Genomic DNA, 72,089 nt, shown 5'->3' with positions numbered 1-72,089 from the left:
AGTTCCACAAATGTCATCTGATTCTACTCACATTGTGTTCTACTTGGTGATACCGACAAGGGGTGACGCTGATGATATTTTTGATATGTACCAAATTAGTTCCTTACCTTTCAGAGTTCCAAAGGCCCCATACTTTGTGTTCCATGATGAAGTCACACAACACTTGGTTGTTAGTCAGAATACAAGACATTGTATTACCCTTGACTCATTTGATCTATGTAGACGTCATAGCCAATTATTAATTATTATTATGTCCTCCTGTATGATCATTCATTTCTTGTCAGTGAAACTGCACTGCTTCTGAGAAAGCCAGAGGCTAGTCAGCTGTGCTCAGAGGTTGTTCTAAAAGATTGTTCCAGTATTCAGAAAACAGAAGACTGATTGGGCTTTTTCTACACCATACCCAATTCATTTTACACTAACATGTCCTAAGAGGATAAAGTCTCAAGTGGAACATATAGCACAAACTACTGGCTTAATTGTCCTAGGTTAAGGTTGTAGTGCCCATAGCAATACATTTGTATTATCAGTCTGTGCCAAAGTTATTAGACAACAAGAGTGAAGGGTAACCCCAGTCGCATTTCTCATCAATATTACTCTGATACCCATAGAAAAAATTGCCATATTAACCTTCTCACACACAAGGGCTCGGTAAAGAATCCAACCGGTCGCACTTTTACGACGCAGTTTGTGTCCAAGTGAAATCCAACCACTCACTCTTTTTCAACTCAGGTTGCGTCCAACCACTTATATAGGCTGCGGTATTTTTTCATCACGATTTTCTGTTACGCCATTCAACTTTTTTCCCTGCCCTTATTTATAACTGTGTTGTTATGAAATAGTTACAAGTTATAAATGAATAAATGATTTTCCTAATGAATGAAAAAAAAAGAAAAAATATATTACCATATTTTATCATTCACTCGTTTATTCAATGCTAATTTTTCACAGATATATAAACATTCCACCGATGCTTGATGAGAGAAAGTTGTAGAGCATTCAACATGCAATGACGAAATGCTAATATATATCTAAAAATTCGGCAATGATTAAATGAGTGTACAAAAAAAAAATATGGTAATATATTTTTTCTTTTTTTCTTCTTTCATTTCGGAGATCATTTATTCACTTATAACATGTGGTAATTTCATAACAATACAGTTACAAATAAGGGCAAGGGAATGAAATTTTTGGAAACGTTTTACGATTTTGAGCCAGCCGCTACTAGAGAGGCTGGGCGTGGTCAAAGGCCGTAAGATATTTCTGTTCCATAAGCCATGAAAATATTTCTAACAGAGCTAGAATTGTATTTTTATACGAGTATCATAGCAAACAAATGCTCAACAACTCTCTTTCAACAAACATTGACGAAATATATATATATATATATATATATATATATATATATATATATATATATATATATATATATATATATATATATATATATATATGTGTGTGTGTGTGTGTGTGTGTGTGTGTGTGTGTGTGTGTGTGTGTGTGTGTGAAATTAGCGTTGAATAAATGAGTGAATGATAGAATGTGGTAATTTATTTTCTTTTTTTCTGTTCATTAGGAAGACTATATATTCATTTATAACATCTAGCAATTTCATAACGATACAGTTATAAATAAGGGCAGGGGAGAAAGTAGAAAGGGGGATCATGTAGTGTCACGCAGTACTCGGAAGCTGTTCAATGCAGGCTGCATCAAAAGAGTTCGAGAGGGTTAAACTTGTCCCTTATGAGTACCCCACATGTCGTCAATATGGATGGGCAACGTCTGCGTCAGGATCTTATTCAACATATGAAGGTCATCGAGCCCCTCTGCCAGCACCTTCAAGCTTCAGCACCAAGGTCCACCTACTTAACTGTCATCTGTCTCATTATGCTTGTGGTTTTTGTGGTGGGTTTTCTGTTATCATTTTCATCGTGCAACCTTCCCACTGCCAGGCCTTCACTGTCATAAGTCGTTGGCCTTTGAGGAATTCCGCCGTCAGCAAATCGCACAGGGACATGCCATTTCGGAGAGAGGAGTATGTTGAGATGATGATGGCGATGCCGATGACGCAGCATACCCGGAATGTGACGACATCGAACAAGAGGGACAAAGGACGCAGGAGAGTGACTCAGACACAACGACTGGGCAGTCACAACCACAACCAAGGAACGTAAATTACCAGGACTACCATGTATTGCAGCACCATGAAGTGATAGGGGATATCGGGAAATACAAGTACATACGTCATTCAGAGCAGTTGAAGGAAGCTGCAGAACAAAGAAGAATGAAGAATGAAGAAGAACAAAGGACCAAGGAGTTGACGGACCAAGGAGTACTGAGACCAAGACAGATTAACACTGAGGCTGCAATCGTTTTAATGAGTTTTACATGTGGTTTAGCTGTACCAGCCGGATATGTGGATGAATCTAGAGGTGATGCAGAAACCACGAGGTAACCAAATGGAAGCCTGTATGTTTCCATGACTTGTGCAAATCAGTGCCAGAAAGAGGACGATATGTCAGAATGTTATAGACTACCCCAGGCTAAAACTGCCGAGAGAACTGAGTGATATATATGACAGTGCAAGTCATCACTTCCGGCAATCGCCTCCGTCATAAGCTAGGGACAGTATCCTAGAAGTCGGAGAAAGACGGAGAGGGGACAGAGATAGTTGGGGAGGAAAAACAGTGGCAAAGGGACGAGCTTGAGTCCCGACTGTGAAGGCCCTGCCATGGCTGAAGAGTGGTTCTCTGGAATATCATCATGGTAACAGTGAGTAGACACTACAGTAGAGTTAGAGAATACAGAGGAAAGTGGGATACAGGAAGTGCAAAACCACGGTAGGGTATAACAGTTCGTCCCTGTTTAGAAACGAATTATAAAATACCTAAGATAACACTGAAGTGCAATGTGAAGTTTGTTTACTTGTAAGAGCATGGTAGATATAATTTGTGTAATGATATAGTGGAAAATTCTAGTGTAAACATTTGTGTTAAAGTGTATTTTCAAATAGTTAAGAGAAGCAAGACAGTTTTATTGCATAACGTGTAATCTGCATTATGGTGATGTAACATTGCGTGTGGATAGAGAGCTGGTAGTTAAGGACCGTAACTTAGTGCGATTTTAGATCAGTACAGAAGTGCTGGATCAAAGACTGAGTTTTGGGTGTGTATGATTTGAGGACATTACAGAGGTGATTAGTTTCTTTAGTTACATAATTGTTTTATCCATTTAAGATACTGTACTGAATATTTCGATATTGAGTTTTAAAATTGAATACTTATTGTAGGATGGCATGATTTAACACATTAGTATTGCCTTAGATTTAGTCAAAGTTGAGACTGTTGTGGTTTGAGTTTAATGCGTTAAGTATTGAATTTGTTGCATTATGAGGTTAATGTATAAATGTATATAGTATTTGAAAGACAGACGTAATGAAGTGAACCCACCCTCAGCTGGCCTTATTTTTTTTTTCTTATTAAAGTAATTAAGTTGTTTGTCCGGCTCCCAACTTGCGCATAATTAGCGCTACCTGTACTCATTAGAGTACAAGTAGGGCAGCACGCGACAGTTCGATGAAATCTTGGGTGTATCTGTTCCCTTGGAAACTTCTGTGATTAGTGCTACAAGTTCCAAACTGTATATGTTGTGATATTCTTTATTAAAGATCATGCTTCATTTTCGCACTGGAGAGGGGCTCCCTCGCGCTGTGGCACTGACATGACGGCGGTTCCGCTGCCTCCTCATCCAAACTCTTCTCAATATCTCACTCTCTCTCCTGAAAGGGGGTTGGTGGACTGCAGGAGGGATGCAACTTTAGCCAGTAAAATATTTGGCTCACATGCAGGTAAACTACTGCTACTGCTACTACAGTACTACTACTATTACTACTACTACTACATTACTGTAATTTTCTATCACATTTTATATTTTCGCTAACACCAGACATTGTTCTCTAGCATGGATGTGACTGGTCGTGAAATGGTTAACAGATGATGACATGTAGGAAATCTGGATGGCATGTCGCCATTCCTTGCGTGTCTATTTATACCCAGGTCCACCACTTTGTTACCAGGTAGTTAAGGGCTTCCTGTTAGTGCACGGCTTCATGCATATAACAGGGGCTTATAAACAATGCATGGGGTATGGATGGTACGGAGTGTCTATTCATTCGTCTATGCGTGTGTATAACTTGGAAGGACCTTCAAATTATGTTCAAAGTTTCAATATTATTCCTGATGAAAGTCAAGCATGTCTGTATACTTTTATGATCGTTTGATATCTTCACATGCAGCTGTTTTTCCAGTTTAACAAGGATCTAAGTAGTTTCACGGGATATATGTACTGTATTCCTCTTCTCAGCTACTGTGTTTATGGCACAGAATATAATTTTTTCACGATACGATTTTTTATTTTTTCATTGATTAGGTTAGCTTCGTGGACTTAGTTTCCTCTTTGTTATTGTTCACTTTGGAGTTTAACCACTTCAGTCCGATAGTGATTTTTTAAATATCTTCCCAGCTGTTCCAAACAGTTTTTCCTAACAGTTTTTTGCAAAGGATAGACTTGGTTTACCTATAGGTGTTAATTGTATCCTATTATTATTGTTATTATCATTATTATTATTATTATTATTAGCAGCTGCAGCAGCAAGATCACCACCACCAGCATCATCATCGCCATCATTAATAATCACGTTATTAAAATTATTATTATTATTATTATTATTATTATTACTCCCACAATAGTTTTCCAGTCCCCTAAGCGGAAGAGAAACAAGTCATCGTACTAAAGAAGCAAACTGTGGACCTAAACGAAAAGCGACCAGTGCAGGTTGTGTTCCGGGCAAAGCTTGGTGCATGGCGACAAATTTATTGTTATGACCTGCTTGCAACTTATGGGCATAATTCAAAGCCTTCTCCTTTTATTTTCTTTTTCCATTGGGAATATTGTTTATGAAGTGGCGACTCTACTTATTTTGCCAAGCTGATGGATTTGTTGATTTGTTTTAAAAATGAGAGGTTTGAAAGATTAGTGTACTGTACTGTAGTTGATGGATACCTCTCTCTCTCTCTCTCTCTCTCTCTCTCTCTCTCTCTCTCTCTCAGTAAATAAAATGACGACAATACTCATTTCACCTAAACTCATGGGTACATAATCCCATAGCGTGAGGTTTGTAAGGCAGGTGTGTGGCTGTTCCTAGCGTGTGTGTTTATACCCTAGCGTGACCCAGGAAGCAACCACTGTTTCCCAGACCCATCGCCCCCGCAAAACGCCCCTTAATTACCGCCCCATTGTCCACGCCACATCCCCCCATCCGCAAAACACCCCCTCCCATTATTGAGCGTGTCCCCCCACCATTACTCGCGCCGAAGTTCCTGAAGGCAGCAATTACGAAAGGGGTCGGGCCAGATTCACGAACATATTTACGATCGATTCTCTCTCCTGACTGTGTGTGTGTGTGTGTGTGTGTGTGTGTGTGTGTGTGTCTCTCTCTCTCTCTCTCTCTCTCTCTCAGACGACTGTGAGAATATCGAGTCTTCTTATATCTCTTTCCCTCCTACAAAAAACAAAGCCTATTTAATTAAGGCTAATTACCTTATGTTACAGAACAAGGAAGTGAGAGTGCAACATCTTTACTTGTCTTCTTTCAGGTAAAATCAGTTACAAGAGGGAAATTATTTTTAGCTTTACCTAAATAAAAAGGTTAAATTTTCCCTCAGCAAATTGCATCTAAAACAACGCACTCAGCTAATGATCCCTAGTTTTTAACAGTCACGGATCATCTGACCATGGCGAAGATCAGATCCACTCTAGAACATGACTGATAATAACATCTGGGTGTGATCGTAAGTCGGTTTGTAAATTTCTCCCCATATCCCACACCGCAAACATGGCCTCCCATTATTGTCCGTGTCCCTCCACCAAGGCCTCATTAGCCGCGTCAAAGTTCCTGAAGGCAGTAATTACTAGACCAACCCGCCTCCAATCGTCTCTCGCCGACATTAATTTGTTGGTCGGACAGGTAATGGAAAGAGGCAATCCCCATAATGGTAGTTGCGGCACCCGTGACTGTCAACGGGGCGTCTGGGGGGAGCGTAAAATAATGGACGGACTGCGGGATTCTGCAACTAAACGACTGTCATTTAACTAAACTCATCCAAGCAATGACATTTTTCTTTTCATTTATTCTTTTCACATCCAGGTATTTTATTCAGCAGTGTTTTTTTGTTTTTTTTTTTTTCCAAGCTGGAGGGTTTACTTGTCGTTTATCCTTCATTAACCCCTTCACCCCAAGACATCATACAGTACAGGAGCAGAATTGTCTGGAGGGAGCCAGAATAAGCTGAAAAGAAATGTGACCACTGTGATCGTTAAAATAACTGAGTTCGGTTAAGTTTTTCCTGTTTGTTCATCCTACCACCATACAGTTTCATTCAGCCCCTAGCTCATAACCTCTCCACTTCTAAAAATCTATTCTTAAGTTTATTTGGGGGGGAGGGAGGGGGGAGGAACAGGAGTAAAATAAATAATATATAACATGTGTCCCTAGCGATGGTATTAGTGATCAAAGCGTCTCTGTTCGCTGCTGGGCTCAGAGGTGGATTTCTTTGTTTTGCAGGACGAACATCACGCTACCTCCCAATTTCTGAGATGGATATCGTGTCGCACCGAAATGGTTTTGATGGAGGAGAAGCAACAGGTTATTTGTCTGCGTTGATCATTATGCTGTCACGTGGCCTTCTGGGTATAGTCGGTATTTTTTTTTTTTTAGTTCATTTATACGAACATCATTTTACTTTTCTATTTTTGAGATGGATATTATGTAATTCTTAAATGCTCTTGACGGACGAAATAATAATAATCTGCTTTGACCATTTGGCAGTCAATAATTCTTTCTTTACACATGGTTCAGAGTTACATCCATTTTGCAGACTATTTCACGTAGTTCAGAGGCAGCAAAAAACAGTGCACTACATCTGTATCCTTTCTATATCATAGCTTCATATTGCAAAATATTCCATTGTATTTATACTATGACAACTCATCATTCAAGATTTATATATGTCAAACTTATATATATATATATATATATATATATATAATGGCATACGGTGCTAGTTATGAAGCTATGCCATAGACAGGGTACATAAGTAGTGCACTGTTTTTTTGCTGCCTCTGAACTACGTGAAATAGTCTGCAAATGGATGTAAATTTGAACCATGTGTAGAGAAAGAATTATTGATTGCCAAACTCACCAATTAGCCTCTCCACTCCGATGATGCATTATCCTATTACTTCTGCCGCCAAAAACTTTTCGAAATGGATGAGTTGGATATTGCCTTCATTTACAGCCCCCTCTCTCATTCTTTTTACTTTAGGTCATTACTAAGAGTAACGAAACCGTCTTTTGTAAGAAAATATAAATGTATGTAAATGCTGTTAACAAATGTAGTGATATATCTAATGCGTTATACGTAATTTTAAGTTAATTTTTCCTGCGACACAATTCTTTACCTTAAATGGGATCCTTCTTAGGAAAAGGGATAAAGATGTGTATATTCAGTTCCTCTTTCTTAAAACATGTCTCTTATATGGCGAGAGCAAGACTGTGATGAAAACATTCCCCATCAGATGTAAAAGAAGAAAAAATCCTATTGATTACACGAGAGCAATTAAGACAGACAGTTAATTTTCTTGTTAAGTACTGAGTTCCCCTTAGATTACGGTATGCAACACTCGAACTAATATCCAGGTCCCCAGTTATGCTACTGGATGAACGAGAAAAATGGAAAAAGAATACTTTGTCGAAGAGTCTGACGGCTAAGGAACGCAGGATGTTACAATTGATGGTGGAATTAATATCTGAGGACCACTTCGAGGTATTTCAAATTTCCTTCTGACGGGAGTTGTTCACAGTATGATTTGTTAGGTACCATAGATTACTGTACGCGGTGGGCAGAATTAATTTACTTTTATTTTGTTTCGTTTGTGTCAATTAGGGGATAGATTAGCAGTTGTACTTGCCAGGCCTATTTGATAATGTGTATTAATTTGAATGTGTAATATTAAATGTTTTTGTATTGTTGGCATTTTGTTCTTAAAAAGTGTTATTTTTGTATGGATTTTTTTCTGATTTATGTATGTAAATATTTATACTTTATGGCCACACCTACCTTAGCGATCCCGTAGTCGTACAAATGCGCCATTATTACCAAACGCTGCAAAGGTGCGTTTCAGTATTAGCGCATTTTTTTCCTAAAGTGCGCTTTAGTGTGCACAGTGTGAGGTAGATAATAATCGTTTGATCTGGAGGAGCAAATGCTCCTTCTCCAATCTGCTTTTTGAACCCCAGAGTTAGATTCCTTCTGTTAATCATGGTTTATTAAGTGCGTATATTTGGATATGTTTGATGCATTGGCGTGTCCAGTCAGGGGGATGGGCAACACTAATGCCCCAAACAGTTCAATTTTGTTTGTTCTCATTTTATGTTGTCTAAAGTCAACGAATAACAATATGAGTTCGAGTAAACAATATTTTTTATTAAGAATGGGTGAATGTAAGAGAACAAACTGATTCGCCGCTTAGTCGTCTTCATATTTCACGATACGTTTCTAAGCTACTTCACGCTACCGTCAGACGACTTCCATTTATCTTAGTAATGATTTTTTAGTAGTGAGGGTATAAATGAAGGTTATATGTAACCTGTCTACTCCAAACGTCCCTCGTGATCTGAATAAAAATGTCTGGTGGCATTCAGAATAAATCTAAAAGTATGATATTTGATGCAGTGGTTTAACCCCCTCGATCCGATGATGTTTCTCTTAGCAAAACTCGTGCGGCTTCCAAACGATTACATCAAACCTAGGAAACTTCTGTTCCTGGAAGAATTAACGAAGGCATATTTAGCCCCTGTAGTCCAGAAAGTTCATTTAGACTGAATAAAATCGTATTGAGACAACAAAAGCAAAATGCGTCATCTACTTGAAAGGGTTAATTGAGAGGGAGTTACTGCCACCCTCTGATATGCAATGCTTAGCTTAATATCCTCTTCAGTGTCATTTATAATAAACAGGAGAAGGGAAAAAAATACGCCATTGGATTTAATGGGTTCATGGAGCCAGTCAGTTCTTTCCTTCTCCTGCATTTTTGTGTAATAGGGAATCGTACAGGTTTTTGCCTCGTCCTCTGATGGCAATAATTACGGCGGAATGAGGTGGTTATTTGGGTAATTCATAGGAGGCGTGCTGGCTGTTGGGCTCCGATATAGGTACCACTGTCACGATATGTGCTTAAGGGAGAGGGTATTAAGGGGAAGGATCGATTGACTGAACTTTCTTCATATTTTTAGCATTTTCTGCTCTTTCCAACTTCAGTTTTTATTTTCAGCATTTCTCTTTTTTTTTTTTTTTTTTTTCAACTTTCATTGTTATTTTTAGCATTTTCTTTGTTTTTTTCCAACTTTCACATCTTAAAATTATTTATTTTTTTCATTGATAGTTAACTTTGATCTGTGTATTCTGTGGCCGTTTTCCTGTATTCTTTTTCCAATACACCCTCACTTCTTTGTTATATGTGCCTATATTTTTGCCGTTGCCTATTTTTCCCTTTTCAACAGTTTTTGCATCTTATGTCTGATTAGTTTTATCAATTTTATCTTATTCGTCCCTTCTCATTACATATTTTATATCAGGATGTCTTAACCTATGTTTTTCTTTTTTTGTTCTCTCATTGTGTGTGTGTGTGTGTGTGTGTGTGTGTGTTCTTATTGGGTACTTGTTCTTACTTGTATTCCTTTCTTTTCAACTTTCCATTTCTTTTTTATCTGGTACTCAACCTCTTAAGGCGAAGAACGTTAATTACTTGTTGTTCTCATTACCACCAGACGATTTGTATTCAACATCTGGAAGACATTTTTAACCTAGAAGAATTTTATTCTGTCTCCATTAACCCTTTCAGTACTGAGGTGTCTTCAGATCTGATATACAATCTGCTAAAGGTGCCAGAAATAAAAATAACAATGACATCGCCAGGCTGAAGGTGTTATAGGAAGATTGAAACTGTACATGACTAATCAACAAAAATATATATATTTTTTTTCGATCCGCTACTCATTTAGTTGTTCTTTATTCCTCGAAAACCATTTTTTTTCTATTCTCCTAACTTACCACCCAGTAAGAGCCCCAACACTCATGAAAACGTAGTCACTAGGAGGTGGAAAAGCAGATTTACAATGTGGCAGATGGCAACTAAGGTGGGGATGTGTCAGGGATTAGCTGGAATATTCCTGTCCCCACCATACCCGTTTACTTTATCAATTTTCCCCACAAACATCCTTACGGAGCTGACTCTCTAACTTTAACCCGTCGTTAGAGGAAAGTGGTTATATCCCTACGACTATATTGGTATTCATTTCCTTTATTTCTGGAAATGCCCTTCCATTTGGATAATAACATAATTTATTATCAAACACATAGTCAAGCATCTAGAAATCAATAAACTGATCAATGATCGGCAGTATGGATTTAGACAGGAACGTTCAACTGTAGATAATCTTTGCCTTCTTACCCATCAGATTAACAAACAATAGACCAACATGGTGAAACACATACAGTAGCACTTGATATTTCAAAAACATTTGACAGAGTATGGCACCAGGCCTTATTGTCTAAGATGTCACACTATGGCCTTGCATCACTGGTTCCTCTAATTTTTTCTTACCTTCATAGTAGAAAAATAAGGGTCATGGTAGATGGAATTTATTCTCAATTTCATTCCATAAATGCTGACGTACCTCAGGGATCAGTTTTGGCGCCAACCCTCTTTCTCATACATATAAATGACCTCCTATCTGTCACGCACAACCCAATACACTCTTATGCTGATGACTCGACCCTTCAAAGTCCTTTCACATTTAGTACCTCCTTTACACAATTTGATATTATAAATTCCCAGATAAACACAGCAATTTCTCTGAACTAGGACCTTTCTAAAATTAATCAATGGGGACAAAAAAAATCTGGTCTCATTTAATGCTCAGAAAACTAAATACATTATTTTCTCCAATAGAAAGAATCCCTCAAACTCTCACATAATTTTAAATGATATCAGTATTCCCATATCCACTACAATTGATATCCTAGGTGTTACTCTAAACCCCAACCTAAACTGGACAGCTTATGTTAAATCCCTTGCTAAAAATGCTTCTAAAAAACTGGGACTTATGTACAGAGTTCGTGAGTTCTTCACTGACGAGCAGATGGCCACAATATACAAAAGTCATGTGCGTTCTCAGATCGAATACTGTTCACTACTGTGGAGTGGATGTGGAGCGGTTGCATTGAGGCAGTTGGACAAAATTCAAAATAAAGCCATTAGATTTATCAATAATCCTGCCATAACGCAGGACCTTCCTCCGTTATCAGTACGTAGAGATGTTGCCTCTTTAGCACTATTTTATCGATATTTTTACTGTAAGTGCTCTAACGAACTGGCTTCAATTGTGCCTCCCCTTCACATTTACTCGCGAAATACTCGGGCAGCTGGGAGAGCCCATGAACTCATACTCTCTCCCCCACAATGCAGAACCTCTGCTTATGAAAATTCATTTATCCCCAGAACTACTACTCTCTGGAATTCACTTCCTGAGAGTTGCTTCCCACATACGTTTAAACCTCTAAATTTTAAATCCAATTGTTATAAGTATTTTATGAATGGAGGATGCCTTTTTTTCCTTCCTCCATTCATTATCAAAAAAAAAAAAAAAACAGTTTTGTTGAGCGACAGGGATAAAATAATATACCCTCGTATTCACCGCAGGTAGTGAAACGCAGCTTAAAACAGCGGGAATGGGGAGATGAAAGCCTTTCTATTTTATATTAGACTGGCGATGTGGTGACTCCACTGCCCAGCAGTTTTGCAGTAAATAACCTCCTACATCCTATGGCATTGTAGAAGGGGGAGATTGTGAAATACTTGGAGCTTCCTTTCCTCTGTGTCCCACATCTCCAGGAATATCAAAGAATCATGATTTTGATCTCCCTATAGCATGCAGATTGGGAGATGATGACAAAGGAGCAAAAGAAGCTCCATTTTTTTTTTTTTTGTTATCAAACCAGACACACTGAACTGCAAAGGTAAAAGTTGCGGTGGCAAGATGAAACATTTAGCCACGGTGATCATCTCCATTAAGGCTGTGGAAGGTTACTCAGCTAGTGTCCTGCAACACGCACTCATTACATCATCCAGGTTACTCCAACTACCACCCATAAGTGTCACCTTAGGTACTCATTTTATACACTAACACACAAAAGGTGGATGGACGACTGAGTCCAGTGGCGCCAGCTGCCCGCACCACGATTCGGACCCTGGCGCTATGGGGCAGACAGCCTCGTGGCTTGCAGTACAAACAGGCCACCACAGCATGCATAATTACTGCTGGATAATGCATTCACGAGCGTCAGTGCCTAACCCATTTGTGGCCAGTTTCAATTTAAAGGGGAACAATCGAGAATTTTCAAATGTTTTCAGAGGGGAAACCCCAAGGTTTGGGCCTTTGAGCTTAGCGACTTTGAGCCGAGTGGTGGAGCGCGGTACGTATATCATACTTCCAACAAAATCCCACACTCTCCAACACTCGGGATTTTTGGGCTAAATGAATATTATTTGAATCAACGATGTCTCAAAAAACATAGCATGATCATTGACCCACTCTGGCCTCTGACTTGCTCCGGTGAAGCTATAATATCGGAGTTCTTCCCGAATCCTCCTGAAGATGAGGCCTGCCCAACGATTCACTTGTTGCTTGTGTTCCAAGGAGATTATCAAAGAGTTCACGGTGAAGTAAAAAGATGAGTGCATGTGATGTTTGTTTTGCGAGTTAGCAAGTAGGCTTATCACAGAAATTAGGAGAAACGGTGAGGCAATTACTATGATAAGTAAAAGATTATAAGGTTTTCAAACTGAGGTTGATATGTTTAGTGCTACGGCAGTGTAGGCAGAGTGGAAGCAAAAGTGTTAAACAATATAAATAACATAGCAACTAAGCTGGTTAAGGATGAGACTAGGGCTAGATGATGGCTCCCAGCAGTCAAGGAAGGGTGCAAGGCCAGGGGAAGTAACACTGATACAAGTGTATCAATTAGGAACAGGTTTCAGGCTCCAGAAGATGAAATGTAGATGAACCTAGCCCCATACTTGTCTGGGATTTGTTGATCAGGGAAGAAAAGGAGTTTTGAGCTAACTGTTCTAGTAGGAAGCGTTTTTGCTTTCCCTGGAGTAGAATACAGGACGTAACTGAAAGAGTTGATGACCTCAGAGAGCTCAGGCATCTCAGTTCTTATTACTATGGTAGGAACAAATAATGTAGCTATGGGCAGGCTAGAGGAGATACTTAGGAAGTATTGGGACTTTATTAGGAATTTCAAGGAAAGCTGTAGGAACTTATTTATCAGTGGTCTATTACCAAGCTCTGATGTTGGTTTTGTGATCCTCAGTAGAATGATAGGAGTCAGTAATACACTAGATGATCTATGTAGAAAGGAGGGTGTGATGTTTGCTGATGTTTGTGAAAATTTTTGTCACGACAGGAGGCGTTAAGAGTAGGTGTAAATACGGGTTTAAATATCAATTACAATTCAAAAACAAAATACTTCCTAGAATGTGAAAATTTAAGTCACAATTATGAGTGAGGTCTATAACATTACAATTACAGTCTGAAAATCAAATATACAGTTATAATTACAATTACAGTACAGTTACAAATTACTAAATGCTTGGGCACTCTTTTAAACGGAAACTGTCGTGTTGTCTAGTTGTAAAAATCAAGTGCATGTTTATGAATTTCTCACTTAAAACTATTGTCAAAGAAGCATACATAAGATCATACACGAGCAGCATTCAGTGGGATGACTATGGTCATGGCGGCAGTTGTATTCGAAAAATTTCTTAGGAAACAGAATTCACAGTTACAGTATAGATATATGATTATCATTTACAATACCCTTAAATTTATATTTATGTGAAAACTTTTTCAATCATAATTACAGTTATAATTTCAGTATAACCGTAATTAATTACATTTCAAGTAAATTACAAATACAGTTACTCCAAACATGCAGGTGGCCTTCACATCAATAGGGTAGGAATAGCTAAATTTTGCTGAATTCTAGATGTAAGACATGCTCTATGTAATAACAGTGTAGTAGAAAGAGAGACAGTTAATTGCATATCTGTTAACAATCCAATCCTTGAGGGCAATGGTGTTAGGGATAATAAAGGGAGAACAGATAACATGGCGAGTCTGGTAGATTTGACCTCGCTTCAAGTAGCCTACAGGTAGACAATCGGGGGATTTCTGGGGAAGGAGGGAGCATCACATCAATGGCTCCGTGGCTCGTAGGAGTATTGCAGTCTCGACTGAAAATTTGTAAGATTTACAGGACAAATTTTTCTATGTGACAACTATACTAGGTGCTGCCATCCTATGAATACTATTTTTATAAATGCGAGATGATTATTTACAAGCAAGACTATTTAATTGCTTATGCGAAGGTTCAAAGTCTCGACGTGATTATGACTACAGAATTATGGTTAAGCCTCCATGACATGCTCCATATTGGGGAAGTTGCTAACAGCTACTGTATAAAACACATGAAAAATTGTAACTGCGCAAAAACCATCGGGGGAGTTTATTATGTATCTTAAAGCCATATAAATGTAATGCTGATCAGCAAAGTGGATATTGAAACGTAAGATTCTTTGTATGGCACAATTTTCACAGAGTAGCAAACTCGTTCTTTTCAGTGTAATGTACAGACTGACCGAGTTTGATGAGGAAAATGCGTATTTACTCTATAATGAAATAAAATAAGTCTTAGAAAACAAGGGCGGAGTTACATTAGGGAAGTTCAATAATCCAAATATTTAATGGAAAAGTTAACGTGTAGACAAAGAAAGGAACAGGTTGTCAGAACTGCTTGACGATGCATTTTTAAAGACAGGCACTGACGACACTAATGTATGGTAACAATATACTCAAACTCACCCTAAAAACAGAGAGTAATATATCTGTGGAATCTGGGTGCTAATATTAGTCACAGCGACCATACCATAAGAAAAAAATTCACGTAAACTATCAGACCAGAACAATCATTCCTAACTTCAAAAGAGCTTACTTCGATAATATGACAAATTATGTCATGACCATCTGAACTTAGTGACTCCAAATGGATAGCGTCGAAGAAACGTGGGAAATATTCACTAATCAACTGATGTCTGTCTTAAAAAATGATAATAATAATAAAAATAATAAACGGCGAAAATTACCAGAGGAAAACTGTTATCATATTAATAAACCAGTTTCGATATAAAAGAATATTAAAGAAATTATTGGTCGCAAGAGAAAAGGATAAAAATACTACAAACATACAGGAAATCACGCTGACGGTAACGAATACTTTAAATTACAGCGGTAATTTAGTAAAATTATCTAGAATAATAACGAGAATGAGGCAAAAATTTCTCGTCAAGCAAAGTCATATCCCAAGAGATTCTTTCATTATGTAAGATTCAAGGAAAACATAAAAATGGCATAGGCCCTCTATTAGATACTGAAGGTCATCTTGTTCATGACAATCAAACAATAGCAACAGTACTGAATGACTCCTTTCACAATATTTTCACAAAACAAAATAGCGTACACATTTCCATTCCACAATAAGGTATTTAAGGACCAAAAGACGGTAAAATATCAGTCAACGAAGTGACAGGATATCATCATCATCATCATCATCCGGACCTCCTTTCTCACCCTAGGGCAGAGTGAGTAGTAACGTCCAGACAGCCCAAGTTTGCCCAATTCAGTGAGCCACGCTTCCATTCACTCATCATTCTAGCCCTCAAAGTCCTGGCTTCATCAGATAGACAACAAAAACTTTCACCACGTTCTGTAGCTTCGCACACACCTGTCTGATACAGCCAGGCCGAACACTGTCGTGTTAAAAAGGGATGCCAAATCCCTGGTCATGCATTTCTCTGCACAAAATTCATCCAGCCAGCTCGATCTCTTGTCAGTCCCAGAGCCTCACCAACTTCCACACAGGATATAAGGTATTAAATTATCTTCAGATGATCATCCCATAAAAATCAATATTACCTTTCTTATAACTTAAAAACTTCAGGAAGCCTTTTATTAAAAGTAGAGTACCGGTACTGCAACTATGGAACGCTTATCTTTAACGGGGAGATTATAAAAATGCCATAAATTACTGTCCAGTCAGCCAAGGGTTTGTAGTAAATAGAATTTTGGAAATTTGTTGAGCTAAAATCATATTATTCCTTAACAAGCATAGTCTTATAAGAGATATTCACTGTAGGTTTTGTAATAATATATTATGCCTTACAAATCAGCTTCATTTTTTTTAATCATATATGCTAATTGGAAGGCAAGAACACCGCCAGATGCCATCTACATAGATTTCCAGAAAGTGTTGATACGGTCCCCCATCAAAGCCTAATAGAAAAACGAAAACCCAACGGCTTCTCTCTAAAAATAATGCTCATGGATTGATGACGGGACTGGTTAACGGATTCCAAACAGCAAGTAGTGATAAATGGCGAATCATCATAGTGACTAGAATAACTAGTGGAGTTTCTCAAGGGTCAGTTCTAGGACCATTTCTTTTCACTGATTGTATTAATGATGTAGAAAAGGGACTCATATCTAGGGTAACGAAATTTGCTGATGACACGAAAATTGGAGGCAGAGTAATTAGGAAGCGGACTGCGAATCTTTACAAAACGACATGGATGTGTTAATAAATTGAAGCAAATATGGCAGATGAAATTTGACCCTAGACGAGCTGCAGACTTCAAAATGAGGCACAAAGAAGGTTCGGACGGACCCCGCTGCAATCCTAATGTGAGGGACAGTTACTCATAAAAGTTCGTGGGGGTCCGTGTGTGTGTGGGCCTGTGCAATCCCCACCCCTTTCTGGACGGCGAGTCTGTATAACGACTTGACAACGCGCACACCCGTACACACGACAGAACTGTGGCGATGATGTAATAAAGTAAGATAGGATTAAGTTTGTTAATCATGTGTTATCGGTAGTCATAATAAATTACAGTACATATTCAATGTCGTATGATGAGATATGAAGCTTAGAACCCCTTCAATATCTAAGTTTTCATTAAGGAAGTGAGCAGTGACGATGGTAGTGCAGGTCGAGATGCATTGGAATCGTTTCGCAAATTTTCTTGGTATCCACATGAATAATGTTGTAAACCATTACGAGCTAAATGCACACAGTATCAACCATATACTCCTCCATTAATCCAATGAAAACCAAATCTGGGTAAAAGGTAATAAAACACTGTAAGTAACCAAGACTCGAAACAATGAGCAGTGACACAGTCTGAGTTGGCCTAAGTCGTAATGAAACAGCCCGAGTCTAAGGCAATACTACTAAAGGAAAAACACGAAGCAGGTAAGAAACTATTCACGTAAGAGCCACGGGAAACTATTGAAGCAGGTCAATAGTTTCCTGTAATTATGCACGTGAAGAGAGCGTTCGATGCAAGAGGGATGTCCGTTGGGCAAGGAAGAGTGGCTGAGAGTGATAGGAATGACTGGAGATAAATTGTGAATGAATAAATGGTGATGCGGCCCTGAGAGGATATTCTCCTGCATTAGGTCTGATCAGCTGATCAGGTCAGGTACAAGTAAGGGGATGGGTCCATTATGATGTGGCACAGGTAAACTAGCTCTGCTGTCAGGCCCCGCGAATGTCACTGATTGCACTGCACGATTGACCCTCGTGCAGTGTGGTGTGGCGAGGATCAGTCCCTTCTCCCCTTGGGGTCAAGATACGAATAAATGTGTGCGTGTGTGTGTGTGTGTGTGTGTGTGTGTGTGTGTGTGTGTGTGTGTGTGTGTGTGTGTGTGTGTGTGTGTGTGTGTGTGTGTGTGTGTGTGGATGATTAAATTGGGAGTGTGTTGTCCTGTCTCAGCTACCTCCTTCTTCAGAGGGAAGCAGCCTGAATATATAGATAGACAAATAGATGTTTGGTATCCCACTGATGCACGTAAAAGACGTGAAAGATTTACGAGATACTATAAATAATAATACCAAAAACTCAAAGCGATGTATAGCAGCCAGTAACAAGGCAAATAATTTGCTTGGCTTCGTCATAAAGAGGCCAATGATATCTCTAAGCTTTACACATCATTAGGTAGACCACACCTAGAATACTGTGTGCATCACTGGTTCCTGAACCTTACTGAAGACAAAGACAAACATGAAAGTGCAATGCAGTGCCACAAAAAATATCCTATTATTGCGAAAATTAACATATGAAGAGCGACTAAAGAAACTATGTTCCCTCTAAAAAGGTGACGACTTAGGGGAAAAGTAATACAAGTATTTAAAATTCTTTAAAAATTCGATGATGTTAGATATGATGGTGTGTTCGGAAAACAGAACAATACTGTAACAAATTCGATTATGTTAGAAAAATGTCTTCTCTGGAGCCGGAATCGATAGAACACGGTACCAGGTGGGGGTAAGGTCACCTGTACCAGGGATTTCTAAGCTCAGGTGAGCACTTTCTCTCTGAATTCTCGATGTTTCTCATAAAAGGCGGAAGTTTTAGCCAAAAAGAAAAAAAAATGAAAATCTGCCGGGACTGGGGGAGGTCACTGGTGAAAAATCTGCCGGGACGCAGCGGCTTAAGTACATTGTCTTTATTTTCCAAATATTTAATGTTTTCCAACTTCACTTCACTTTTTTCACCAATAACGGAGATATACAAACTTTACTAACTACAATTACACTTAATGCTTGCCAACACTTCACTATTTTCGCAAGTACCGATGATATACAAACTTACACTTCACTGTTTGCCAACAACACTTCACTATTTTCACAAGTACTGAAAATGTACTGCACTGCACTGACTCTGAACTACACTCAAACTGAACTGAAAACTGACTGAACTTGCTCTAGTCTCTTCCCCATCCTTATGTAAGCTTGCATTGTTCTAGAATGATCTACATTTCTCTGCAGTTCTGGGCCCGGATTCACAAACGGTAGCACGCTCTTGGCACCTCCCTTACTGGCCGTGCTGCTTCCTTTTGGCATTACACTGGCATGCACAAACTGTGTCGGCCACCATTTTCTGGTGTAGAGTCTCCCTTTCAGTACGGGACCTCCAGACCACCCTTACGGGATCGTAATTCGAAAATAGAGGCACATGATAACGATTACATGACCCCCAACCAAAACAATGGTGAGTTATGTGCGACGTGGAGGGTATTTCCTTATTTACATTATGTACACGTGTCTATGTATGTACAGTCGCCAAACTTTCCACCTGGGCCACCTAGCTGCGAGGGGTGGGTAACGGGTGCTGGCAACAGTGTATCTGTTTGTTAATGTGTACCTGCTCGACGAAAGTTCGAATCATCAACTCTCATAGTCTGTAGCGAACCTCCGTCAGAGTTCATCACAATACTCAGTCGACAATTTTTTGTCGACAGAAATTCAAAGGAACCTTGAATGTATTGGATAATGCGAATATTGAAAACAATAAATAAAATAATCTAAAAGACCGCATCTTTACACATATTGCATATTAATAAACGTGTTCTTTTTTATTATTACATAATTAACCCATGGCTAATAATTGTCTACTGAATAATGGGGAGATGAACTGTCGTGTGACCGGCCCTTATGGTAGAAAATAGATACTGGTGTCCGTTCGTTTAGCATTTGACCAGTCCTGGGTCGGCCTCGATTAAACCTATTGAAATAACATTCTTAATCCAAGACATGATTAGATAAGTTAGGTCATTAATCGTTACAGGATTACTCATCAGGAGGATATCAATTTAAACTAAGTAAGAAAGATAGGAACTGTAGATGTCGGAGGTTGAAACTCGTTCACTGGGGCAGAATACTGCCTTGATTCAGCTAGGCATGAGTCGCCTGATGTGATGTATCCACACCTGAGATTATAATATATAACAGTACATATTTATGTCATAATATATATCTTACCTTATTATAAATATAATACAGTCATATTTATTTGACCTTGGTCAGCGCGACCTGTGGCACATAATAATTTTCCGTGCGACCAGTTTCATGCAACTGGCTGAGCCGATGGGAGAGCCGCCTTACTCCTGAGACATTTTTCTCCCCACCCAACTCCGCGCCCAGCCATCTATGGGATGAACTCTGATGGAGGTTCACTACAGACGAAAAGAGTTGATGATGCGAACTTTCGTCGAGCATGTACACACGAACAAACAGATACACTGTTGCCAGCATCCGTTACCCATCTCTCGCGGCTAGGTGGTCCAGGTGGAAAGTTTGGCGCCTGTACTTATGTATGTACACTTGTGTACATATTTATGTACGCATTTACGTACGTACTTACGGCCACATCCACGTACAAAATAATGTAAGCATGTATTTACATAAAACTTATGTACTGTACATTCTTACTTATGCACCATGAACATACGTACTTATTTACTCGAGTAGTGTACGTACTTACGTACATACATATGTACATACTAACGCACTCAAGTACGTACTTAGCTATGTACATTCTTACGCACGTACGTATGTGCTTAAGGAAGTACGTACAGACTTGCATAAGAATTAGCATACATAAGTAAGGACATACATGCGAAAGTATTCACGTACGCAGTTCTGTACACATGTAAGTATTCACATACATAGTCAAGTATGTACACGGAAGTATTCACATAGATACACGAGTACGTGCACACGTAAGTATTCACGTACGTAAGTTCGTACGTACACACGTAGGTTTTCACGTACGTACTTACGTAAATATTCACGTGCGTAAGTACGTATGTACTTACGGAAATATTCACGTACGTACATAAATACTTAAGTAAGTATTCACGTGCCTGTGTACGTGAATACTTACATATGTCAGTAAATACTTTACTCCGCCATGGGATACACTTGTCCTTATGTATGTACTGATTACGTGCATAAATGCATAAGCGCGTATTTATGTGCAGTACGTACTTTGTGGGGAGAGGGGGGGAAATGTGGAGGGGGAAGGGAGGAGAAAGGGGGAGGGTGTGGTCTGTTTAAATTCAGTCACGTGATAAGTCAGTGACTACTGATTGGTCTCTCTGGAAGAGACTTGGAAGGGAGCCAAATACAGTGTTTGTGAATCGATACAGTGTTTGTGAATCGCCCTTGAGGGGTGATCACTGGCTCCCGTACATCATGCGGCACTGATGCCCAGCAGCCTAAAGCCCCTGTGACACATGCGCGACTCAAGTCCCGACCGCTGCGCAACTCCAGGTCATAACGGCTTTTGTCATTGGTCGTCCCTTGATTCTCTGACAAAGCCCGGACTCTGGAAGGCGGTCGTGAGCCGCTGGGACGACCCCTCAAGCCTCACGAATTTTTAGTGCACACGTCAAAAAATTGTGGCTGCCTCAAGACTTGCCAAAAGTTGGGTCACAGTTGCATCGTAATCGGGAGTGTCGTAGATCAGTCCTGAAGCAGTCTTAGCTCAATTGGATGCGTCGTGATGCGTTCGTTGCATGTCAGCGTGCAGTCGCCGACAAAAAAAACGTTACGACTGTGTAACAAGTTGCCGACCATGACCAGACCACGATCAGACCACAACCAGACTCCGAGCCGACCATGCAACGCATTTTGACAGTCCAGTCGGCGATTCGGAATCATGACTCATGACCACGTGAAAACTGAAAGCAGACCACACGACGACTGGGCTAGGACCAGTCCCATACTGTGCAAAGAGTGCACCAAAAGTCTTGGCAGGAAACCAGGCGCGGTCGGCGATCTGGCAACACCAGTCACACATGGCAACTGCGTGCCGGCGAGTGGGTGGCGTATAAAGCATGAGAGGCCAGCGCTTGCCATCGTGGAGGGGTCGGCGTGGGATCGGGGGAGGCTTGGGGGGGGTTGTCATGCATTTCCCGAACGTGTCACGCAGTCGTGTTGCATTCTTGGGCGGTCGTGGCAGACAAAAATCCGTTAAAATTTCAAACTTGAAGACTCGTTGCTCCATCGCCCCATGATCGCCATGCAGTCGCCTCGTGGTCACCTTGTGATCTGGTCACATTCTTGAGGACGTCACAGCCAGTCGTGAGGCAGTCATGAGCAGATTAGATTCAGGGCAACTAGGACACGACCTTGAGTCCCGCCGCGGTCGGGCCTTGAGTCGCGTATGTGTGACAGGGGCTTAAGTCTACTAATACCAAGTCTGTTCACTTTCCATCAGCGCGCAGGGAGGCGTGACTTGTGTGTGACGTCAGTTGGCTTAAGTAATGGAAAATGTATAAAACCGCAGACTCAAATTAAACATTTATAACAAGGGAAAATGAAGCAGGGGAAGTTCTTCCCTCACACCTTCCATCACACCCCCACACCTTCCCTCACACATTTCAGTCCCTTCCCTCACTTCACCGAACCGAAAAGAATGTGTCATGGTCTGAGTCATAGTCAGGAGTCAACTGAGCGTCTGAGCTGGTGTTTCGTGCCAGAGCCAGTCGACGTGAGTCCAATGCTTCGCCCACTGCACGAGCTTGGAGCCGTTTTAGAAGGAAGTGAACCGACTTGGTATTAGTAGACTTAGCCCAGCACCCGTTTGTGAATCCGGGGCCTGGTGTGTTCTCGAGGGAGCACGGTTATAACAGTTACCAACTCGGAGACATCCAGAACATGCCAGAGTTTTCTTACATTGCATAACACTCTAAATTATTTAGCATACAAACTTAATTATAATTACATAATTTAACAAGCAATCACATAAATAAAACATTATTGAGAAAAACAATATAAAAATTTATGTACAACTTACGAATTAAGTACACTCACAATAGCAGGGTAACTGGCAACTCTGACACGCAACGGTAAAATACCAGAAACATTGAGAAACTTCCAAAGTACCTAACTAGCAAATCCTGCTTCTCAACAATAAGTTAAAAATTCGGCTAGATAGATATATCGAACTGAAGCCTTTAACTAACTTAGTGATGTTTATTTCCAGGTTAAATGTGTGACGATAACAGTCAGACGTTTTGCGTGTTTATGGACAACATTCGGCGATAATATATGCTCTTTCATTTGCAGATCTGTATATCACTGATGACACAGTGCACAGTTGTTCATCTTCTGCCTTTTATAAAAAAAATTTCCGTGCTTGCTCTTTCTAACAAGCACGCTGATTTTATTTTTCGCCTTTTTCCTGCTGGTTTTACCAGTTGGTGTGGTGGGTTGGGGAGAGCATTCCTTTTTTCTATCCTTTGCTCATTCACTTTGATTAATGGTTAGTAAAATTACCTTATTTTTCCACCAGATAACCATGTCAAGGGCCACTTGGCATCCTGTTGTCTGTATTTCCAGTGTACTCCTATGACTAGATATAGCAACAGATAAAACATGACTGACTTAAATATCTTGCTTTTACGATGAATGGCATAATTTTTAAAAGACAATCCGCGGCTCGCCTGAGACGACTTCACAACCCACAATTGGGCTGCGACCCACTATTTGGGGAGCCCTAATGTAAGGTTGAACTTTATCGGTTTTTACTGTTTTATAAGTGAAATAAAGTAAGTTGATTGTGGAGGCAGCTCTCCATTGTTTAGTTCCAAGCTACTTTTTTTTTTCACTAACTTATTCATCCGTCCTTTTTGCATTCAGAGTTGGTTAAAGCTTTTTCGTACTCACCATTTGTCTGACTGTTTTTCTTCATTCTTTTGTATTTGTGGCCAGAAGAAGGGCGATGATAAAGTGAACAGAGCGATGAGCTGGGAAATGTGTGTTCCAAGGTTCGAGCTTGGGGACTGCTAAAAACAGTGTTAAGATTTAAATTAGACATAATCGTATTCACTGCTTGTAAGAACACAAGTCAAGAGTGAGAGCAGTGGAAATTAGTTATTTGAGAGGAACATGTGGAATTGAGCATGGTGATGGAGAAGTACAGAGAAGGCCAGAAGGAGTTGCATTGTGTGTTTATAGACTTGGAGAAGGCTTATGATAGGGTACCGAGAGAGGAACTGTGGTACTGTACAGTATGAGAAAGTCGGGAGTGGCAGAGAAGTACGTGAGGGCGGTGAAGGACATGTACGACGATAGTGTAACAGTAGTGAGATGTGCAGTAGGAATGACTGAGGGTTTCAAGGTGGAGATGGGATTGCATCAAGGATCGACTTTGAGTCCCTTCTTGTTTGCAATGATGATGGACAGATTGACAGATGAGATTAGACAGGAGCCTCCATGGACAATGATGTTTGCGGACGACATTGTGATATGTAGTGAGAGCCGGAAGGAAGCTGAGGCAGAGCTTGAGAGATGGAGATATGCACTGGAGAGAAGGGGAATGAAAGTAAGCAGAAGCAAGACTCAGTACATGTGTGTAAATGAGAGATGACAGGGGAACCGTGAGGCTGCAAGGTGTAGAGGTGGCAAAGGTAGATGAATTCAAAGACTTGGGGTCAACTGTACAAAGTAACGGGTAAAAAAGAGACTGCAGGCGGGATGGAGTGGGTGGAGAAAGGTGACAGGAGTGATCTGTGACAGAAGGGTCTCTACAGATGTGAAAGGGAAAGTTTATAAGACTGTCGTAATTCCAGCCATGTTGTACGGAATGGAGACAGTACCACTGACACAAAGACAGGAGGCACAGTTGGAGGTAGCAGAATTGAAGATGTTGCGTTTTTCACTAGGAGTGACGAGGTTGGACAAAATTAGAAATGAACATATTAGAGGGACAGCGCACGTAAGTCAGTTTGGGGACAAAGCTAGAGAGGCGAGACTGAGACGGTTTGGACATGTGCGGAGGAGGGATGAGGAGTATGTCGGGAGGAGGATGCTGGAAATGGAGTTACCAGGTAGGAGAAAGAGAGGAAGACCAAATAGAAGGTTTATGGATGTAGTGAAGGAGGACATGCGGGTGGTAGGTGTAAGAGAGAAGATGCAGAAGACAGAGTAAGATGGAGACGGGTGATCCGCTGTGGCGACCCCTAAGGGGAGAGCCGAAAGGAGAAGAAGAGATGTGGAATTACTTGAAGAGACAGAGTGACAAATGAGGAAGGGAAGGAGCGTTGTGGTGTGGATGTGGATGTAACAGAAGTCGTTAGGAGAAATACGAGGTGGTTTGGCCATGTGGAGAGGATCGAGAGCGAGACATTAATTACGTGAGTAAGGTGTAGGAGGGGAGAGGGAGGGGTAGGCCAAGGATGAGATGGAGGGATGGGGTGGAGAGGTATGTGAGAGAGGGGTGTGTGAGCTAGGAGCAAGGCAGTGAAAGCCCGGGGGACCGGGCGACATGGAGGCGATTTGTTTGTAACCAATCCTTACGGGATTGAGGCGTCTGGCAATAGATAGATAGATAGTATTCTCTGCCTCTTATATACTTCTCCATCAATACCCCCCCTCCACCCTCAAAGTCTCCATTTACAGGATATCAGATCCGTAAGTTGGCTAGGTGATCTTTTACAACAACCTTCTTTCCTAATGCAGTTTTTTTGTTTTCAGTTACTGCTGGTTAACCCCCTTCCTACCTCAATACAGTGATCTTTGTTTTTTCGCTTCCTTGCGATTATGTGCAACTCAGGGATGAGTTAGAGATATCCTGATCTAATTCCTTCACTACTGCAAATGAAAAAAAAAAAAGATCAGTAAGATCGTTGGTGAGTTTGAATAAAATGAAAATGCTTCATGGGGCGGTGAAGTACGGTAATGTTTTTCGGCTGGTTGATCTCGATAGTATTATATTTTTCATTAAGTTTAGCACAGCTCCTTTCCTGAGAGGTCATGAAGGGTGTCCTAACCCTTTCAGTTCGAAAAGTCTACATTTGCTCGTCTTCAGATATCCACAATATAATATAAAAGACATCATAGTGAACTGGAAAAATAAGCAAATTAAAAAAGATCTACGTTCGACCAAATGTGATCACTTTTCACCGCTTTTCGCTTTACTGTCTTTTCAACATAGTTTTTTACGTAACCCATTAAACTCACTGTCGAAATCTGTTGCGCTAAACTATTTATGTCACCCAATCCGGAACAAAAGTTCCGATAGGTTAATAATCTTCCTCTTCACTGAATGACCAGTGGCTGTTAAATGTTAGTTCAGGTAATGTTTTCAGACAGGAGATATCCTAACCTGCATGGTTTTTATGAGATTTTCCCCAGTGCAACTGACAAGATTTACTTGACTGTTCGTTTCATACAATATGCAATACATTTTTTTTCCGAGGTGGGTGTAGTAAGTTTTCTGTTACAGTCAAGGTATGTTACATCCAATATCTTTGCAATTTTTATTTCAGCTTTCTTTGTTTCTTTCCCAGCTTTATTAAGAAATTGCTTTTGATTCTTACTGGTAGGTTTGGCAGCATTTTCTGAAATAATTTATTGGTTTAACTGCAACGCAATCAACCCATGACTTCAAGTTTTGAGTACCTATGAATCAACTGGCCATGGCGGAGTCACATCCCCTCCAAAACATGTAGGGATAAGAATCTTTGGGTATCATACGGATACCTCTGCAAACTGAACCTTGGAATGCATATCGTCTTGACCTGAGGTACTGGAGCAAACCTGGCTACTGAATAACTGAAAGATAAAGTAAGGGGATATCATAGGCCTCACTGAGCTTACAGATCAAAGAACTATCTGATACCCAAGTTTTTATTTTTCTAACAAAGGGAAAAAACAACGACGGAAACATGATGTACCATTTTTTTTTTTTAATAAAAAAGCGGACGACAATCTTGCAGAGGGAAAATCATTGTAAAGTGTGTGTGTGTAATCTTTAGCTTTCCGACTGTGATGAGCTTGTGTGAGTTGAAATTATCGCAAGTCATAAGCTGACCTAAATAATATATATATATATATATATATATATATATATATATATATATATATATATATATATATATATATATATATATATATATTCACGGCCAACCTACTTACTAAATCTTTATACTTCCTAACATATTTATTGTCCTTGATTCGCTGGAACATATGAAAACCGCCTGACGTTAGGCGTAAGAAGATGCAAACGTAAATGATTAACGCATAGAGGTTAAGTGAATAAAAGGTATTTAGTTATGAAAATCACTATTTAGGATATGTTGCATCATCTACCAGGGAAGATGAGAAAACAATGGAGTTGTACGAAAATGCTGAAGCTGCAAGGTAAAGATATAAAGTAGCAGCATACACGTCTGTGGCGGGAAATGTACTGTAAATGCAATTGTAGGTATAAAAAAAAGTGTGAAAGCAAACTATATCTTTTTGAAATATGTACTCATAACTATATCTTGCGGAATAGGTACTTAAAATATCGCTTATCTTGCAGTTTCAACGTTCCTTCTTCGTGTTTTGCATTTTTTTTTTCCTCTCATAGGCCATCATCTTTCTTCCCGTTCGTGCTCGTCGCTTTCTGCCTTCGACTTTTCAGTTCTATAACTGATTCTTTAGCTAATTCTTGCTACCTCCAGACGATTTTATTCAGTATAGTGGAGACCTTCAAGCAGGAGGGGTTAGGTATAGCTTTCAACAAGTACTCCATGCGATTCTCCAAAACCGAATAAAATCGTCTGGTACCAGCAAGAAGATAGGAAAATGTGACCTTGGGTTGAAGGGGCTCACTCACGGCATCTTGTCATGCTATTCTGCATAGTCTTTTCACTTGACTTTGCCATTTCGACAAATTCTTTATTACTCCCTGGTCTTCTTTTTTAAACCCTTCGCTACGATGATTATATACTCAGATTTGCTGAGACATATAGTAATGAGGTTAGTGAAGCCTCTGTCTAACTCCTCCATTTCGAATAGCTGTCTCTTAAGTTGAATACAAGTGCCTGAAAGTGGTAGTCCATAGATAGTGAGCAGATTAACTCAACTGCAATAACTTTTGACATTTCATACGTATGTAACCCCTGTTTTCTCACACTCAGTATAATCTGTACACTATATCACCCTCTCGTAGCATGCTCTTTTTAACTTCAGTCTGTAGTTTTCTTTTCATAGTCAAGGCTTCCATACCATTATCTGTCTTCAGTTTACCCCTGAACTACTGTAATTTGCATATCTATGAAACATCCTACAATGAGACAGGGAATAGAAACGGATGGGGGATTAAGTTATCCCAGTACCCAGAAAACTGGGTCAATGAATGTGCGTGGATGTAGCACGATTGAGGCTAAAAGGGAGAGATTGGAAGAAAGTTTGTCAGAAGAAACTTGGATGTGTTAGCTTTCAGTGAAACAAAGAGGAAAGGGAAAGGTGTGTCTGAGTTTGGAAGTGTGCATGGAAGGATCTCGGGTGTTGATAGCGGAAGGGCGAGAGAATGTGTGGCCTTGATAGTGAGGCCGGAAGTGCGGCAATGTGTGACTGAATGAGAGGAGGTGTCATCGAGACTGATGTGGGTGGAAGCGAAAATTGGACGTGAGTTGTGGGTATCTGTGAGCGCATATGGGCCTGGTAGCGAAAAGGATGCAGAAGAGAGGGAGTCTTTCTGGAATGATGTTGATGAATGTCTGCAGAGTTTTGGAGCTAATATGAATGTGGTAATGGTGGGAGATCTGAATGCCAGAGTGGGAAATATAGCAAATGAAGGTGTGCCTGGAAGAAATGAAAATGGGGAACGAATGATTGGGTTGTATGTTGAGCGAGAGATGGTGACTGGAAATACAGCACGTTGTTTGAGAAGAAAGATATTTATAAGTATACATGGGTGAGACAGGAGGGTGGAAGGGTTGTTGATGAAACACTGATGGACGATGTGGTTGTGTCCAGGAATTTAATAAGAAGATTGTTGGATGTAAGAGTTTTGAGAGGGGAGGGTGGAGGTATATCTGACCACTACCTAGTGGAGGGAAAGTTAAGTGTAGGTAAGACATGGGTGAGAGCTAGGAGAGTTAGGTGTGGCAGGGAGGTTTTGAAAGTGAGTGAGTTGGAGAAAAGAGAGAAAATGACAGAGTATCAGGAGAAACTGAAAGATGAGTGGAACGCAGGAAAAGATCAGTAAAGTGGCAGTGTGGAGGAGGAATGGCAGTTGTTTAAGAGTGCTGTGGTGGGGCATGCGGAAGAGGTGTGTGGTATGAGACGAGTGGGTGGTGGTATGAGAAAGGGAAGAGAATGGTGGTGCGAAGAAGTAAATATGGCTGTGGCTGAGAAAAGACGTGCATATGAAGTGTGGCTGCAGAGGAAGGATGAGGTGTCATATGAAAGGTATCAGGAAAAGAGGAATAGGGCTAGAATGACTGTGCGTGATGCTTCCAGTCGATACCAAGCATGATGTCCTTGCAGCCTTCCTCCCATTGAGCATTTTGAAATGCCTTGTCCTCTTCATTCTTCAGCAACTTCATGGCATACACGTGCTTCAAGTCAAAGGGATTCTTCAGTTTGAAGTCAGCTCGCTTCCCTTCTTCCACCTCTGTCTTCCTGTCCTTCCGGTCACCCAGGAAGCACCATTGTTTTAAAAAGACTGGGGGGAGGGGGGGGGAAAGTTGGTTTAGAGGAAATCTATCAAACTGAAGTTCCTTCAAGGAATCTCTTTTTGACAGATTTACAACGATGGACATATCTTAAGTTTTTTTTTTTTTTTTTTTTTTTTTTTTTTTTTTAGCAAGGAAAATCAATAGGCATCATCGAGCTGCTGGTGTTAAATATAACAATCCCTATCACATTATTCACAGACCCTATGACTTTTGAATTAGTCCTGCTCATTAATCGTCAGTTACTCTTTGTTTTGCCCTGTCATTAACAGGGTGCTTCCTGCCTTTGAAAATCTGTCTACCGATAAAATATTAATAATGTTTTCGAAAAGCCTACACACTTCATAACACCGCGGGCAGTGACGTCACCACATTACCCAAACAGCGATCCAGATCTTGTGAATATATATATATATATATATATATATATATATATATATATATATATATTCACAAGATCTGGATCGCTGTTTGGGTAATGTAATATATATATATATATATATATATATATATATATATATATATATATATATATATATATATATATATATATATATATATATATATATATATATGAGTCAATGTTATGTTCTATTTTACCAAACTCAGAAGAAACTTGCCTTTCAATTCCATGTCATATCATGGGAAGTTTGAAAACCTGCATTTGCACTACTATTCTTCCAAAAACAGTACTTATCAGTTAGTAGACTACTTCTTCGGTGTTTTGGTGTTCAAAATGGCAACTCATTTTTCCCGTCAACTGTTACATTTGAACTCCTTAGCCATGTCCAGCATATTTTCCATTAAAAATCTTAATGTTGGTCAAAGCTTTCTGTTCCATCTACCTCCTTTTTTAAGTGTCTTCATTTTTCACCGTTCATATTTCGCAGTGTTCTGTTATTTCTTTTTTAATGCAGTTTCTCTTATTTAAAAAAAAAAAAAAGAGATCGCTGTTCTTTGTTCTTAGAGAAAATCACATTTCTTTCCTAATTCCATGTGGTTTGATTTTCTTTATTAAACTCCTGACAACTTTTACTCTCAACTTTTTTTTTTATTTTTTGGGCAGATTTTTTCCATACTTTTTTCTTTTTTTCCTTCCACTTCTGTTTTCCCAACTCCCTTATAGCAGTGCGGTGTTCCCTTCATGCAGTCCCACAGCTTCCATACCCCACTTATACACACTCTTTACGTTTATCAAGAGAGGTGCGTAAAGAAGTACACCATAAATTCTTTTCGCTCTCAGCTCATTGATATTGATTCTTCCTCTTTGTTCTTTTAATGTTCCTGTGTGTTTTGTCCGTCTTTTCTTTATTTCTTTTATGTCATATGTCTCTACCATATCTTTCTTTCTGTGGACCACCCACTTTCATTTTACATTCTACATACAGTCCCGTTGTCATGCACTGCTTCACATAAAGTTTCCTCAACTGCAGCATCACCCTGCTTACCTAAGGGAAGAATTCTAAAACTTTGAGATGTAAAGGTAATTGACAAAGATTATGAGTCATATTAAATTACTAACCTCATTGTGCCTTTCAATGAGCATGTTGCGGAACTAGTGTAACAATTGTTGCATTGAACTAGAACATTGCGAAAGCAGGCTTCATAGGATCGATATGTGATAGTTCTACTACACAGTACTTCTGCGGTACGATGCCTCGTACCTCACACGGTACAGTAGGATGAGAGATTGTAATATGTCAAGCCTTCGTTTCTTCAGTGTTCTTAAAAGGAGCAAGACGCATTGATCTAGATTTACTCATCGAATACAAAAATGAGAAATTTTAGTATGATGATGATGATGATGATGATGATGCATGGTAGCTCAGGCAATTTCAGTTTATGCCACTGAAATCATTCTATCAAAAGGTAAGACATTAAGATATTAAAACAGAAACATCACGAAAAATGATCTGTAAGTATTTCTTCTGATATTCAATCTTTTTGTTTCTGCCCCTACTTACAGATAAGCCTGGAGCCTAATACCTAATAAAAAGGTAAACACAGGAGTGCTCAGAGACGGCTAGAAATAATATAGTGATGGGTATTAGGTGAAATAACAAAAAAGAGCTTCTTGGGTAGGGTAACACAGGAAAGTAGAAGATGTTGCCACGGTAATGAACACTTTCAGCACGATATTATATTATTTTATTATAATTTTTTTAAGTATATCAACACCAGACGGCTTCATTCAAGTTTGGAAGACCCTCATTCACACCAGGATTAATGAAGGCTGTATCTGATCCCTTCTGTTCGAAAAATCTGTCATAAGCTGGCTATAATTACGTAATGATAAGAATAAAAAATCATCATCATCATCGTTGCCGTCGCTCTCGTCAACATTATCGTAGCACCAGTCGACCGCAGCACCAGTCGAACAGGGCAGTACTCCCGAGGTTGATGGCAAGCTGGTGATAGGGAGAGCTGGAGCTCCCGTTTCACCAGCCCTCAGGACTTGATCCTGACCATCTCCCTTTTCTGAATATTTTCAGTGCATTCATTTACACAGAGAGTAGGCCAGCATGCTCTCATAATACCTCTACCTTCAGCTGTCTACACCACACTACATGCGCATAACATATCACACCTTCTATTCACATCTTTAGTAATGGCCGCTGCAATCTTAATATCAAATGAGGTGGTACCTCGGATTGCCACCACCGGCAGGGTAGGGCTGGAGGCACAGGGTCCTCCCGGTCGCCATCAAGCGACTGTGCCGGCAGCGACTGTTGCTATTTCCGGGAATGCTCGTCGGCGAAGAGGTGACGGTGCGGCCTTATTCTTTACCAACATCCGCGGCCTTACCACAAATTTAAACTCGGTTCATTTTTTCCTTCAGTTCATATCCCCTTTGGCCCTTTTCCTCACAGAACCACAAATCTCGCCCTCTACCGATATATCTCCATTTTGTTTTCCCGGTTACCATCTCCTTACAAACTTTCGTAACAAGGGCGGCACCTGTTGTTATATCAAATCCCAATATGCAGTTGACACTATTTTAAACTTCACTTCATCCAGTTTTGATTACTCATTATATAAATTAAATTGCCAAAACATTACCAAATATATCTGTGTAGTTTATCGTTCCCCCAATGCTTCTTCGGAACCCAGTGTATTTGATTCCATATCCACTCAGTTGAGTAACCTTGACCTTGACCTTGGCAATGAAATTACCATTTTGGGTGATTTTAACATACACAATGTTGAATGGTTATTGCATTCTGGCCGGACTGACGACGCTGGTCTAGAATGCGAGCTGTTTGCGGAATCGTTTAACCTCACCCAGTTGGTAAAGCAACCAACCAGAATACCTGATAATCCTGACCATAATGCCCATCTCTTGGATTTATTCTTGACAAATAATCCAGATCAATACAGGATAGAGGTACTGTCACCACTTGGATCCTCTGACCACAATCTCATCAAAGCCTCATTAGTTAACCCTCCTACACCTCCCCATTCTGAACCTGTCAGGGTGACCTGATGGCACTTTGACAGGGCAGACTGGGATGGATTTAGAAATTATCTTGCTGATATTCCATGGCAGTTTTTCTTCTCTAGTGATCCCAATTCTACCCAGTCCCACATCTGCGACTTAATACTAGCTGGTATGGATTTATTCATACCAAGTCAACAATTCACTAAAAGATCAAACTCTCCAAAATGGTTTGATGGCAATTGTGCCAGAGCAACAGCCCAAAAGTCATTAGCATATAACTCTTATTTAAAATCAAAAACATCTGAATCACTCTCCCAATTTAAAATTGCTAGAAATCATGCAAAAGATGTAATAAATCTATCTAAATCAAACTTCCTTCAAAAGCAAGCATCAAAACTACTTAACAACCCTAATGACAATAGAATATTCTGGTCAACTCTTAATTCTTTCAATAATAACTTTAACAAGTCATCTTCCATTCCCCCACTAAAGTCTTCAGATGGCAATATTACAAATGACCCACGTGGGAAAGCAGATATCTTTGCTAGTACCTTTGCCAGAAACTCTACCATAGATGATACCAGCTAAAATGTCTCAGTACTGGAACTTGATTCTCCCGAAATTGCCCCACTTAAAATACAGACAAGATATGTAAAATCCATCCTAGACAATTTACCTACCAACAAAGCTCCAGGCCCAGATGGAATTCCGCCAATTGTTTTGAAAAAGTGTTCCCCTGAACTTGCCTCTGTCCTAGCTAAATTATTCAGACTATGTATACGTACTTCTTTATTCCCAAATTCATGGAAAGAAGCCAATATCCACCCAGTTCCGAAGAAAGGAAGTTCGTCTGACCCCTCCAATTACAGACCAATAGCTGTCACATCTTCTCTTGGTAAGGTATTTGAAACTTTAATTAATAAGCATATTGTTAAACATCTTGAATCCAACAACTTAATTAGTGATAGACAATACGGTTTTCGCCACGAAAGATCCACCATTGACATACTCAATCTCTTAACTCATACCATCCATCAATCAATTGATCTTTTTGGAGAAACTCATGCAGTAGCTCTTGATATCTCTAAAGCTTTCGACAGAGTATGGCATCGTTCCCTGCTGTCCAAACTCCCTTGCTATGGACTAACGTATTTTGTTCCTTTGATTTCTTCTTATCTTAGTGACAGGAATATAAAGAGTAAAAGTAGATGATGTATATTCGAATTTCCACTCAATTAACGCCGGCGTGTCGCAGGGATCAGTTCTGGCACCAACCCTATTTCTGGTTCATATTAATGATCTCTTATCTGTCACTCACAATTCCATTCACTCATATGCAGATGACTCAACACTACATAGTTCATTCACACTCAGACATCCATTTACAAAGTCTAATATCTCTACCTCTCAACTCAGTACAGCCATCTCCATAAATCAAGATCTATCTACAATCAGTGAATGGGGACAAAACAACCTTGTCTCTTTTAATGCTAGTAAAACTAAATATATACAGTTTACTAATAGACAGATATTGCCAGATTCGTACATTACCTTCAGTGCTACTAATATTCCCATCTCCAAAAGTATTGAAATTCTTGGTGTCTCACTTAACAGTGCCCTCAGCTGGACCTCTCATGTCAGATCACTTGCTAAAACCGCCTCAGAGAAACTTGGATTATTGTACAGAGTCCGTAACTTCTTCGCCAATGAGCAGTTAGCTATAATTTATAAGAGTCATGTGCGCTCTCAGCTTGAATATTGCTCACCCTTGTGGAATGGTTGTGGAGAGGTTGCATTAAGACAACTAGACAAAATCCAGAATAAAGCTGTTAGAATCATTAACAACCCTGCCATTACATATAAACTACCTCCCCTGCAAGTAAGAAGGAATGTTACCTCCCTTGCATTATTTTACAGATATTTTTTCGGCAAATGCTCAGACGAAGTTGCGTCCATGGTGCCACCTCTCTATGTCTTCCCTCGTGCTACACGGGCATCTGGTAGCGCTCATGACTGGAATGTCACTCAACCATATTGCAGAACTTCTGCCTATCAGAATTCTTTCATTCCCCGAACTGCATCTCTCTGGAACTCGCTTCCCCAGAGTTGTTTTCCTCCAAATTTCAACCCACAACTGTTCAAGTCTAATTGTTACAGATATTTTATGAACAGAGGACACCAGTAATCTGGTGTATGGATTATTTTTTTTTTACCCATTTGTTTTTCCTTCCTCCGTTGTTATTAAAAAAAAAAAAAAAAAAAAAAACTAAGGATGGGATGAGATAGATAGGGTAGAGAAAACCTGAACAGAAAAAACATGACAAAGTAAGGATGGGATGAGATAGATAGGGTAGAGAAAGCCTGAATAGAAAAAAACACGACAAAGGAAGAATTAGCCAACAGCATGACCAGTTATATTGGTCTGGACACTCTTTTACTCTGAATATCTAGCTCGAAGGCCTAGCCAGCTGCACACATTTTTGGGGGGAGGGGGCAGGGGTAATTTTTTCAGGGACTCACTTCACATTACGTATTAGATTGTCCGACAAATATCAAGGAAAAAGGGGGGAAAAAAGAAAGGTGCTATACACTTGTCACGTACTTCTACAATCATAATTGACCCAATATGGAGATTTCCATACTTTTCCCTGTAGCTGATTAACTTCCATACCTTGTTTCTTACACACTAATTTACAATAGCCATGAACAGACTTACCGAAAGAACGAAATTCTTGGACACCTAGAGAAAGAGTGAAGGGAGGAACAAGCTGGAAACACGAAGTAGGATGTAGTGCTTTACTCCACAACATAAAGAGGAAGAATAATGACAAATTTAGTGGATAAACGTAATCCCTTTAGCGCGAGGGCGGTATTTATAAATTTTGCTACATCCAGACGGTTTTGTTTATCTCAGAAGACTTTTTTCAACTAAAGGGATTAGATGTAATGTTAACACTTTCACTATAAAAGGCCTTCCCTAAACTACTGACCCGGGTGGAGGCAGTAAGAATAAAAATAGACATCCGTTGTTCGATAATGAGTTTGCACAGCATGATGATGACAAGGATTTTTTATTTATTACATTTACTCCCACTTGCCACACTTTACTGTTTCTCAAGATTTTATTTCTAGTCCTCTAGAATGTCTCTCTCTCTCTCTTTCTCTAAACGCTATGAATCAAATGACGTACTGATAATTTATTCAATCCACTTCCAGAAGATTTTGTTAATTTCAGGAACAGCTCCCCGCACTGAGAGAGTTGTTGAAGAAAGGTCGCTCCGATGCTGAATGAAGTCGTTTCCAAGTTGCAGGAATTGACAAGAATAACGGCAACGAACTGAATGAGTTAATGACATCTGATTCGGCTGTTCATTGCGTCTCTTACTGTCCTATTCATTTATACCCTCCTGCAATTCCTTCTGCATCTGTTGTACCCATCCACTCTTCTTTTTATTTTGTAGCACCATCCTTCGTTTCTTTTTTCTTCATCTACTTTACTTTTTCTCATTTGTTTCTCATAATATATTACCCAACCTCACGTTCTTTTTAACCTGTAATACCCCTGATTCCTTTATATATATATATATATATATATATATATATATATATATATATATATATATATATATATATATATATATATATATATATATATATATATATATATATATATATATATATATATATATATATATATGGAGTGTTTGAATACGTATTCGGGTTCTTATCCCCAGCTAAATACGTTCACTCCTTAATAATACATGTCTGAAGTATAACGTTTCCTGCAATAGATAGCATGGAGGACACTACTGTACAAAATGTTAACATGACGTTACATTTCCTTTCAGGCTAACATAGTTAGAAATACAAATTCCATTCTTCCTCTCCTATGAAGTTTTTATGCCAGCTTTTCCATGTTGCATGACAGTACTTCTCACTTTTCTTGCCAGCTTCCGAAGCAGGGATCAGGGAATGGGGGAAAGGGAGGCTTTCCTGCTTTGCTATCCTAGTCTTTGGCTCATAAAATAGTAACCTTGGTCTAAAACAAGCAGCCTCGAATGGATGAATAGATCTGTTGCTGTTTTCTTTTCTTTGTCTTCATTTGTACCTTTAATGTTTTCCCACTCTCTCTAGTCTCCTCATCTCTCTTCCACTTTTCATTTTCAACCTCGCTTCCCCCCCCCCCCACCTCTCTCTAATAGTTCTTTTCATTCTCGCGCCTTTTAAGTCGCTCCCACAGTCCCCACCTTTCCCTCCTACCCTCCATTCTTTCTTCAGTTACTTCTCATTTCTTTTGCTTCTACACCAGCCTCTTCCACCTCCTTAGTCTTCCTTCCCTCCAATGACCTTTAGTATTACCAAGTCCTTTCTGCTCTCGCATCTTCCCATCGTTTCCTCTTCCCTATTATTCTTATCTTTTCATCTTTATCATCTTCGTCTACTGCACGTCCCTCATTCTGTTGTTTATTCTCTGTAGCCGGTTTAATTTTATTACTTCGCCTCCTGTCGTCTCTTTCTTCGTCCCTTTCTTCGTTTTATTTACATATCTTACATGGTTCTATGCATATAAGTGAAACATTATATATATATATATATATATATATATATATATATATATATATATATATATATATATATATATATATATATATATATGCATATAAGTGAAACATTACATATATATATATATATATATATATATATATACACACACATGATATATTAGTTTCAAAAAGATCAGTTTTCGAAAACTTGATCAAGTTCTCCTCTCCCTAGTTTCACTTTATGGGAAAACCCTTCTGGCTGAGTTTCACTGAAATCGGTGTATATTTGAAGGTCTCTCAAAAGTGAAAGTTTTTAAAATATCTTCAAAAATTCGTTATTTTTCTAATGTGATGTCTCTGTGCTCTCTAAAAGAAAGGTATTGTGATTTTAGTATAAGATCTTCTGAAACTAACTTGTAGCAAATTAGTTTCTTCGTTGACATTTTCTTATTTTATTTTCACAGAGACAGCATGGTAACCAGAAGTGCATCATTGGTGTGGTTGGTCAGAAAGCCACAGATAACTGGGAGCCGGTCACCCTCCGTAGAACAAGTACTAAATGTGTTTATGTTCCATCATGTGGAAGAAAAAAAAGACAGTTTCCAAAGCTGCAAAATAAATTATCTTAAAGGTGAGTGAAATCTGGAAAAGAGCCAACCTTCCACAATTTGATGAAGCTTGGCAAATCAAGAAGCTTAAGAAACTGTATGAGAAGTACTTGAAGCTGAAGAAGAACAAAGGCAGATACAGTGAGAAGGAAATGAAGCGGGATCTCGTCAAAGCGGATCTGGATGAGATATTCGACGTGGCACACTCGAAGGCATTGATCATGAACATTCCAGATGAAGATAAACGATTTGTCAGTGCGAGGACCAAGCCTCGTCCTCAATGGCAGTTATCGACTTCATAATGACCAAGGTCAAGGAGAGAAAGAGGAAATGCGATTTAGACGTCTCACAGCGAAAACAGAAAGGGAAAGAAGGTTGGTGGAGACAGTCATTTTGGAGGAATCCAGCTCTATGTCAGCGAATTCCACAGACGATGATGATTTTGTCGGTCCAGCTCCAGCCAAATCTCCCTGGTGTCGTCATGCAGCAACGAGCAAGAATCGGAAAGCTGTCTGCGACAAGAACTTGTCTGCTGCCTGAGACTGGGACAATTTCTCTGTGCGCCAAGTAACAAGTTCATATGCTGATGCTGCCCATAACTTTGGTCATAATCTCGGGGAGCTTGTGATTTCTCCTGCTACAGTCTATAGAGCTCAACGCAAGAAAAGATAGCAGCTGGAATCTCTGCATCAGTCAGGACAAAGGATATCCCATTGACACTTCACTGGGACGAAAATCTATGTCCAAACATCTGTCAAGGCAAGAGTTTAAAAAAGCCGGATCTCTGTACTGGCTTCCAGGGAAGTGACTGCAGACCTTCTAGATGTTCCACTAGCATTAAATGAAACTAGAGAACTCGCTCATGTTGTGCTCAAAGAGATTCAAGAGGCCAACCTTTAAGAATTTTTGCACTGAGGTATGATACTACGGCAGCAAATACTGGAATACATCAGAGTGTTTGCACACTAACTGAGCAAGAACTCGGAAAATCAGTTGTGTGACTGGTTTGCGGACATCATATTCATGAAGTCATCCTGAAAACCGTCTTCGAAGTTTGCCACGGATCTTCTTCTGGACCAGATATAGGATTATTCAGGCGGTTCCAGACACACTGGCCCCTTATCAATCAATCCTTGTACAAGACTCTGGATACTGATGTAGATTTTGTGGAACTCTTCGCCATCAACATCACCCTTCAGGAAAGGAAGAAGTACATGCTGACATTCTTGAAATCAACTCCTGAGAGTGGAAATCATCCTCGTGAAGACTACAAGGAACTGCTCCAGTTGGCATATATTTTCTAGGAGGGTCAACTGACCAGTCAACTTTCCGCCCACCAAGAGCGATGCATCAGGTGCGATGGATGGCAAACGGGATTTATGCAATTAAAACTGATGTTCGGCAGGCATTGTCCGACAGTGTTGCAGAGTGAGGCACGAGGCATGTGCCAGATTGCAATCTTCATCTCTTTGCTTTATGTTGAAGCATGGAATGAAGCGATGATACCTCAATAGGTACCTCAAAATGATTTTTTTTCTCTCTCTCTGTTTTTGGAGAGCTGCGATTAGAAAGTTGCCGATGCGGCTGAAAAGGCAGCAAGACATCAGTTATGGCACCTGACGGAGGAGCTTGTGGGCCTTGCCTTTTCTGATGAGTGTCTGGAGGCTTCAATGAAGTGGGACAGGGTGAAGAACTTGACAAAGAAGAGTTGTAGCAAAGGCTTGAAAAAGCTTCAGGGCATGAGGGTCCGGTTGATTAAGCCCTTGGCGGACTTATTTTCTGAAAAAATCGGCCAGTCTGATCAAGTGTCCGATGGATTCTGGCATGGAGCCAACGTTCTTGAACAAGGATCTAGAAGAGTGGGAGGATGAAGGGAACTGCCAGTTGGCACTGAAACGAGTGAAGTCTTGAAGGTGGTCAATGATGCTGGTGAACGTGGCATTGCATTAATCGAGCGCTTCAACTCGTCGATCACAACGAAGGAGGAACAGAAACCATTCTTGCTCAAGGTGGCTCGCGAGCATATTCGAGCTGTTCCACAGAAAGTGGCTTTTAATTAGTGTATTAGTTTTTGCATGGTACATTATATTTTGAATTTAAAAAATATATCAAACATTTCTTATATATATATATATATATATATATATATATATATATATATATATATATATATATATATATACAGAGAGAGAGAGAGAGAGAGAAAGAGGAAGGGGACGTACGCTGTAGCACCAGTTGCACAGGGCGGAGCTCCCGAGGTGGATGGCAAGCTGGTGACAGGGAGAGCTGGAACTGCCATTTCATTAGCCCGCAGGACCTCTTCCTGACCATCTCCATTTGCTGAACATTTTCAGTGTTTTCATTAACACAGAGAGTATGTCAGCATACTTTCATAATACCTCTACCTCCAACTGTCTACACCACACAACATGCACATTAAATATCACACCTTCTAGTTCCATTCCCTCCTTTGCAATGGCCGCTGGATTATTATAAGCAAAATTGGTGGTATCTCGGACTGCCACCACCGGTAGGGTATGGCTGGCAGCACAGGGTGCTCCTGGTTGCAATCAAGCGACTGTGTGACAGGTCGTAAACACCGTTCATGTTCGTCAGCGGAGAATCGCAGGTTCTGCCTTAATCATTAATATCCGTGGTCTTTTTACCAAGCTGAATACCGTTCACTTATTCTCCCAGTCTATATCCCTTGTAGCCCTGTTCCTCACAGAAACCCAAATCTCTCCCTATACTGACGTATCTCCATATTGTTTTCCTGGTTACCATCTCCTCACGAACTTCCATAGCAAGGGTGGCACCTTTTGTTATATCAAATCTGAAATTGCATTGGCAGTATTTTGAATTTCGATTCAACTGACTTTGGTTATTCATTATATAAACTATCTATCTATCTATCTATTGCCAGACGCCTGAATCCCGTTTGGGGTGGCCACAAACAAATCGCCTCCACGTCGCCCTGTCCCCCGCCATTTCACTGCCCTGCTCCCAACTCACACACCCCTCTCTCATATACCTTTCCACCTCATCCCTCCATCTCATCCTCGGCCTCCCCCTCCCTCTTCCCCCCTCCACCTCACTCACATACACTCTCTTCGTCAGTCTCTCACCCTCCATCCTCTCCACATGGCCAAACCACCTCAGTGTGTTCCTCATAACGCATCTTTATATAAACTAAATTATCTTAATATTACCAAAAATATATGTACGGTTCACTACTCCCTCAGTGGTTCTTCAGAACCCAGTGGATTTTACTCCACCTTCTTGACTAACCTTAACATTACCACTGAAATTGCCGTTTTGGGTGATTTTAACGTCCACAATGTAGAATGGTTATTGCATTCTGCCAGGATTGACGATACTGGTCTAGAATGCTAGCTGTTTGCAAAATCATTAATCTCACGCAACTGGTAACGCAACGAACCAGAATACCAGACAATCCCGACCATAACGCCTACCTCTTGGACATCTTCCTGGTAAATAACCCAGATCAATACAGGATAGAAGTATGTCATCATTTGGGTCCTTCGACCACAGTCTCATCCAAGGAACGATAATAGGTCAAAGTGGGATGGATTTAGATATTATCTTGCTGATATTCCATGGCAGACTTTCTTCTACTGTGGCATCCATTCTACTCTGGCCAACATTATTGACTTAATACAAGCTGGTATGGAATTGTTCATACTCATTCAACAGTTCACTAAAATGTCGGACTCCCCCAAATGGTAAAGTTGTCCCAAAGCAACAACCCACAAGTCCTTATCATATAACTTTTACCTAAAATCAGAATGATCTTCACTGCTCAGTCAATTTTAAAACTGTTAGAAATCGTGCAAAAGCAGTAATAAATCTTCCTAAAACAAACATTCACACCTAAGCATCCATGCTATTAAATAATCCTAATGACAACAGAATTTTCTGGTCAAGTCACAGTTCTTTCAATAATAATAAGTCATCATCCATTCCACCACTAAAATCTTCTGATGGCAACACCGTAAATGACCTATGTGGTAAAGCAAACATCTTTGTCGATACATTCGCCAGACATGCTACCTTAGAGGATGTCAGCCGGAATGTCCCTGTAATAAAAATTGACTCTCCCGAAATTGCTCCACTTAAGATACGGACTAGATAAGTAAAATCCATTCTAGACAATTTACCAACCAACAAAGCTCCAGGTCCAGATGGAATTTCCTCATTTAGTTTGAGAAAATAATCCCCAGAACTTCCTCCCGTTCTAGCTAAATTATAGAGACTATGCATATGTACTTCTTCTTTCCCTAATTCTTGGAAAGAAGGCAATATCCACCCAGTTCCGAAGAAAGGAAGTTCCTCCGGCCCCTCTGGTTACAGACAAACAGCTGTCACATCTTCTCATGGTAAAGTACTTGAGATAGTAATTAAAAAGCATTTTGTTAAATATCTTGAATCAAACAACTTAATTAGTGATAGACAGTATGGGTTTCACCATGAAAGATCCACTGGTAGTATACTCTATCTTCTGACTCATACCATCCAGCAGTCAATTGACCAACATGGAGAAACTCATGCAGTAGCCCTTTGATATTTCTAAAGCTTGAGTGTGGCATCGTTTCCTGCTATCAAAACTTGCTTGCTATGGTCTGTAATCTTTTGTTCCTCTGATTCCCTCATATCTCTATAACAGAAAGATAATAATAAAATTATATGATGCATATTCCAATTTCCATTCAAATAATGCCAGCCTCCAACAAGGATCAATTCTGGCTCCAACCCTATTCCTAATTCATGTTAATGATCTCTTATCTGTCACCCATAATCCCATCCTTTCATATGCAAATGTCTCAATACCTCGCAAATCATTCACACTTAAATACCCACTCACAAAGTTTAATATCTCTAACTCACAACTCAGTACAGAAATCTCCATATATCACGACTAATCCAAGATCAATGAAAGGGGACAAAATAACATTGTATCATTTAATGCTAAGAAAACCAACCATATACAGTTTAACAATAGACAGACGCTAACTGATTCCTATATTACCTTTAATGCTACTAATATTCTTATCTCTAAAAGTAATGAATTTCTTGGTGTTTCACTTACCCAATGCTCTCAGCTGGACCTGCTTGCTAAAACCACTTCAGAGAAACTTGGATTATTGCACAGAGCCTGTAAATTCTTCACAGTTAGCTGTAATTGATAACAGTCATGTACACTCCCAACTGGAATATTTCTCACTCTTGTGGAATGGATGTGGAGTGGTTGCACTAGAAAACCAAAAAACTAAACCCTACTATTACAGATGAACTACCTCCCATACAAGTAAGAAGGAATGCTGCCTCCCATGCATTATTTTTCTGATACTATTATGGCAGATGCTCAAACGAAGTTGCATCCCTTGTGCCACCTCTCCACGCCTCCTGTGAACTACAAGAGCATCTCGTAATGTTTATGACTGGATTGTCACACTGCCACCAAATATCATAAAAGACTTTGTATAAACTTGTAGATAATTTATATATATATTGAACTGTAGTCGAGCGGTTGTTATAAATGAGTAGATTTGTGAGTAGATAATCGTGGTTCCCTTTTGTCATGCAATGACAGGAGAGGTAAAGAATAGTATGGGACTATTTTTATTTGTCTTGGAAATATTAACAAAGTCTCACACACGAGTGAAGTATAAGTAGAGTCCCGCCTACTACCTCCTGTCTCGCTCTCTCTCTCTCTCTCTCTCTCTCTCTTCCATGTTGCTAAGCCCTTCTCCCTACTACCTGCCTGTTCTATGGCTAGCCACCTTCTTCCCTCTCTACTTCCTAAATTCTGGTGAAACAGGGGTCGTGTCGCGTGTGTTACACTGTGGTTGGAAAGTTCCAGAAACCTGTGTGTGAGTATGTGTGTGTATGGTCACTAGGCTTTGTTCGCCTGCTATCTCGCTGACACACTACCTACATCATCCCCTAACTTTGCTACTTCCTGTGTAATGGTCAATATTTCCTCAGTTAACTTGCAAGATCATTTCCCTTTCCCAGGCTTGCGTGGAGCTGTCTATCTATCTATTTATCTATCTATCTATTATGATTTGTAATTATAATATGGAGTCCTAACAATATTACAGAACTTCTGCCTATCAAAACTGGAGTCATCACTAATTCTAGTTCATGGTCCAGACCGCACGTGTCCATGGTGTAGCTTCTGGACAGAAAATTGAAACTGTGGACAACTCAACTCAAAATATCCATATATATGTATATATTTCTGACGAACGTATTTTTCTCATTTATTTTCTGTATAACATGTAATATATATACAATATAACTGCAAGTGCTTCTTTGTCCTTGTGTTAACTGTTGAGCGTGTTCGTCATGGGATATATCCGTACATACTTCACTCATTTTTCTTTAAATCAGTCAGCAGCATTCAGTGAATTCGTCGAAATATATTGTTGCAGTATGTTCCAATACGTGACAGCCATCTCCTAATCGTAGCAACACCGTATGTAGTCTCTTGCACTAATACCGAAATATACTCGTATGTTTCCGTGCTTGAACAATAACAAAGCCAACCCAGGTGAACGACCCTGGGTGTCGTATGGACGGACTGACATGCTGGAAGTTATCATTCTGCTCAGTGTGCATGTGCCGAGTGTCCTTTATGCTATTATGCTGAAAGAATCCACATGTTATCTCATGTGTTGTGCCATTTATCAACAACATTAATGAAATATATGTGTCAGGAAGATGGTTGGATGTTTTACTGACCTGTAGGTAACTATAGATCTATATGTACAGTAGATTTATATAGATAATTATATATATGTATGTTACAGGCAGATTGTGAAGTCAGTCATTTCATGAATTAAGGTTAGTTTAGTTTAGGTTTATTTAGGTTAGATTGATGTAAAATAAGGATAGGTTAGGTTAGGTTAAGGCTGCTGCAATTTGTTTGGTTAGGTTAATTTAGGCTAAAGAGAAGGGAAGAGTAACTTCCAGCATATCACTCCGAGCATACCACACCGGCAGCGTGATTCACCCCGAGCAGTATGGAGCCAAATTCCTTTGATAATTGGACTGTTGCACAGCTTAAGCAATATTTATGACAAAGATCAGTGCCTAATTTGGGATATAGTAAAAGAAAACCAATACAACTAGTGAGATACTCTTGAATATCCTGATTCACTGGATCAAGTTGAGCCAACTGATGGCAAGTGTAGGTGAATCGAGACGGACTTGCGTTAATGGGAAATTATTGGTATTCCCAGATCCCCATTTATTAACAAATTGGGATGATAACCCATTTCGTATCCAGTCGGTAAAATGTCTTGAGCATATTGCATGGAATATCGTAGCCTTCCATCCTACATTTCATTTACATCTATTTTCCTACATCTTTCATCGTTTTGCTTCCTTCATAACTGAGGGAAATTTCTCCCAGCCTCTAACTTCAGCCATAGAAGGATACTGATTAGCACTTTTTCTTGACTCGGACGAGCAGTCCACCACTGCACAAAGAAACACAGGCACCATCACTCCTGATGCCTGAGAATCATTGTGTTTATGTTGACGGTCCGAGACTTATCCCTGGAATGATAATCGTGCATCGGGCAGAGTGGCGGGCATCTGCATAAAGATGCCAGAGATTCCTCATTTCATATCTTAGCCAATATATATCAATATTCACAGACAGTGACATGCGTTTACATTACTTTTTACAGTCTTACCATAGATTCTGGGTACAGAACAAGTCACTTCAGCAACCACTGGCTGTTTCAGAATGTGTGAAAGGGCCCTAAATTGGTATTTGTGTTAAATTTCCTTATAAATTTGCAGTATTCACACAAGGATGACATGCTTTTATTAATATTAGCTACTACATATTTACATTTGCGTTGAATAATGAAAATTACTTTCAAATATAGTCTAAGCTAAGGAACAAAAAAATAAAAATCCGTAACTTATTACTCTACCGCCCGTTATCAACAATTTCTGAGGACGTCACTACGGACACCTGGCAGGCTAGACCATGAACTAGAATTCGTGATTACTCCTTTTTTTTTTTTTTTTTTCTGAACTGCACGGTCTGCACATCTTTGGAACTCTCTTACCCACAGAGGTTCCCCCCCAAACTTCGGTCTACGGCTGTTCAAGTCAAACTGTTACAAACTTTTTATGAATGAAGGACACCTGTAAATGGGTGTATGGATTTTTTTTTTCCTTCTGTTCCGTTAATATATATATATATAACAGAACAGAGGAAGGAAAAACAAATGAATAAAAAAGAAATCCATACACCAGATTACTGGTGTTCTCTGTTCATAAAATGTTCAACAGTTAGACTTGAACAGCTGTGGGTTGAAGTTTGGAAGGAAACAACCCTGGGGAAGCGAGTTCCAGAGAGATGCAATTCGGAGAATGAAAGAATTCTGATAGGCAGAAGTTCTGCAATATGGCTGAGTGACATTCCATTCATGAGCGCTACCAGGTGCCCGTGTAGCACAAGGGAAGGGATGGAAAGGTGGCACCATGGACGCAACTTCGTCTGAGCATTTGCCATAAAAATATCTGTAAAATAATGCAGGGGAGGCAATATCCCATGTTACTTGTAGGGGAGGTAGTTTATTTGTAATGGCAGGTTTGTTAATAATTCTAACAGCTTTGTTCTGAATTTTGTCTAGTTGTTTTCATGCAACCTCTCCACATCCATTCCACAAGGATGAGCAATATTCAAGCTGAGAGCACACATGACTCTTATAAATTATAGCTAACTGCTCGTCAGTGAAGAAGTTATGGACTCTTTACAATAATCCAAGTTTCTTTGAGGCGATTTCAGCAAGTGATCTAACATGAGAGATCCAGGTGAGGGCATTGTTAAGTGAAACACGGAGAATTTCAATACTCTTGGATATGAGAATATTAGTAGCACCATGGCAATATCTGTCATTAGTAAGTTGTTTATATTTAGTTTTACTAACATTAAATGAGACAAGGTTGTTTTGTCCCCATTCCCTGACCGTAGATAGGTCTTGATTTATGGAGATGGCTGTACTGAGTTGAGAGGTGGAGATATTAGACTTCGTAAATGGGTGTCTGAGTGTGATTGAACTGTGCAGTGTTGAGTCATCTGCATATGAGTGCATAGGATTATGGTTGACAGATAAGAGATCATTCATATGATCGAGAAATAGGGTTGGCGCCAGAACTGATCCCTGCAGCACGCTGGCATTGAGTGGAACTTGGATTATACATCATCTACATATATATATATATATATATATATATATATATATATATATATATATATATATATATATATATATATATATATATATATACCTACATACACACACAGATATATATATATATATATATATATATATATATATATATATATATATATATATATATATTCAAACATATACACACACACACACACACACACATATATATATATATATATATATATATATATATATATATATATATATATATATTGTTACGGAACAGAGAAAGATAATGTACAGTTTAAGTGAGAATACTAAAAATCACTACAGTCCCGTAAAGTTCCAGGTTCAAAACAAAAGAGTTAGGTAAAATTACAAGTTAAAGTTTAATGCTCAAACTAACAACAAAACATTCAGGACTCATAAAGATAATGTAATGGCAAAAACAGGTTAAATATATGGTTAACTGCAATAGCCTCTATTAACATGAAATTAGAAAGAGTAAATTTACCTAAGTCAGCCCTGATAAAATGAAAATACACTGGGTAATGCTCAGTTAATGAAAATAAATTATTACAGATACAAAATAATATTAAAACTGGCTGACAAAATGAATCCTACATAAATTACAAAAAAAAAAAAAAAACTCACTAGGCCCACAAATCAACACCTTATGCTATACAGTACAAGGAAAAAATGCAATAACAGTTATACTCAAATTACACAGCTGCTAGATGGTTGGAGACTTCCTGAGCACTCACAACAATAACTGTACAGGGGAGGACGGAGATGTGAACAAAATGAGGAGTAGATCTAAGTGGCAATGATGCAGAGACTGAGCTCATTATATAGGGGCCAGCAGAGCTTGATACAACTTGTAAGAAGGATGCGCAAATGAAACCATGGGGACAAAGAGTTGACAATCCCACTCTGAACAACAGAAAGAACGACTTACTCTACTATAACGGTAGAAGGGGGGGACTGAGGCAGAACACGCTCGTGATCAAACATGCAGCATACTGTGCGTTAAAATTACACAAAGGATGATGAAATCATAGGCTATGTAACACCTCCCCACAAAGAAAAAGAAATTTACAAAGGAAATTTCTTATTACTCTAAAACAATCTGTCTAAAGTCTAGATAAGCAACCTGCAATAACATTTTCTTTCCCCTTGACATGCTGTATGTCTAATGAATACTCCTGAAGAAGTAGACTCCATCTTGTCAATCTCTGATTTTTATCTTTAAACTTACTAAGGAATTTCAGTGGGTTATGATCGGTATAAATGACTATGGGGTCAAAACCAGAATACAAATAAAATGAAAAATGCTGTAAACCCAAAATCAAGGTCAAAAGCTCTTTCTCAATAGTTGAGTAGTTCTTTTGAGGTGGAGTGAACTTCTTACTGTAATAAGATACAGGGTGTTCAATACCCTGATCATCCTCTTGCAGCAAAACAGCCCCAGCTCCTGTATCACTTGCATCAACAGCCATCTTAAAAGGCTTAGCAAAATTTGGAGTAACGAGCACTGGCTGACTTAATAGAATAGCTTTAAGTTTGTTGAAAGAGTATTCACAGTTATCGGTCCAGACAAATTTAACTCCCTTTTCCAGTAGGTCTGTAAGTGGTGATACAAGAATAGAAAAGTTAAGAACAAATCTCCTGTAATAACCTACCATTCCCAAAAATCTTTGTAGCTCTTTCCTACTTTTAGGTCTGGGAAGATCACTTATAACCTGAACCTTAGCTGCTGGTGGTGCAACATGTCCATCACCAATTACATACCCAAGGTACTGAACTTTAGCTTGACCAAACTCACACTTTGATAAATTAGCTACAAGATTAGCATGAACCAAACGGTCAAGAAATTTACTGACATGGCATAGGTGATCTTTCCAGTTGTCACTGAAGATTAATACATCATCAATATAAACAACACACCCTGCCAAACTCTCTGTTACAACATTCATGAGCTTCTGAAATGTGGCTGGTGCATTCTTCATACCATACGGCATTACAGAACATGCAAAAGCCTTTCCTAGTGTTACAAAACATGAGATCTCCCTAGCACGTTCAGTCATAGGTACTTGCCAGTATCCCTTTAACAAATCAAACTTACTTATGTACCTAGCCTTTCCGATCTTGTCTATGCAATCTTCCACGCGAGGGAGAGGGTAAGTGTCTGTTTTGGTGATCTGATTAACACGTCTGTAGTCGATGCAAAGCCGCTGTGACCCACCTGGCTTAGGGACTAGAGTGACAGGAGAACTCCACTCGCTCTGACAGGGCTCAATCATCTTGTGGTCCAACAGGTAGCCAATCTCCTTCTGGATGAGAGGAACTTTCACCGGGTTCACACGGTAAGGAGGCAATTTAATTGGCTTTGCATCTCTAGCATCGACATCATGCATCAACACAGTGGTTCTTCCTGGAGTGGCACGGAACACTTGCGGGTACTCCTGCAGTAATGCCGAAAACTCCTGCCTTTCCTCGGGAGGTAGATGAGAAAGCTTAGTCTGGAGATCATTCATGATATCAGGATTCTTCCCCAAACTATCACTCAGGCTCATACTGCATGGGAGAGCTTCACTTGCAGACTCGGGTGGAACAGCTACAGTGCAGACTGGATTATTTTCGTCCCGCCTGTGATATAAATTTAGCATGTTGATGTGACATAGTTGCTTGCTCTTTCTACGATCTGGTGTGGCGATGACATAGTTGACATCACTGAGTTTCTTCTCCACGAAATAAGGACCACTAAACTTGGCTTCAAGAGGTTGCCCATGCACTGGTAGCAGAATCAAAACCTGATCTCCTGGCTGAAAGTGGCGTAACCTGGACTTCTTATCATACCATGTCTTCATCTTCTCCTGAGCAGCTCCTAAATTCTCTCTCGCCAGCTGTAAAGCAGTGGACAGCCGTTCTTTGAACTTCATCACATACTCCAGCAGGTTGACGTCATCTTCCTCCGACAGCCAGCATTCCTTGAGTAGCTTAAGGGGTCCTCTTACTTCATGGCCAAACAGTAGTTCAAAAGGTGAGAAGCCCAGTGATTCATTTGGAGATTCTCTTGCGGCAAACACAACGAATGGAAGACCTTTATCCCAGTCTTTCTGATGTTCCAAACAGTATTTCTTGAGCATCGACTTGAGTGTTTGATGATATCTCTCCAACGCTCCTTGGGTCTGGGGATGGTAAGCTGAAGACGTGATCTGGGTGATGCCCAACTCTTTCAGAACTGCTTGAAAACGTTTGACATGAAATTACTTCCCCGGTCTGACTGTACCTCCTTGGGCAGACCAAACTTTGTGAAGAACCCTAGCATTTCCTTAACCACGTTCTTTGCTGAGATATTTCTAAGTGGAATGGCTTCAGGATAACGAGTAGCCATATCAATCATGGTCAACACATAAGAAAATCCTGAAGAAGTCTTAGGAAGAGGGCCCACAATATCCACCAACACACGGGTGAATGGCGCCTCAAAAGGAGGAATGGGAACTAGAGGTGCAACCTTTTCGGTCTGTTTACACTTCCCCACAACTTGACAGGTGTGACAAGACTTACAATACCAGGAAACATCCCTGAAGATACCTGGCCAGTAGAAGTGTTTCAAAATGCGTGCCACAGTCTTCCTCACTCCAAGGTGTCCTGCCAAACTGGAATCATGAGCCACTCTAATGATATCCTGCCTACAAACACAAGGGATGACAACTTGATGTACAACCTCCCATTCACAGTCGGCTGATGCTGTTGGGGGTCTCCACTTCCTCATAAGTACTCCTGACTTTACATAATAACAAGTAGAAGCACCGGCTGACTCTTCTTCACTGTAAGCAGAGTTAGCTAGACCTTTCAACTCAGGGTCAGCAACCTGCAACTCAACCAACTCTTGACGAGACAAATTATCAACACTACGGGGTACTGCCTCATCTGGTGAGTGGTCCAAATTAGCAAGAAAAGTGTCAGCTAGGATAACATCATCATCATCATTATCCTCTAAATCACCAGTAACTTTAGACTTAGCCCTAGTGACAGCACATGCAGGGAACACATCAGGGACATCACAATCCTGGGACGCAGCCACTGGCTCACTAGACAACTGAGGAGCTGGACACACTTGACTTCCACCAATATCATTTCCAAGTAAGAAATTTACACCTGACATTGGGAGTGTCTCAACCAACCCAACCATAACGGAACCATTAAGAAAACCAGACTCTAAATTCACTCTGCACAGAGGGACAGAGAAGTAATTATTCCCTACACCTTGTAAGATTACAGTTTCATCAGAAGAATCAACATTAGAGCCTAGAACACTGGTCAGCATAAGGGATTGGCAAGCACCTGTATCACGATATATTTTAACTGATTTCCTGTCATTACTGTCCAGAGGACTGACAAAACCATCAGACAGGAAATTAGCACATGAACTCTTGAGTGTCACCCACGTTACTGCTCAAAAGAGGAGCTCCATCATGAGAATTTAAGTTACCCCTCAAAGCAGGTTTAGTTAACTCAGTTAAAGAATTCTGGGAACTCTCAAGGGTGGACACTAGACCAATTGACTGAATATTTAAAGACTCCTTTTTGTTCACATCACGCTGTCTCCTGAAACATTTCTCCGTAGTATGACCAAGCTTACTACAATAAGTACATTTACTTTTCTGAAATCTAGAGGTGAAGCTGGTATTTACTTCCTGAGAAACATCATCTTTATTCTCTTTCCTGTTACCTGTACTCTGAGTAGAGGCAACGTACTTACTCTCAGCTTTCCCTTTTTCTCTAGAATATCTCTTGTGAGTGAGAACATACTCATCAGCTAAAACTGCAGCATCAGACAAATTATCTATTCTTTTCTCATCAAGATATAGGCTTACATCTTTACTAATACACCTTTTGAAGTCCTCCAGCAAAATCATCTGCTTAAATTTACCAAAATCAGAATCCACATTCTTAGAATTTAACCACTGCTCTAACAGATCTTCTTTGATTTTTGCATACTCAACATGGGATTGCTTATCTTGCTTGTAAGTTGTCCTAAATTTTACTTTATAAGCTTCAGGAACAAGCTCATAGGCCTTAAGAATCAAGCTCTTAACTACATCATAATTATCACATTGATCCTGAGGCAAAGATGCATAAGTTACTTGAGCTTTACCGGTGAGAACAGTTTGAAGGAGTACTGGCCAATACTTTTTGGGCCAATTAAAACCTGTAGGTACCCTCTCAAACAACTGAAAATACTTTGTTAAATCAGAATCATTAAAAGGAGGGACAAGTTTAACATTTTTAGCCACATCAAAATCATCAGAGCTAGATGATCCAGTTCCACCTTGTTTCATGCGATACTCATGGTCTGCCTGAATCCTAGCAAGTTCAACTTGTCCGTGAAACTCAGCCTCCTTAACACAAGCCTCCTTAGCCTGAGACTCAGCCTCCTTAGCAAGTGCTTGAAATTCAGCTTCCTTCACACGAGCCTCCTGCAGGGCTAGCTGTAACTTAGCTAATTCAATCTGCGTTTGCTCATTTGGAGGAGTTACATTAAACAAGATTTCATTAATCATGTCAACAATTTGATCTTTAGAATGATGAGAGCGAAAAGCAATTCCCAATTGTTGAGCAACAAGCTGATGTTCATTCTTTGTTCTGTTTTCTACATCACACACTGTTTGCACATTTGACAAAAAACTTTGGCTTCATCAAGTGTAGTAATAGTAGACATCATGAATAAGTAACAGTCACAAAATATCAAGCAATATCCTTATGATAATATCCTGAATATCCTGATAAGAGGTCGCCAAATTTATGTTACGGAACAGAGAAAGATAATGTACACTTTGAGTGAGAATACTAAAAATCACTACAGTCCCGTAAAGTTCCAGGTTCAAAACAAAAGAGTTAGGTAAAATTACAAGTTAAAGTTTAATGCTCAAACTAACAACAAAACATTCAGGACTCATAAAGATAATGTAATGGCAAAAACAGGTTAAATATATGGTTAACTGCAATAGCCTCTATTAACATGAAATTAGAAAGAGTAAATTTACCTAAGTCAGCCCTGATAAAATGAAAATACACTGGGTAATGCTCAGTTAATGCAAGATAAATTATTACAGATACAAAATAATATTAAAACTGGCTGACAAAATGAATCCTACATAAATTACAAAAAAAAACTCACTAGGCCCACAAATCAACACCTTATGCTATACAGTACAAGGAAAAAATGCAATAACAGTTATACTGAAATTACACAGCTGCTAGATGGTTGGAAACTTCCTGAGCACTCACAACAATAACTGTATAGGGGAGGACAGAGATGTGAACAAAATGAGGAGTAGATCTAAGTGGCAATGATGCAGAGACTGAGCTCATTATATAGGGGCCAGAAGAGCTTGATACAACTTGTAAGAAGGACGCGCAAATGAAGCCATGGGGACAAAGAGTTGACAATCCCGCTCTGAACAACAGAAAGAACGACTTACTCTACTATAACGGTAGAAGGGGGGGACTGAGGCAGAACACGCTCGTGATCAAACATGCAGCATACTGTGCGTTAAAATTACACAAAGGATGATGAAATCATAGGCTATGTAACAATAAATATATATATATATATATATATATATATATATATATATATATATATATATATATATATATATCCCATTGGATCCCAGGGGTGCTGGGCGAGGCATGGCACTGGGAGGGTACTAAGCGTACTGCCCTCTGCCTATCGGCTCATACTTGTGAAGCTCATAGGTCCCTACCCCGGGGTTCCCTATTTTATAACGATTTGAAAAATCCCAGTTCTGTCTAATATTACGGACACCGGGCTCCAGTGGCTTAAAGAGACCGATAGGTTTGCAATTGGATCCCAGGGGTGCTGGGTGAGGCACGGCACTGGGTGGGTACTAAGCGTCCTGCCCTCCGCCTATCGGCTCATAGCGGCAAAGCTCATAGGTCCCTACCTGGGGGTTCCCTACTTTATAACGACTTGAAAAATCCCAGTTCTGTCCAATATTCTGGACACCGGGCTCCAATGGGATATATATATGGCACTAGGAAAGCAATATATATATATATATATATATATATATATATATATATATAGCACTAGGAAAGCAAAATATATATATATATATATATATATATATATATATATATATATATATATATATATATGGCACTAGGAAAGCAAAAAATTATATCACTGAAAGACAAAAACGGTGATGGCATTAAATGCTGTGACAGGATGGTAAAGAGAGTTGAAAAATTTTACAAAGAATTGTATGCATCAAAGACAGTGGTAACAGTAGCAGACTTTTAAGCTGAGACCAGTGAAATTCCTGAGATAACACCGGACAAAGTAAACATTTCTCTTACAAGTTTAAAAGGAGGGAAAGCTCCAGGAGAAGATGGAGTAGTAGCAGATTTACTGTGTGATCCTGGAGTAGAAGTACAAAACAGTCTACCCTCCCCCCCATTTCCTCATCTATTTCCTCAGTGTATAAAAAAAGAAGAACTTTCCCAAAACATGGTGTAATGCAATAATTATTTTGCATTACAAAAAAGCGACTCAAAAGATCTTGGTAACTATTGACCGATAAGCTTAGTACAAGTTACTTATAGCTATTCACTAGAGTCCTTACGATGAGAACAACAGCTAACTTGGAAGAAAACCCAACTCGTGAACAGGCAGGATTCCGAGGCAGGCGTTCGACTACTGATCATCTACACACACTGGATCAGCTAACTGAGAAAATTAGAGAATATAATAAACCACTGTGCTTTGGTTTTGCTGATAACGAAAAGGCATTCGACTCACTGGAGCACATAGCAAATATGAATTCATGGCGGGAACAAGGAGTAAACGAGAACATTGTAAATCTGCTCGAAAACATTTATATAGAGGGAACTGCTACAGTTAAACTGCATAAAGACTGGGAAAAAAACAATAAGTTTGAGAAGGGCGTGTGACGTGGATTTAGAGTTTCAAAAACACTCTTTACAGCATGCCTGGAAGGTATTTTCAGAAAGCTAGACTGGTAAATCAAAGGAGTAAACGTACGGTAGATGGAGAAAACCTAAACCATTTAAGATTTGCTGATGGCATTGTCCTAATTTCAGAAACAGCAGAGACATTGCAAGAAATGTTAAATGGCCTAAACAGAGAAACAGTCTCAATTCAGGCTTAAGACGAACAAGAATAAAACTAATGTTTAATCCAGATACACCAGGGACCGTCACTAGAATACGCAGAGAAATTCTTGAAGTCAAGGAGTACAATTACTTGGGGCATATACCAAAACTAACGAAAGACCATGGTAGTGAAATAAAAAGGCGCATCACAATTGGATGGAAAACTTTCTGTAAACATAGACATTATAAATAGTTGCTTCCCAGTATGTATGAAACGAAATGTATATAACGGATGTATAATCCCATCTATGACATATGGTTGTGGGACCTGGATTCTGACAAAATCGATGAGAAAACACTTAATCCGTTCTCAATGAGCATTGGAAAGTTCAGTGTTGAGAATATCTTTATGAGGCAGGGAAAGTGCAACTTTGGCGAGAGAGCAGACTAAATTCAAAGACATTACATAAGTAATTTAACAACAGAAATGAAGGTGGGCACGTCATTTAGGAAGAATATAGGATAACTGATAGAGCATGAGGCTGATTGACTGGACTCCGCGAGATAGTAAATGTAGCAGAAGAAGGCCAGACAGGATTTGGAGAGAGGAAACAGAGATGACTTCAGGCAAAACGTGGCGGTAGCTCAATCGGTGAGAAGTGGCCTGTAGTCCTACCAGACCCAGGTTCACATATGCGCTGGGGCAGGGAACAGTTTAAGGATTTAAATTTCACCAAATCAGACCTTATTGATCTACCAGAAGACCCACCGACATGTAGTAAAAATACCCCTGCTAACACCACTACACCAGTCCTGTATGAGACAGCCCTAGCATGTATTCAATATGGACGGTGGGTGATAGCGCCGAAGTGGTGACATGAAGAGGTGAATGGCATGTAGGAGGACTACTGGGCCTTGATAGCAGGCTGTGAAGCCTATACCCAGAGTCGGAAACATAAAGAGAGAGAGAGAGAGATTGGCTCAGTCAAGGAATTCGTGGAAACGGTTAGGGAAGGCCTATCTTCAGCAGTGGCTTTTGCAGTGGCTGATGATGATGAACACACACACACACACACACACACACACACACACAATATATATATATATATATATATATATATATATATATATATATATATAAAATGTGTGTGTGTGTGTGTGTGTGTATACAATGACTCTGAGGGAGGGAAGGGTTCGTCCAGGACTGGAAGGCCTAAATAAAGTAATTGGGTATGGTAAGATACAGCATGTGAATAACAGCACGAGACGTTGAAGAAGTTGGTGAAGGAGCTAGAAAAGAGCTGCATTCCTTTTTAACATGGCAGTCGAAATAATGGTCTCTGTCTGGCAGGCATTGTGAACCAAAAACTAGTTAGGACCCACCGACTTGTATGGTGGACCAAGAATTAGGGACTGAACAATGAGTGAAAGGGTGTTTGCTCCAGTTTACCTTTAATTTTTATATACACTTTTATTCCTAATTTCGTTATTCTTTCCGGCATACAAATTAGTGTGTAAATGAGTTGTCGATGATGATGACGATGATGATTCATTAGTATTATTATTATCATTAAAATTAGTGCTGTATTAGGTTATGATGATGATAATGATGACCATCGTTTTTGTTGTTGTTGTTATTATTATTATTATTATTATTATTAGTATTATTATTATTATTATTATAATCATCATCACCATCATCATCATCATCATCATCATCATCATCATCATCATCATCATCATCATCATCATCATCCGCACCTTCTTTCCCACCCAAGTGCAGGGTGAGGAGTAGCAATGTCCAGCCAGCCCAAATTTGCCCAATCCAATGGGCCACACTTCCATTCGCTCATCATTCAAACCCCCGGAATCCTGGCTCTATCGGATACGCTAAAAACATTCACCACGTTTTGTAATAATAATAATAATTAGTAGTAGCAGTAGTAGTAGAAGTAGCAGTATTCTAATGATGATGATGGTGATGAAAAATTGTTTTAAGTATTATTATTATTGTGTTAGCATTATGATGATTATCATCATCATTATTACTGTTGTTATTTTTATCACCATCATCATCATCATCATCATCATCCGGACCTCCTTTCTCACCCTAGGGCAGGGTGAGGAGTAGCAATGTCCAGACAGCCCAAATATCCCCAATCCAATGGGCCACGCTTCCGTTCACTCATCATTCAAGCCGCCGGAATCCTGGCTCTATCAGACACTCCAAAAACATTCACCACGGTCTGTAGCTTCGCATAAACGTATCCGATTGAGTCAGTCCGGACGCTGCTACGTTAAAAAAGGGTGACATATCCCTGATCATGCACTTCTTCTCACAACATTCATCCAGCCAGCTCGATCTCTTGTCAGTTCCCTAGCCTCACCGACTTCCACATATCTCCTCCTCACACACTCATCCACCATATCTCTTGGCCTACCTTGCCTCCTGTCTCATTCAAATTCACTCAGATATACCTTTTTCACCACTCTATTGTTACCTATTCTTTCCACATGACCATACCTTCTCAGTACACTCTCTTCTATTCTGGTGTCCACCGACTTCCGTACTCCACACCTTTCACGAATCACATTATTTCGTATCCTATCCACCCTCTGTACTCCACATACATTCCTCAGCAGCCCCATCTCCACTGCTCTAAGTATTGACTTTTCATTCTCATGCCACACCATAGTCTCACATCCATTTGTTAAAGTTGGCACTGACACTACTTCATGTAAGCCTCGTGCAGCTGCAACACTCATGCCTCCGTTTCTTATCAAGGCCTTCATTGCACCAGCTACTTTTTTTCCTTGTGTCACCCTAATTTCCATTTCTTTTGCACATTATCCTCTCTTTTCCATCACTGTACCCAGGTATTTGAACACTCACCAATTCCAGTCTCCCTCCATTCACCGTAACATGGCACTGGGAGTCACCTCTCTCAGTAACCATCACTTAACTCTTTTCTACATTTACACTCAAGGCACGAATCTCACAGACATCAGGAAAACTCTGCACTAGCCTACGAAGTTATTGTCCGGTACTCGCAAGCAGTACTGCATCATCAGCATACAACAAATTTGAGATATTCCATCCATCACCACTCATTACCAACGCTATCCCTCTCTCCATTACTCGTGTTTTTACTTCTCTCATCACCCCATCCATATATATATTGAACAACCACGGGGACATCACACAACCTTGTCGCGCGCCCACACCGATCGTGAACAATTCACTTAGATGTTCTTTAACCCTTACACATGCTTTATTACCATCATAAAAACTCTTAATGGAACCTAACAGCTTACTTTCTACACCGTACATGCGTAAAACTTTCCACAATTCTTCTCTGTTCACTTTGTCATATGCTTTTATTATTATTATTATTATTATTATTATTATTATTATTATTATTATTATTATACCCCCTGTGGCGGGGCGGACACAATCTGGCCGCACTATGGGGTGGCACTACTACTCTGCGGCCAGGTTGTGTTAGGAAGAATTCTGCCACAGTATTCCCTGCGTGTCGTAAGAGGCGACTAAAAGGGGCGGGGTGAGGGGACTAGGGACCCCCTCCTCTGTTTTTTTAGCTCCAAAAAAGAGGCGGGCCAGAGAAAGGAATGGGGGATTGAGTTATCTCCGTATCCTGAAGACTGGGTCTATGAATGTGCGTGGATGTAGTGCGATTGAGACTAAAATGGAGGAGATTGGGAGAATGTTGGTGAGAAGAAAGTTGGATGTGTTGGCTTTGAGTGAAACAAAGATGAAAGGGAAAGGTGAGTCTAAGTTTGGAAGTGTGAATGGAAGATTGTCAGGTGTTGATAGAGGAAGGGGAAGAGAAGTTGTGGCCTTGTTAGTGAGCCCGGAAGTACAGCAGTGTGTGTTTGAATGGAACGAGGTATAATCGAGACTGATGTGGGTGAAAGCGAAATTTGAACGTGAGTTATGGGTATTTGTGAGTGCATATGGGCCTGGTAGTGAAAGGGATGAAGAAGAGAGGGAGTCTTTCTGGAATGATGTTGATGAGTGTTTGCTGAGTTTTGGAGAGGTGAAGCGACTATTGTTGACTGGTTAGTACGATTGTTGAATGTGTGCTTTGTGCAAGGTATGGTGCCATTTGACTAGGCAAGTGCTTGTGTGGTCCCGTTGTATAAAGGTAAGGGTGATAAGTATGAATGTACTAGCTTTAGGGGTATAAGTCTGTTGAATGTTGTATTGTAGATAAGGTGTATGGTGGAGTGTTAATTAAGAGAGTTAAAGAGGGTACAGAGGGAGTGATTGGTGATGAGCAGTGTGGCTTTAGGAGAGGGAGGGGATGCATGGATCAGGTGTTTGCTGTGAGACAGGTGTGTGAAAAGTATTTAGTGAAAGGTAAGGATGTGTTTTAGGCGTTCATGGATTTAGAGAAAGCGTATGATAGAATTGATAGAGAGGCTTTCTGGAGTGTTTTGAGATTGTATGGACTTGATGGTAGGTTACTAAAAGGAGTGAAAAGTTTTTATGTAAATAGTAGCGTGTGTAAGAGTGGGAAATGCTGTGCGTGGTTTCCTGTGACAGTCGGGCTGCGGCAAGGATGTGTGATGTCGCTTTGGTTGTTTAATATTTATATTGATAGTGTTGTAATGGAGGTGAATGCAAGAGCGTTAGGTGGAGGCCTGAGTCTGGTGGATGTTGATGGTGGAATCTGAAGCAGCTGTTGTTTGCGGATGATATTGCACTGGTGGCTGATTCAGAGGAGAGATTGAGACAGTTGGTAGTGGAGTTTGGAAGGGTGTGTCAAAGAAGGAAATTGAAAGTGAATGAGAATAAGAGCAAAGTGATGAAGTGTACGAGGTTGGTACATGGTTGGAGGTTGAATTTAGTTTTGAATGGTGAGTTGCTTCAGGAGGTAGAGTGTTTTAAGTATTTAGGGTCACGTGTTGCTGTGGATGGAAGAATAGATGCAGAAGCGAAGTTTAGAATGAATGAAGTAGGAAAGGTGCTAAGGGGAATGAAAAAAGTGTTTGGATGTCGTTCGCTTAGAATGGCTGTAAAGAGAAGGCTGTATGAGTTTGTTGTGGTACCGACTTCATTACTGTATGTGGGGCTGAAACATGGAATATGGGTGTAGCTGAGAGCATTAGTTTTAATGTCATCGAGATGAGGTGTCTGAGGAGTAAGTGTGGAGTGACGCGTATGGATCGAGTGAGAAATGATGGAGTGCGAAGGAGAACTGGAGTGGTTTGGGAGATGGCTGATCGAGTAGCAGAGGGTGTTGCGATGGTTTGGGCATATGGAAAGAATGGATAATGAGCGATTGGTGAAAAGATAACTAGATCCGATGTGAGAGGTGTAAGGCTGAGAGGAAGACCAAGAATAGGATGGATGGACAGTGTGAAGAGAGCGTTGGATGCAAAAAGGATGTCTGTTGAGCAAGGAAGAGTGGCTGTGCGTGATAGAAATGAATGGAGAGAAATTGTGAATGATTAAATTATGACGCAGCCCTGAGGGGATATTATCCCGCATTCTGTCTGATCAGCTGATGAGGTCAGGTGCGGGTAAGGGAATAGGGCAATTATAATGTGACAGGGGTAAACCAGCTCTGCTGTCAGGCCCTGCTGCGGATGTCACTGATTGCACTACGCAGTTGACCCTTACGCGGTGTGGTGCGATGAGGATCTGTCTCTTCTCCCGTTTGGGGCTAAGATGCGAATGAATGTGTTTAAGTGGATGAGTAATTTGGGAGTGTGTTGTCCTGTCTCGGCTACCTCCTTTTCCTTGGGGGAAGCAGCCTAGGTATATAGATAGATAGATTATTATTATTATTACTAGTAGTAGTAGTGGTGGTGGTAGTAGTAGTAGTAGTAGTAGTAGTGGTACTAGTAGTAGTAGTAGTAATAATAATAGTAGTAGTAGTAGTAATAGTAGTAGTAGTAGTAATAGTAGTAGTAGTAGTAGTAGTAGTAATAGTAGTAGTAGTAGTAATAGTAGTAGTACTAGTAATAGTAGTAGTAGTAGTACACTGAAGATGATGATGATGATCACATTATTTTCTTTTCCCCAATTTCCTCTTCCTGCTGGACTTCATCCTTCACTTCCCTTTTTCTCCCACCTTCTCCTTCTGCTTTCCTCCTACTTCTTTCGCTGCTACGCCTCTTCTTCCTTATCGTTATTAGCATCAGTTTTATCATCATCATCATCACCATCGCTCCATTTTCCTACACTTTCTTCCTTTCCTCTCCCATCCTTCTCCTCCTCCCCTTTCTCATCCCATTCGTATTTCCCCTCCTCCTCCTCCTCCCCTATTTCCTACCTTCTTCCTCCTCCCCTTCTTCCTCTCCTCTCCCTATTCTTCCTTCTCCTTAACCTCATTCTTCCCTTCTTCCTACCTTCTTCTTCTTCCTCCTCCTTCTCCTAATCTTCACTTCCCCCCTCTTCCCCTCCTCCTCCTCCTCCTCCTCCTTTCTTAATTACTTCTTCATAACCTTCTTTCTCTGCCTCTCATCTGGTCATTCCGTCCACCTTTCTCCCTGTCTTTAATTTAACCTACCTTTAATCTCCCTGGATGGCCCGCCTCTCTTTCATTTTGGAACATCATAATTCCCGGGCTTCATCTTCTCATTTTCTGATTTAAGATTATTTTATCCCATCACGAGAGAGAGAGAGAGAGAGAGAGAGAGAGAGAGAGAGAGAGAGAGAGAGAGAGAGAGAGAGAGAGAGAGGATATAATGAAAGAAGAATAAAACAGAAGGGATAAAATGAGAGAGAGAGAGAGAGAGAGAGAGAGAGAGAGAGAGAGAGAGAGAGGATATAAAGAAAGAAGAAGAATAAAACAGAATAGAAGGGATAATATGAGGAAGAAAGAGGAGGGAGAGGAGAAGGAATATAAACGTGAAATTAAAGAGGACACATGAAAGCCGCCACGAGATGAAGAAACTAAATTAAAAGAAGATGAAGATTAAAAAAGAAAAAAAAGAGGAGGAGGAGAAGGAGGAGGAAGATAAAAAAGTATTCTCTGCCAAGTCCCATTTTCTCACTACAATACAACTAGCCGTAGCATTTTTACTTGTAGATCCCCAATTATTGTTCTGCTGGGCGAACAAAAGGAGGAAACAAACTTTGCCCAACAGTCTGATCGGCCAGAGAACTTAAGCAGGGGTTTTCCGGGCAGACTGACGATTCAGTCAGGCAATCTGGCGAAATCTGTTTACTCGTTGTCCTTTTTCACCCAGCAGAAAAAATCACAGAAAGGAGAGATAAACGATTTACCAAACTGGGGGAGAATGTTTAAAATAAGGGAGAAACTTGGATAGTGATAAATGATGGTCCGAAGAAAAGTAGCTTAGAGAAAGGCATGAAGCAAGTGCTCCCTATTAGTAGATCAGGATATGACTATGGTTTTTATTCAGGCAAATTAAAACAAAAGAAATAAAAAAAAGAGAAAGAGGAAGAAGAAGAAGAAAAAAAAAGAAGAGCGAAGCAAAAGAACAGTACAGAATAGGAACAATGGACATTTTATAACAAAAACTAAATGGAATATAATTCGGAATCTGTATGAAAATGAAGGACCTAGTAATAAAGTAAGTAGTATTAAACTGCCATCTCATCAGGGAGGGAGAGAGAGAGAGAGAGAGAGAGAGAGAGAGAGAGAGAGAGAGAGAGAGAGAGAGAGAGCAGAATTAATGAAGGAAAGAAAGTAATCCAGAATATGAAGCAAGAAAGGAAGAGGACGAAGAGATATGGAAAATAAAGATAAAAACAATAATAGAAGATGGACAAAGAAGGAAGAGGACGAGGAGGGACAGGAGGAAAACAGAGATTGAAACGAAAAGAAGGAAAGACTGCGATGGACGAAATATTGGGCACTGAAGGGAAAATGAGGGGGAGAAGCTGAAATGGCGCAGGCAAATATAATGGAGAAATTAACATAATTTGGCAATAAAGATGAAGGAGAAAAGAAAATGAGAAAGAAATGAGAGGAAGAAGGTAGGAGAGAAGGAGAGGTATGAGAAAGAGGAGCAAAGAAGGAGAAAGGAGGAGGCACTGATAAGGAAGAGGAGGAAAACGAGAAAAATATGAAATATGGATGAGAGGAAGAAAATGAGAAAGCGAAGAAGCTGAAATGAATGGAAACAGATAAAGCAGCTATAAATGAAGCAAATAATAAAGAAAGAGAAGTAAAGGAGAAAAGGAGAGAGAAAAAAATAGAAGAGAGGGATAAACAGAAGAAAAAAAAAAGAAAAGGGAAGACATAATAGCAAACACAGGAGAAACTGAGCATAGCAAAAGAAAATAAAAGAAGGAGCCTTCAGAGAATGGGACACACACACAAAACAACTGGTTGACCTCATCGATAGCTCACAACTCAAGCACTAAATCTGATCCTGATTTGATCAGAACTGTTATGCATTAACAGATAGAAACACACGTCAAAATTGGAACTGGTTATGATCTTGGCTTTTCACTTATTTTCCTCAAAAGAGAATCTCTTAGTTCTTGCCTGACCCAAAACACCTTCACTATGTTTGGTTCAAATCAGATCAGCGCTTAGTTGACCTTGTTCTGAACTCTTGAAATCTGACCTTTCCGTATGACTAATTTTGATCGATTGTTCTCAAAATGTATTTCTTTATTCTTGCCTTGCCCTCATGCATTCTACAAAGTTTGGTCAGAATCGAAGAAATAAATTGACCCTGCCCTGCGACGTCGACTTTGACGTTTATCTTAAAAACATAATATTTACTTTATGGCCAACCCTCATTCCCTCCACAAATTTGTTTGAAATCATATAAAAATTGTCTATTTTGTTTTTATACACACACACACACACACACACACACACACACACACACACACACTTATTTTGTTTTTACAAACACACACACACACACACTTATTTTGTTTTTACACACACACACACACACACACACACACACACGTACGTCGATCAAATCTCTCTCTCTCTCTCTCTCTCTCTCTCTCTCTCTGTTCGCGAACGAGGGAGTAAGAATACCACATGTTATTAACAGGAATATTGCTTCTCTGTTATCCCTAACAATCTTTTAATTCTTCTGTATTACCGTACTGAATGCAAATTAAGCTTTCAGCGAACATGTTCCTCAAATAGTTTACAATATCAATCTCTCATCTCACCGATCATATTTTGTTCTTTTCTTTTTTCATTATCTCTCTCTCTCTCTCTCTCTCTCTCTCTCTCTCTCTCTCTCTCTCTCTCTCTCTCTCTGTAAAAATTACCTCGTGTTCTAGTTCGCTTTGTTTTCTCTGTAATTAGTATAACATCTTACCGATCATACTCTTCTTCAATTATGCCTTTCCTTTTACTTCCTGTGTCTTTTTGGCCAATAATTTAATCTCTCTCATCCTTTTCTCTTATCTCCTCAGATCCGTTTAATACTTTTCGGTATAATGTGTATTTCTTTTATTCCTTTCATTTCATATTTTTGCAGTCTTGCCATTCATTCCTTTTTTAATCATTCACCGAATCTTATAATTTCGTTTTTAATGTCCTTACTCGGTTTTCTCTTCCCCTTCATTTCTGCTTACTATCATCCCATATTTCAACTCCTTTTAATATCGCACGAGAGAGAGAGAGAGAGAGAGAGAGAGAGAGAGAGAGAGAGAGAGAGAGAGAGAGAGAGAGAGAGAGAGAGAGAGAGAGAGAGAGAAAGAGAGTTGGGAGGGTACGATGCCAGTGGGAGGCCTGAGAATATTCGAAATGACAATTCATCTAATTTGTTTTGTGACGAATGGAAATATATTTTCCCATTTCACTTTAGGCTGAGAGGAAAACACACACACACACACACACACACACACACACACACACACACACACACACACACACACACACACAAATAAAAAGAAATAAGAGGATGAACAGAGAATGCAACACCAGCTCTGAACAAGTAGTCTACGGGCAGAATGTTTTACTTTGCCATGTGACCTTGGTCTTCGACAGAATACTTTCCAAAAGGAACTAGAAAATACCCAGAAAGCGCACACCTCATCAAAAGCTAATAATGTTCATAATTTATTGCTCAAATTTCTCTTTAGTAAGAGCTACATTTGCGGTCTCAAAACGTTAATAAATTCCACGATTTAGTCTACTTTGTTACTAGTTTTAGAGAGCGCATATCTTCACAAACGCCAATAACATAATTTCTTGCATTTAGATCCGGATCCACCTTAAAATCTAATCAACTCTTCTTTGACACACTGCACATCTATCAGTCAGAATTCATTGATTTTGATAAAACATTTCAACATATAATGCACTAAAAAAGAATGGCACAGATAAATACCCGGTACGAAACCTACAACAACTTCATCGGTGGAGGTAATTACTTCATTCTTGCCCAACCCTTACCCCATCCACCAAAAAGGGTTATTATCAGAGCAATATTGTTTGTGTTGTCTTGTCCCAATGACCATAACATTTGACCTTTCACTGTGACCTTGCCCTTTGACTGCGTGTTCTCAAAATCGAATATCTTAAACCGTGTTTTAACCTGAACACCGTCACAAAGTGTAGCAACCTTCTGATAAAAACTGCATGAGTTGACCATACCATGTGACCTTGACCTTGACCTATCGTTCAAAAAAAAAATAAATTAAATTCTATAATGATCCGTAACTCATTCATACAGTTCGATCCAAATATGATTAACACTGTTTTACACACACACACACACACACACACACACACACGTTGGATTTGGAACTTGCCCTATGACCTTGACTTCTGCATGTTTGGTCACAAAACAGAATCTTTTCGTTCTTGCCAAACTCTTAATACATCCACCAGATTTGGTTCAAATTATATTATATCTTTTGGACTTCATCTTGTGTTGTCACCTTGACCGTAGACCTAATATTTAAAAAAAAAAAAAAATACTCCTTGGCTGTCGCTCAACACTTCCAATAATCCTAGTTAAAATCAGAGCAAAACCGTTTTAATTGATTAGCATCCACAAACATGAGTCAGTCTTTGACCTTGCCTTGTGACCTTGACCTTTGATTGATTTCGCCCCCTCCCCAAAACTGAATCTTTTCATTCATGCCTGACCCTGAAATTTGGTCTCAATTGAAAAAAAAAAAATACTGTTTATAGTCACAGCTTTACCTGGCTCTCTGACCTTGAGCTTAGAGTTATTATTCTTAAATAATGGCTCTCAATACTTCCACAAAGTTTGTCTATAACCTAATAAAAAAAAACTCCGTGAATTATAAAGTTAACACACACACACACACACACACACACACACACACACACACACACACACACACACACACAAATATATATATATATATATATATATATATATATATATATATATATATATATATATATAGATATATATACACACACAAACACACACACGCACCCACCTAACCACACACACACACACACACACACACACACACACACGCACCCACCCAACCACACACACACACACACACACACACACACACACACACACACACACACACACACACACACACACACACACACACACTGCGCTCAAAAAAAAAAACAATCCGCTTTCATTTTGCTAGCGCTGATACAAAAATGGGGGAAGGAAACATACGGTAACATGGAGACGTCAGAGTTAAAGAGAAGCAGAAAACAAGAGTGATACGGAGAATATCAGAAACATTAGAAGAGGAGGGAGAGGGAGAAAGAAGAAAGACAAGGAAGAAAGAGAGCACAGTACGTGAAGCAGGAGAGAGAGAGAGAGAGAGAGAGAGAGAGAGAGAGGGAGGGAGAGAATATAATTAATTTAAGGGAAGATTGAAGAGCAGAACGTATAATAAGAGAAAGAAAATAAAGTGGACAACAATATTAACAGAAACAAAAAAAGGATGGAGACAAAAGCAGTTAAAACTGAAAAAAGAAAAACGAAGAAGGAGATATTATAACACCAAAGGGAAAAAGTCGCAAGAAAAAGAAACTGAGCAAGAAAAACGGGCGAATGTGGGGAAGAGAGACTGGAGTTAAAAAGCAAAAGAAGATGGACGGTGAGAAGGAGTGGAAGGCAGAAAAGGGAGAGGTGGGAGGAGCGAGGAGCAGTTCATTGAGCAAAATAAACTCCCAAAGACTGCCACTTGATCTAACTCTAAGAGGGACGAACTGGGGTAGAAGAACGAAACCCCAGTAAACGGGGAGAGAGAGAGAGAGAGAGAGAGAGAGAGAATTTAAAAAGTGTATATTAGCCTGCATCATTCTTTTTCTGCGCCTGCCCTCCTCTCTTCATATTTCTCCCATCTTTCCTGTCACTTCTTATTGCTTTTCTTTCCTTTGCAGGTGGCTTTACATTGAGTGACAAGCCAAATGGTTTCCTGTAAGCCAAAAAACCATTTACAACGCTGGGTGGTAACCACGTAACCAAACCATACGTGCTCCCTACATGTCAACAAGTGGGTTGGTGGAGGGTTAGTGCCCTTCCCCGTAAAACACATAACTCAAAGTCAAATGGCCACCCCTTACGGGATTATGGCGTCTGGCAATAGATAGATAGATAGATAGTATAATGAAAAACAAAACCCACTCACAGGGCGCGATATCAGAGTCCCGCAGTCGGTTTAAGCCTGAGCATTTGACCCTTCCCTGTGCCCTTAACCTTCGAATGGTTTCTCTCAAAACCGAATTACTTCACCCTTATCGGACCCCAAACTCATTCACCAAGTTTGTTTCAAAGTAGGTTTAATATGTTTAAGTTTCCTATCACATGCACATCCACACCACAACGCTCCTTCACTTCCTCATTGGTCACTCTGCCTCTCTATGTGACTCCACATACTCGTCTCAAATAACTCATTTCCACTGCTCTCACTTTTGACTTCTGTTCCTCCAACATTTTCCAAGCTTCACTACCATATGTAAAGTTGGTACCACAATACTCTCACGTAACTTTTTCACTTAAATGCTCACTTCTCTGTTTCTTATCACTGCTTTCAAGAAACCAGCAACCTTTCTTCCTTGTTGTACACTTTCAAGCACCTCATCCTCTAAACTTTGATCTTTACTCATCACACTACCTAAGTACTTAAATGCACTCACATTATTCATTTCCTCCTCATCCAACCTCACACTGCATTCACTGACTTCACCTCCCTCGAAGATCATACCTTTACTCTTTCCTACATTCACCTCTAGATTGCATTTCTTACACACTCTTCCAAACTCATCTACCAAGCCTTGAAGCTCCTCTTCATCTTCACTTAACAACACAGTATCAGCTGCAAACAACAGTACAGGGAGTTTCCAAACGCTCCCCTCTCTCATTAGGGCCGCTCCAACATCCACTGCCTACCTTGTATCTCTTTTATAACCCCATCCATATACAGACTGAACAACCATGGAGACATGACACATCCCTGTTCCAATCCAACCTTCAAAGAGAAAAATTCACTCAGTTCATTATCCACGCACACTAAAGCCTTAGCACCCTCATACATACTCTTCACGGCATTCATCAACTTCCCATCTACTCCATATATTTTTAATACTTTCCACAATCCTTGTCTATGAACCTTGTCATATACTTTCTCCATTTCCATGAAGGCTGCATACAACTTCTTTCCCTTCTCTAGAAACTTTTCCACTAAGGATCTAAGAATGAATATCTGATCTACACAACCTCTTCCCATCCTAAAACCTCCTTGTTCTTCTCCAACTAATTCCTCTGTTATTTCCCTAACTCTGTCATGAAGTATCCTACCATATACTTTCCCCATTACACTAAGAAGACAATTGCCCCTATGATTGCCATCATCCACCCACTTAGCGTAGTGGTTCTCTGTATTTAGGGTAGCTCTACACTGAGCGGCAAGCCAAATGATTTCCTGTAAACCAGGAAATCATTGACAACGTTGGGTGGTAACCTTATATCCAACCAACACGTTTTTCTGACGTGACAACAAGTGGGTTGGCGGAGGGTTAGTGTCCCTCCACGGAAAACAACTAACTAAACCTACGAACAAGAAGCCTAGGACCAGGACTGACTAGCAGGTGACGATTGGGTACCGAACAAGGACCATGGTTCGGACTGCGACATGGAATGTAAGGGGTGCAAATGATGAGGTGAAAGAAAGAGAGATTCTCCAGGTGCTTGAGGGTGCGAAAGTGGATGTATGTGGATTAACTGAAACTGAATGGAAAGGTGAGAGTGTGAGAGAATGGGAGTATGCATGAGGTATACAGTATAAGAGGGAGTAGGTGAGAATGAGAGGGGAAAAGAGTGAACGTGTATTGTTGTGAGTAACAGATGGAAGGAGAATATAAGAGAGTATGGATCAGTTGGCTCAAGGATTGTGTGGGTAAGATTGAAAACTGGACTACAAATATGGGCGATTGTGTGCATTTAATCGCCAACACAAGATCGTGCAAGCAGAGCGAGAAAAGAGTTCTGGACAAACATGGGAGAGTGCATGGAAAAGTATGAAATAAATGAGAGAGTGTTTTTAATTGGAGATATGAATGGAAAAGTAGGGAATGTGAAGGTGGTTGGAGTAATTGGTGAGAGGAGTGTGCCTGCAGAGACAGATGAGAATGGCAATGCTTTATTGGACATTTGTGCCAGGAGGGGGTTGGCGATAGCCAATACCCTCTTCAGACAAAAATGATTCATAGGTACTGTATATATGGCGAATGATGAGAAGGGTAGGTGGTGAACTGAATGAAAGGAAGGTAATGATTGATCAGGTGTGTGTGGATGTTAGGATGAGGTGTGTAACGGATACAAGAGCATATAGAGGTGGGGGGAGTGGACTTTCTGACCACCACTTGGTGGCGGTGAGAGTCAAGGTCCAAATGAAATGGGGAAATAGAAGAAGGGGAGGACAGAAGGAAGTAGTTCGTACAAGGAGAGTGGAAAGGTTACAAGAGGATGGGAAAATGGCAGAATATAAGAGAGAAATGGAGAAGCGATTGTGTAAAGATGGACTGGAGCAGATGGGGGACGTGCAAGGTGTGTACAAGATATTTTGAGAAGAAATCGGTGCAGCACGTGAGGTTATAGTGGTAGGTGGTGGCGCCCATCATCCACTCACTTGATGTAGTGCTGCCTACGTTTTCCTTAGCCTTCATCATTCTTTTTCTGTGCCTGCCATCCTCTCTTCCTATTTCTCCCATCTTTCCTGTCACTTCTTATTGCTTTTCCTTCCTTTACAGGTGGCTTTACATTGAGTGACAAGAAAAATGGTTTCCGGAAAGCCAAGAAACCATTTACAACGCTGGGTGGTAACCATGTAACCAAACCATACGTGCTCCCTACGTGTCAACAAGTCGGTTGGTGGAGGGTTATTACCCCTCTCTGTAAAACAAATATCTCAAAGTCAAATGGCCAACCCTTACGGGATTACGGCGTCTGGCAATAGATAGATAGATGTGAGATGATGTGTGTGGTGCAGAGAAGACGAAAGGGGGTGCAAGGAACAGCATGGTGGAATGAAGAGATGGGACAGGCTGTGGCACAAAAGAAGAAAACATTTAGTGAGTGGGGGAGAAACGGGGGCATGGAGGTAGTTGAGAGACGGAAGAGTTATATGTAGAGAGGGAGAGAGAGAGGTGAGAAGATTAATATGAGAGTATGAAGAGAGTGGGCGAGGAATTTGGAGGGAATTTGAGTGTTAAGTGGAGGGAATGTAAGAAAATGTTCTGCAAAGAGGTAAGGAGAGTTAGATACGGTGGCAAAGAAGTTAGTCGGGGAGTGAAAGATAAAAATGGTAGATTACTAGTGGAGAATGGAGAAAAAATGAGCAAATGGAGAGAACACTTTAAGGAACGGTTGAACATATAGAATGAAACTAATGCGAGTATAAGTGGCTGGGGAATGGCTGGGAGACGGAGGGATGTGAGAAAAGTGGAAGAAATCAGTAGGATGAAAGTTGTGGAAGCAATGAAGAAAGTCAAAATGTTTAGCCTCAGGTACTGATGAAGTGTATGGTGAAATGCTGAAGGATGGGGGTGACATAGTAGTGGAATGGATGTGGAAGATGTGCAGATTGGCCTGGGAGGAAGGTAGAGTCCTAAAAGGACTGGAAGTCAGATGAAATTATTCCCCTTTACAGATTAAAAATGACAAAAAATTAAAAAATTAATAAATTTAGCCATTTGGGTAGCACTTTTTAAAATTCATAACTAAAAACGTATTTTCAGTAAAGCTTACGAATGCATGTTACATGGATTAGATAGAAGTATTTTCCTGATTTTTTTTTTTCGAGAAAATTTATGACATCACCTGGGAGACTTCAGATGAGTTGGCATGGAACAACCAAGAAGGAATACAAGAGTATGACTATGACAAGTATAATTGAAAAGTGAAATAGGAAATATATAACGAAAAAAAAATGGAAAGGAATAGAGGAGGGACATTGAACTAAAGAATAGGGAGGAAAGGGTAATAATGTCCAGAGAGAGAGAGAGAGAGGAAGAAGGATAAAAAACAGAAGAGATGAAAATTAATCAAAGGCAGCACAAGAATAAAAAGACAAAAGAAGATAACGAAGAGGTAGTGAAAGAAATAGCATAAAGGAGTGGGATTAAGGGCTCCAGTCTCTCTCTCTCTCTTTCTTTCTTTCTC

Source organism: Coenobita brevimanus, chromosome 100 (genome assembly GCF_032717465.1).
Source record: "Coenobita brevimanus isolate Jiangsu-jjx chromosome 100, ASM3271746v2, whole genome shotgun sequence".
NCBI classification, from domain to species: Eukaryota; Metazoa; Arthropoda; class Malacostraca; order Decapoda; family Coenobitidae; genus Coenobita; species Coenobita brevimanus.
Note: the sequence above shows the minus strand (reverse complement) of the source record.